The sequence below is a fragment of the Erigeron canadensis genome, chromosome 2 (genome assembly GCF_010389155.1).
Source record: "Erigeron canadensis isolate Cc75 chromosome 2, C_canadensis_v1, whole genome shotgun sequence".
Lineage (NCBI taxonomy): Eukaryota > Viridiplantae > Streptophyta > Magnoliopsida > Asterales > Asteraceae > Erigeron > Erigeron canadensis.
In genome coordinates, this window is record NC_057762.1 from 29,988,456 (window position 1) to 30,060,069 (window position 71,614).

The window sequence follows — 71,614 nt, forward strand, 5'->3', positions numbered from 1 at the left end:
TGAAAGTTCACACTAAAAAGTGTGAACTTTTATTTATACACACTTTTTAGTGTAGAGAAATTTCCGTACACTTTTAATTCAATATATTTCTACACACTAAAATGCGTGACAAAATTTTTAATTTGTTCATACTCACCTAAAAGTGTGAACAAATGCAATATTGTTTGTAATGCCATGACCGTTTTCGAACCTTTCCTTGACTACCTCCAAGATTGCACCTAGCAGGATTTAAAGTTTAAACCTAAAACTTTTTATAAAAAGAAATCCACGATGTTAAATACTTATGCCAACTTGGAGGTTCTTCACTAACAAGTACTACATGAGCCTTAAAGTAACTCACAAAAGCTATACATTACTAGCAAGGTCACCTCAGTGGCGGTTCGCTATATAGGTACCACATGAGCCTTACAGTAACCTGTAAAAATATACTAATGGAGTACGTAGTATCCTCCTAACAAATAGACGATGACACATGTACGTGTGCGTTCATTTATCTCTATTGTAATATCGTCTTTTCATTTTGATATGACAACAAGTAGACACGAAAAGTAGAATTAATATATCATTCGTGTACAACAAACCACAAAGTCACAAACCTCCTATCGTACACTATTTGTGTTCTCTTGAACATAAGTTTTGCCAATATATGATCAAAAGAAAACATTTTTATATCATCAAATAATACAATATAATACATACATATATACACACGAAGCAAGTTAAATGAAGATGATATTACCTGGTGTGGGATTGGCCCTGCTAGCTCATGATTGATGAAGAAAGTTTTTGGTGACTATGATTGTGTGGTAGTCCATATAACTTTATAAAACTCGTTTGGGTAATATGCCATATGAAATGGAATATTCTATGTTTTATAAATTTGGCAATGGTACAAGACTACAAGTATTACAAAGTGTTCTTTACGTAAGTATATATGTTAAGTGTATTATTAAATATTAATTTTAGGTGATGACTGATGAGTAGGAGAAAATGATTGATGTGCAAGGGCTCACCCCTCTTGTGTGTTCCTATATATATAATGCTACAATTTTTTGCTACTTACTAGTTAATAGCCGTAGTACAAGTTTATGCCGGCTTATATAGATACGTGTTATAATATAACAATTGTACGTTCTCGCATACATTTTTGGTTTAACCACATTTTCTCGATTGTATTCTCGGATTTATTTTTTGTCTAAATATTTTACTGCCTGTTAGGACAAAGGGGATGGGCGACATAATTGTTGGGGTATCGAAATTTAGCATGTTGGAAGACTGCCCCCTACCATTTGGTATGGATCGGCAAGGCAAATCGACAAGGGTATGCCGATTGAAGTGACCATTGGGGAAGCATCCAATGTAGTTTATTACTTCTTATTTTATACTCGTATTAAATAAGGCCTCTCCTTATAAGGACTGGAGTCCTGGAGAGTCCTGACTACCACGTCAGCAGGACTCCCTCCAGGACTTTCCCTGCCTATAAGACAGCTTCTTCAGGACTTCTTCGCCACATCATCATTTCTTTTATATTTATTTAATTAACAAAACACCATTCAAATAAATACTTTTATTATTAAATAAAACATTACAACACTTATTAAACTAACATTACAACACTTATTAAAAAAGTTACGATCCTAATAATTAAAAATATAAGTTATGAAAGTAGACATAATAAAAAAAATCAACGTTGTCGGTAATTTTCCGGAAGGTGCCAAACATGATCCACTAGAGCATTGCGAAGTCGATGGTGCGTCCTTCTATCATGTATCTCTCCGACGACTCGCATTTGCGTCGCAATCCTTTCATCCCACGTACGTCTTGGCATATTAGTTGGATCAGACAAATAATCCTCCTCAAGGTCGGAAATTGCATTACCGTTGTCTTGAACAATCATGTTGTGTAGAATGACACAAGCATACATCATACGTTTTATCTTGTTCACCGAATGCGGGCGGACATCTTGTTTAAGGATTGCCCAACGACCTTGAAGCACCCTGAAAGCTCGTTCGACATCCTTTCTTGCAGCTTCTTGGTAGCGCTTGAACTTTGTAGTCTTTGGGTCCATCGGGCATTTAAAAGACTTGACTAGTGTGGCCCATTCGGGATATATACCGTCAGCTAGATAATATCCCTTCGTAAACTCTTCGTTATTAATAGTATATTGCAATTCGGGGGCCCTATCTTGGAGTAAATCATCAAACAAATCTGATTCATTAAGGACGTTGATGTCGTTGTTCGAACCTGCAGGGCCAAAGTAAGCATGCCAAATCCACAAATCATATGAAGCTACAGCTTCAAGCATGATCGTGGGATGTCCTTTATCGCCTCGTGTGTACTGCCCTTACCAAGCCACCGGACAATTTTTCCAACCCCAATGCATACAGTTGAATACCAGGAAAACCATGAATCTGTTCATGCTTACTTACCAAACGTTGAACATCTTGAGTTGTCGACCTTCTTATGTACTCAGTGTTATATAAATAATAAACACACTTGCAAAAGTTATGCAAGCATTCAGTTGAAGTTGCACGACCCATGTGTAAGTACTCATCTAATTGGTCGGCATTAGAAGCATACGCCAACTGACGTATGGCGGAAGTACATTTTTGAAAAATGTTGAAACCAGCCCTACCAGTACAATCGGTTTCACTTTTTTGGAAAAATAGAAAATGTTTGGGTAGGGGTTCAATGGCGCTAAAGTTGTGTATATCTTGGCATATACAAAGAAACATATGCTTGCGCATTCGAAATCTTCTTCGAAAATAATCGGCCGGGAAAGTGGGTGCATCAGAAAAATAATCATTCCATAAACGCACCGCGGCTCCGGCATGATCTCGTGATAAAACCCTCCTGTTTCGAGGTACACGTGAACTTGACTCGACATCGTCTGCTTCGTCTTCGTTACAAACATCAAAAATTGCGCTTGCGATCTTCGGATTAAATAGGGTGTTCATTTGCGTAACGGTTGAGTTTAGAAATTTGAAATCGTCACTTGATGATGAATTAGACATGATTTTTGATGGTGTTTGATGAATGAAATGGTATGTGATAGAATGTTTGTGTGTTAAAATGATAATAAGTTGGAGTGTTTAAATAGAAAAAAAAAATTAGCCTTTAGAAAAAAAAAAAAAATAAATAAAAATCGAAGTATCCGTTGCTTTGGGTCCACCTCGCGCGTCTTCAAGAGTCCCCCGGAGGACTAAGTGGGGGGACGCACCGTTTTGGACGCTCGGTGCCAATAACGTCCGTCGTCCTTTTTGGCGAGGACTCCCCTCGAACGCTCCTATAAGCAAGGGTCTAATGGGTACTAAAATTTGGCATGAATTGGCAACCACCCATCAAATTTTGGCATTTTGTCATGAGTTGGCATAAGAAACATCCATTGTGTGAAAGTTTACCAATTTTGGCATCATTGGACACCATTCCCTTCATCCTTAAAGCATTTTACAGAATCATTATGAATATATTATATGTAAAAGTAAATATAAGTAAATAATTCATAAACAAGATACAACCATTGATAAAACTCAAAATATGTTTTTTCAATGAGAACTTAAACTATTCAAAACTGTAGACATCAAGATATTAACATCTTAATCCCTAAATCACTATCCAAGTAAGTGTTAAAGTACTTGGCCCATAACTACAATAGGTTATGTTCTTCAAATTTTGTAGAGTTTTATATTTGAACTGTTGTGCGTCTATGCGTTGTCTTGTATGATTTTCCAACACTATATATGTATAGCAGACATTAAAAGTTGAACCTGTCAGTAGATAACAAGCCTATAGATCAACTTACAGGAAGTGACTGAGATAAAGTACAAAAGCATCCTATGAATTTGTCAATACTGGACTTGTTCCTTGAATTTATTTCTAAGAAAAGACAATCTCCTTTGAAAAGGGAACTTTTGATCCTTAATTCCAAGTTTGTCCATGTAAAATACAATCTTCTTGAGAGTTCCAATGACTTGTTCACTTTCATCCCCAAATGCTTTCTCTTGTATGCTCAGATTCCTCTTAAGCAACTCCAATATCTCACCGTCATCTCTACCCAGTCTCTTCTGAATGCATATTAAACAATCCAAGGCTTCCCCTAAATTACAGAAAGAGAACGTTGGTCACTACCGAATGTAACCGAAATGAGCATGTGCATGCAGAAACAAGCAACATATGTGGGATTATGTTTCTATAATTATTAATCAGCATGTGTTTAACAGCTGACTAGGTGGAAAAGAGCGACTGGCATGGTCTTCACAACGATCATCACCAAAAATGACTTGACTTCGGGTGTATGTAACAGAATGAGGTTCTACAAGGCATTCTTGCTACGCCGATTTGTCATGACAAAAAGGGTACTTTTAACTTCGATATTGACATAAGAACGATGTGTAAATTTGAAGACCAGTCACACCTAACACTTTTGAACTTGTAACATTTAACTAGAGGTGGCAATTTCAACACGTTACCTCAAAACTTCATCGATTGGGTAATATTTCCTATATCCAACAGATCAAACGGGTAGCATTTTGGAAATTTTTATTAAGAAAAAGGGAAGGGTCAAAAGCCGCCAAAAGTGTTCTTAAATGGCTAAAAGCTACTAAATGGCTTCATTGAAAAAATTATAAGATCAATATTTCAGTAAAGTTTATGATCTTATTAGAAAAGTTAAAGAATGGACAAAAAAGAGTTAACTGGTCAGCTAACTCAGCTCAACCTGAACCAACCTGTTTAAATCCGTATTATTAAGGTACCCAACTATCTGTTTTGACAGGTTACACATAATGTCTAACCGGTCCAATCTGTCAGCTCAAGTTATTTTTCCTGGAGACCTGGACAGCATTTGTTTTCTCTAATCTACTTCACAAGATTTCTTTTTGCCATTTACTAGATAAGAAAAACAAGTAGAAGGCTAAAATGGCTTACCAACTGGGACAGAGGCAGTTCCAAAGGCTTTCTCACGAACCCGCAAGACCTCAAGTGCCAGTTGCTCAGCTTCTTCATCCTTCTTCAGGTTGTAGAGAGTCACAGCGAGCTGAAGCATTGCAAATGTGATTGAAGGATCATCAGGGCCAACGGATTTATTCATGATTTGTAAACTTGATCTTAAGAGGCGCTCAGCTTCTACATAGTTTTTGGAACGTGAATATGAAGTTGCCAGATTTATAAGGTGGGTGATAAAACTCGGATCGTTTTCTCCTTTGAATTTTTTGGTGATGGACAAACATTCTTCCAGCAGCTGCCGTCCTTCCTTTTCTCTGAAAGAACAATGTGATACTAATATTTCCAGAGGTGGCAAAATGGGTGGATTGGGTCAATTAGGGTGATTTTACTGGATCTACCCACCAACAGCTTTTCTGGTTCATTTTGTGTTTTATATATACTTGATTATCAATACCGATTACAGATTTACAGTAACTATATTGTTAACATAATACAAGTAAAGATCTTACCAATTACTCTACAGCTCTAATTAACCCATTTTCACATAAAAGGTTAAAACTGACACTACTACTAATGAAGGCAGGGTAGTTGTATAACAATCTGAGCCTCCACAATGAAGTATTATATGTGTAGATGGGGGGAAAAAGAGAAATAGATCTTACCTTCCTACAGCATGAAGCAACTCTGCCAAGTCTATCCTTGTCTTCTCCAATATGCTGTCATCTAAATTCGTATTTTCTGAATGCTCCAGATTTTGAATAGCACTCCTGTACAAGTTGATGGCCGCTTCTGCGTCTCCTGTCATTAAAAGCATGATCAATTCTTCATAATGATACATTTATTTTTAGAATGAATCAGAAAACCAATAACCAAGTTTCTGCCGTTCGGAGCAATGAAAATATATTCTAGCAAGTTAAGTCCCCATATATACACAAAAGAAATAAACTTACCTTTTGCACACTTTGCATTAGCTAGAGCACACATGGCCATTCCAACTCTTTCATCATCTTTTCCATATAACTTGGTATATATGCCTACAATTCTAAGCTTAACCAAGAGAAAACAAGTGATAGAAAAAATCAGTTTTATTCAAAGGAAACATGTGATGGATATAACTAAAGATATCATATGCATGAGTACAGGTGGCAAAGTGTGTGGGTTGACCAGGTTGGGTAACAGGTTAAAACGGGATCCAAATCGCTCTTAACATGTATCAAACAGGTCGAATTGGGCTAGGTTGGCTTGCAGACACCTGATGCCCATTTTAAAATCTAGATAATATATTAACTATGATACAACTATTACATAATCATGTGAATCTTTAGATATGAGTAATTGTGAAGGTCGTATACAAGAAAGTGGACTCGGAGTGACGTTCAACCTGTTTAACCCCTGTGACATATCCCTTATTGGGCTTAATTACTATTTAAATCGTTTGAGATTAAACAGCCTGCCGTTCAAACAAAAAACCCAAAAGGACCCAGCCATAAGTAAACAGGTCAAATTTTCCACCTCTATGCATGAGTTCTATAAACATAGTAGAAACCACCTCATAAAAGCACTTTCAGCATCTTCAGCCTTTCCTTCTTCAATTAAAAGATTGCCAAGAGCATTTAAAGGTACCACCAGTTCCTTGCTTTCTGCTCCAAGGTTAGATTCCAATATTGAAATAGTGCGATGATAGACGTCAATTGCCTTTGTCGCTCTGCCAGCAGAACCAAGAGCCTTGCCCATTCCCAATAATGGCATCACAAGAGATGTACTATTACTCCCTGAAAGAATTTAACAGGAAACCGCCAATCATCATATGCACCCCGGAAAAGGAAAACTCAGTGTCAAAAAGATCTGAAACCTTTGATTTACAAACCACCAGTAAAGTCAAAAGAATGGCATCAATTACTCATGATAAGTCAATAATTAACTTAGAAGGAAATTTGGGCTGTGTATCACCAAATATTTATATTAAAAAGAAATCTTAAAAGTATGTCTATCACAAAGGCTAGACTTCAATTAGACTTGGACATTGCCCTTATGTTTGACTTCTTATGTAAACAGATGCATAGATAGCAAAAGAAATAAGGAAAATAACATCCTCCCCCCCTCTCCCCAAGTTACCAAATAGTCCCACAGCTGTTGTTAAGTCCAAGTACATTATTTAGTATCATATAGATTTTCTTTAGCGATTAGTTAGTTCTTTGAAATGCTAAACACACACAATAAACATACTCTTAAGACTTCATTTTCTTTGAATGCATGGGAAAATATAGAGCACCACCAGTAACAAAATTTATACAGCTTCCACTAATGCAAAGTGCATAGAGTACCTAGAGTATGTCCACTGGCATATCAATGAGGCCCGAATGGCCGACTTGTTTTATTGGAACACTATTAGCAAGAGGGAGCATGATAAACAGAGCAGGAAAACTGTTTTAAACGGTAGCATAACAAATACATTTAAATCTCTGAACAAAACCTACCAATCACATAAGCAGACTGACAATCAATACATCTTAATAGTAAATAAACTTAAAAGAACCAATTCCAGACTTACCGTGATTTGTTTCCAACATTTCAAAGACTCTCTTGTACAGAAGCGTAGAATCCTCAAACCTTCCTAAAGCTGAGTTCAGACTCCCCATGTGTGTAAGTATTGAATCAAGAAGAGACTCGTCGTCCCTCAAATCACGTACAATTTCATTCAACTGGAGAAGAACAGAGTTACACAATTCAAACAGTAAAAAAAATATAGTTATTCAAAGAAAAAAGTACTCTCAGGGTTACGACATAAAATCATGGAAGCCCCATCCATATACATAGAGCATATTTTACAAATTTTATGAAAAAAAAAATTCGGTTCAATGATTTACTTTGTTTTGCAAAGCAGTACCATATTCAAAATAGATTTGACCATCTTGAGATCTCCAAGAGCCATGTACCCCAAGGCTATGACATCCAAAACAGCAGCTTCTTTTATAGTTTTACTTCCCACAACCATTTGTTCTCTCACGACTTCAAAATTTGCCTCAAGAAGATCAACAGCATCATCTCTATTACCGGTGCTTATCATGCTTTTGATTTCAGAAAACAATTCTTCTAAATTCATTATGAAATCATCCCCCAGGGGTTTCCTTCAGCCACCAAGGAATAAGTTAGAGCAGCTAGTACGTATAAAAGTAGCCTAGTTTTGAACTCGAACTATGCAAAAGTAACGCGTTTGGTTGCAGAAATGCCCCTTGTTTTCCAAGAAAACATGGAAAACAGGAAAGACATTCTAATCATAGTTTTCTAAGAAAATATACTTTTTAATGGAAAACTTGAAAACATCTTTTTTGTTGCTTTCCATTTTCATTTTCCACCTCACATCCCTAAAATGTTCTCTAGTTTTCTAAAATGGAAAATGAAAATAGCATTTTCTAATTAAAACGCATTTTCAAAATTTTCATTTGTTTTCCAGACATAGAAAACCCCGTTCATTTTCTAAAAAATTAGAAATGGAAAACTTGAAAACATTTTCCATAACCAAACGCGCCCTAAGCATCTTAAGTCTTCACACTACTCGATAATATGAATCACCAAACTCATGTTAGTAGATACTACATGACAAAGACAGTGTGTATATATACATTTGGTTATCATAATAAAGTTACAGGACTATCAAAATGAAGCTCTACCAGTGGCCAAACTTGACTTATTTGGTAGGGGGGTCGAAATTTAACTGACCGTAAGTTTCGGGACCCAGAAGTAACACTAAGAAAAAATATTTCTTAAAACAAATTACGGATAAAACTACACTACTCAACGAAAAATCAGAGGGGGGCATTTCTGAGCTCTAATTAAAAAAAAAAAAAAAAAGGGTATTCATAAAAGCATTTGAAACATGAAAAGCAAGTAATTGGGTGGGTCAATTCGCAGAGAATAAAATAATAATAAAGTTGGCACCTTTGAGACTCAGAGTTATCTGAACCACCAACAGCAGAAGAAACTTGGGCAACGTGCAATGATTTAGTAGTAGTAGTAGCAGTATTATAGCATCTACAGGCCAAGCAGCAGCGAATAGATACATATACATACAGCAACCTTGAGTTAGATTTTAGTTTTGGGTGAGGCCCAGAAAAACCGGTGATGTCTTTCGGTAACAAGTAGTCCTCTGGTGGGTGAATGCTTGGACACAATCTACTCATGATTGAAATTTCCAATTTTGATTAACCGCCCCAGTGAATTCAACACACAAAGATGACTCAACAAAATGATAGATATAGATATGATCTTTACATTTGGGCCTCGTTGATATATATTATTTGGATTGAACTTTGAGGGAATATCTTTGTTCGAATGTCTATAGTCGGAAAAAACTAAAGTTATGTGTATTATATATAAGCAACTTGAAAAAATGTTTATTGTATGTAAGACTACATACGTGGCAACCATATACAGGTGCCACTTGTCAGATTGTAATTGGTTGAAACGAAATTCTTACATACAATTAACATTATTTCAAAGTTGTTTACATACGATACACACAACTTTAGTTATTTCTTACTATAGACATTCGTTCAAAGTTTCTTACATTTTAGGAAATTAATCCCTTTACTAAATGGACTGGTCAACCATAAAAAAAACATTTGTCAACCTTTTAAAGATCATCAATCTAAGTAAAGTGATGGTATTAAAAAAAGTATATGAAAAATGGAGGGGTCTTGAGAGTTTGAGACATATTTTTACGAACATTAAGTCAGGATATTACCGTATAATGTTAAAACGTATTAAACAATAAGATGTTAACCATGAACCATTACAAGTATTCAGAAGAAATATCCCAAAATTTGTTATCCCTAAGAATCGAGCTCAAAAATTTGTAATCAAAATATTTTCGTGATAGTCACACTTTCTCTAATTAGCTGCCTGCGAGATGTTTATGTTTGTCGTGTGATGAAAGAACCAAACTCGGTAAACCGAAAACATAAGAATTTTTTTTTTTTTTTTATACATACCCCACTGCGCCGCAGTGGAAATCCTCGGCCAGAAGATGAACCTGCCCCCACTGTGCCGCAGTGGGTTCGATACATCTCCCACTGTGGAAGAAACCAAAACCATTTCCGTGGGAAACCACTGCGCCGCAGTGGGCAAAACTACCCCCACCGCGTCGCAGTGAGACACCTGATCAGCAAACCTAAACCATTCCAACACTTTGAACAAATTTGCAACCTTCACAATTCAACATGAACTTTATAAAACACATTTCAAAAATGACCAATAACAATATAGACACATTTTGAACAAATTTACAACATAACTTGTTTCAAATTCTGAGGAGACCATCAAATGGGTCGCTTACCCAAATAGACATAATTTTCGCCCAAAGTTCAATTCACAGCCTTTCCAAAAAGACTTACACTTGACCCTTTGCACATTTTTAACAGAGACAAGACCATGAAAACAAAATGTATCAAGAGCCAAAGGGAGAGGGACTTCTAAGCCTCTAGTACCAAAGTAGTCATTCATCCAAGAATGACCTAATACCTTCAAGTCTTGCCAAGGTCAACTTCAAGCTCTACAAATCTTTCAACTTAACCACACTAGTTCCTTCTTCCGGAACTACCTATAAGAGAGTAAACAACTAAATTATAAGCAAAGGCTTAGTGAATATACTTGCATACATTTACGAATACGAAGGAGGGCAAAGTACAAGGACTTTTACATGTAACCTATGGCATCGTCATGTCACATTTACATATGCACCTTGTACACTAACAATACATATATGGATCCATATAAGCTAAACAACATAATCATGATCATCTATCGGGGTTCTTAGGCCACCGGAGGTTCTTAGGCCCCATTAGATCAACTATCGGGGTTCTTAGGCCCCGGAAGTTCTTAGGCCTCAACAAATGCTATGCCCCACATGGGCTAACGCCGCATCAATTACCACACATGGATAAATAAACTTCAACATGGTGGTCAACACCACCATGGACAAAAGGCTTCAACACGTGTAGTCAATTGATCCAACATATACCTAAAGGTATGCAAATATACTCACCTCCTTCGCAACTTGGAAAAATAAGGCTAATCGACTATGCACAACAAGCTTCAACCTATGATCATATCATAAAATGTATAAGTTTACATTCACAACTTGACTAGCTTAACCTAGTCATACTAAATCACTAGCCTTTCTAAACCCAACCCAACCCATTTGTCATTGAGTTACTTTCATTTCCCACAATCACAATAAGGTAGTTCAACCTACCATTTTCATCACTATTTCAATAACTAGAAAAACTCATCTTTTCTCATAAACTTAAATTATCACAAGAACTTATCAATTTCATAATCAAACACATCAAATAACTCAATGACAACTAGGTTAATTAAGGAATTGGGAAAAATCCATCCATAATAAATTTCTAGTAAAAACCCCTAAATTGGAAATCCCCAAGAACCTTAATTTCAAGAGAAAAATGAGATAAAACTAGGTTAAGGAAATCAATACCTCAAACTTCAAAGAACTAATTCAAGACTTTAAGTTACAATTTCTTCTCCCCCAAATTCCTTAGGAATTTCAGCCACACCACAAAACCCACAAACCCTAACTATTCAAATTGCTTGATAAGGATTAATGGTGATGGTTATTATGATAGTTTCTATCTTGAATTGAAAGAATTGAGCTTTGATTTTGAAAGAAATGGGAAGGAATGCATGAAAAGATAGAGAAAAAGAGAGTGGGAAGTGACTCACAAGTCAAATGGATGGCTGACACTCTTTGGAGATGCCACGACCCATCCCACCTTTTGTGGGTATTTTACCCGTTATCCGCTAAGTTCCAATTAAATTAACCCCATATCCAAAAATAAAATACTAGGAAATTAATTTAATGTCAAAACTATGAAAAATGGTTAATTTCTTTTACCTTAAAATATTTGGGGTGTTACATGTGAGGATATCAAAATGCATAGATATTAGGTCAACCTTGAAGAAAATGGAAATTATATATTGGAAGAAAGTTTGTCATGTAAACAATTTTACCTCGGTTTTTAAGATACTAATATAAAAGTTTGATCGTCATACTGTCAAACTTTAATGACTGGCTCAAGGCTATATTCCAATATATATATATATATATATATATATATAGGGTAACACTCCGGTGAGAACACTCTTAAAATAAGAACGGTGAGAACACCTTAAAAACATCATTTTGATGCATTAAAAGTCCATAAAACTAACATAGTGCATAACTAATTATCTTTATTTAACTGTTTAACAACACATTCATCCGTCAAAATCGAAATAATCATGTTTTTTGTTTTGTGCATCCATCTTAGATGCATAATCATCAAAATGATGCATCCAACAAAAAACGTGATTTTTTCGATTTTGATGAATCAATGTGTTGTTAAACACTTAAATAATGATAATTAGTTATGCACTATGTCAGTTTTATAGACTTTTAATGCATCAAAATGATGTTTTTAAGGTGTCTCCATCGTTCTTATTTTAAAACTGTTCTTATTTAATTGTCCCCCTATATATACCGTTCCCACTACCTCTTACACGTGACTCGTATATGTACTTTCTATATATATATACCAGAAAAAACCGAGTGTTGTATAGATGAATGCCTTCTAGGAAGAATACTAGCCATGGATCGATAAATCAAGCTATAATCAATCATGTTAACAATTTATCAAAGCCAATGATATCTATATCACAAGCTTTAATAACACGCAACTTCACCAATTCACACCGTTACGCGCCACTGCAAAGACAATTTGCGTGTGGAAATACTTGGCAAGCTTGGCTTATACTAGGCCACTCATCCTGCAAAGGAAAATATATATCCATATATATCTGCAATTCTGCAAAGACCTCTTATTTGTAGAATAAACTCAGGTCGTCATTGGAGATTACAAAATTAAGCACTTGGGTTTAGCCAGATATATATATATACTATACATTTATTTATCACAATAATTAACTCTATAATCACAAATTCTTTTACTTATCGACATTATTAGTTTGAGCTTAAACAATCAAGAACACTTGCTATGGTACCCTATACCATGACACTTGAAATGAAACGTTAAAACTTAAATCATAATTTAAACAAACATAGAAACACGCGTTAACATTCACAGAGTTCAACCTCATGCAAACCAGCTTGCATCACACATCCTTTTTTCTGGGATAGAACCACCTTTCCACAAATTTTGATCATTTTGATTTAATAGGCAGTGTTGCTTTATACAAATTTCATTAGAAATTTATAGAATTGGATTGAGTAGACGTCAACAATAATAAAAGGCCAACATAAATTTCTACCATCTGTAAAAGTAAAGGTGTTGAAGCAAAATTGAATCGAACTCGCAACCTTTTCATTTTTGGGGAAAACTGGAATATGTTACAACTCATACAACTAAATAATGCAGCAAGCACAATCACTTTTAAGCTTAAACACAACAACTTATGCAATTCCAAACACCATCCTATAAGCAAACATAAATTATAGAACTTACAACTATGGTGCTAATTTGGTTTCTTGATCCTAAAACGCTATCACATGTACAACAGACACAAGTAGGTTCGTGTGCCTAGTTTTATCCCCTCCTTGTTTGGGAATACATGTTGGAACTCCAAGTGTAGATTTGCAAGAGGCTTGTTGATGTTTTGGGACTATATGTCTTCTACTCTTCTTGAGCTGCAAAATTAGACAATTGATTAATGGTCACAACAGAGATGTCGGCATACATATATATAGAAAAATCCAATCCACAAACAGGGATGGATTTGTAGCATTTTTTTGTAGAGGTGGCAAGATCAACCCATCTACTTATGAGTCGACAACTCAGGTTATGTTTCATCTCTAACGGATCAACTGAATAAAGATTATTTAACAAAGCTAGCTAAAAAGAGATTGGTTTAAATTGGTTGAATGTACAGCATCCTAAACTGTCTCTATATTTGGATCATTGATGCTAATATAATTCTAAAACTGCCCGTTTGGACCTGCTACCCAACCCACCTATACAATTAGCCTTCCAACCCTTGTTTAGCAATTAGAAAACCCAAAAGTTATTAACCATTTAATCATGCATAGCTTCTGGCCTACTACTGACAGCACCTTTAGCACAACAAAGGTTGAATAAAATTTTCATTTTCGACCATTGAAATGAAATTTATTCAGCATTAATACGATTCCAGAGTGTATATAAGCTTTTCAGCCCTTTTCTACTAATTTACTATCTGGAATTGTAAAAGTCAGATAGGTCACTGAAGGCGAGATTTGATTAGACGATGCAAATGAGTTTGGCTGCAATTCTCATTTTGCTAGTACTTGTTTTTGATCAGCCCTTGACAGAATAAAAAATACATATATGAACAAAAAGATAGAAAGAAAACTACATACTGCTCAATATAAATCCTTGAAGCAAGCTCTGGGCTCTTTCAGCTTGCTCTCTGTTACCAGATATCTGGATGATGTGCTCAGTCGCTTCTGCGCTTGTATCCAGCAATTTGACATTGGCTCCCGAAAGCTTGTTTGAGATTCAAAAAAGAAACACCAAAGTCAAAAAGCATACCGTCATATGATATAAAATATTAAAACCTAGTTAATAAAAACTCGCGGGAGCAGAACAGAGTGGTCGATCGGTTGGATACAGGTCAAGCATGTAATAATTTGGGTATTCCCAAACACACTGGGTTGGGTAGATCCTAAACACCATAAGTGCGTGGTGTGGCCAGAGCGATTACAAAAGTTATAATGTTTCATCTAAAAGCAATCTTGTTATAATAATTTGGGAAATTTGTGCATTAGATATGAACTTTGGGCAACTTTGGACCCTTTCCATCTTATAGCTTCCTTTACATTCTTTTTCTTACCCCTTCCACCCATAGTGAGTATATTACGAAGACCAGTTTGTTCATAAGATTATGGCCATAACTTGCACCTTCATAAAATTTGAAGTTTAGAGAAGGCAGGCTTACTTCACTAATCTGAGCAAGTTTATTCCTCGACTTAGTTATGAGCTTAGGGACCGCATATTCTGGTATGACAATTTCCAATATACTCCTCGTAATTAGTTGCACAGGTTTCCTAAAAAGAGAAATCAAATTTTAATAGAAGAGGTATGTGATGTGTGCAACTAGCCAATGTGTAAAAAGGGAAGAGGACCACTACCTGTTTACAGCACTTGGTGCACTTGGTGCATCTTCACGACTCCCACTTTCAGTTTGATTCACAGCTTCGCTGTTAGATACCCCAGTATTCTACACAATACAGGTTTACAAGGAGATAAGTAGAAGCCTTCTGAAACCAAATAAGCACTTCATGCTCTATATGTCAGAGAAGACAAACATGGAACCAAAAAGGAAGTGAAAAAATGGGTGGCCCCATGGATAAACTTCTGACTGAATAGATTGGGTAGGTCAGGTTGACGCAGAACACTTTTTAGTCCAAGCTTTATAGCTTATGTAAAAAAAAGGCCTCTATATTAATCCAGTGATACTATGAAAACTTTAAATAAATGATTTAGGAGGTCAATATGCATAATGCATTATTAAGTTATAAACACGCTTTGGGCAACTTCAGATCCAATCTCTTTTGATTAGAAACATTACCTCAATCGACCCATTGCTAAGTAAAAAAAAGTCAAATGCTACCTCTATAATCTGATACATGATTGTATCGTTGTTTACCTTTGCTGGAACTGGTGGTGGTGTAGTCTGCATATTCTGGTTGGATGCAACAGTAGTATCATTTGCCGTATAAGATTCCCGTGGAGTTGTATTATTGCTGGAAGCTGCTTCCACGTTTGTAGCACTCCCCCCAGGGCTCGGCGCATGAAAGGGGATGGGTTGATTATCCTTTTGAAAAAGCCCTCCAAATAAATAACTACGTAGTCTCAATGTCACTTCCACAAGAGCTTCTCTAGCACCCTTGATCTCTCCAACAATCTGAATGGATAAGAATATCATAGTAATTAAAACAGACAGACATGTGTTCCACTGTTAACTTCTGTAGTCAGTTTGAAGTATATCTTGAATTTGTTAGTTATTCTAATTTCTAAATGAGCCCCATGACAAAGACATGCCTAAAACATATTGTTTCAAGTTTCTACCTTTAGCTGCAATTTGTGTAAAAACAGTCACTATGTGGGTACTGTTTCAAGTTTCTACCTTTAGCTGCAATTTGTGAAAAAACAGTCACTATGTGGGTGTTTGGACAGGCATTTCAAAAGTGATGAGGTGAAATTAAATAATCAAAAGCAGAAAATCAACTGTAATAAATGGGTAGTAACAGATAGGGTTTGGATTTCCAGCTGCTGTTTAAACTTGAAACAATCAGCTAATTAAGTGCAGGGCAAACTCATAATAGTTATAAAACTAATAGATTAAATGACCTACAAGAAAGTTATGTTGTAAGCAGAAAACACATATTATGTAATGGGGTGAATACACATTTCCATTTTACTCTAAGATATTTGACCCTTGACTGAAGCAGAACATTTATCTATAATCTATATCTATAATACTATAGAAAGCTATTAACCCCTCCCCATTTCTCAAAAAAGAAGTTGAACTACCTAAAATGCCCTTTACCTTTATTCATTACTAAAAACATTTCCACTTGATATATCTATAATACCCTTAAGAAACCTAATTTACTACATCTACCCCCTTAACTACGCCTACACTACGGCTTTTACATCAATAACCTTTACATCTAATAACCTACATTACACACCGCCGCCACAACGCCGCTACTGCCTACGCTTCTAGCACCATCGCCTCATTACGCGGGCACCCGTCTAGTATCTCATCGTTAATAACTGACTATTACGACTTCAGGTCACAATAATCAAATAAACTACTCCAAAACACAAAGTGAAATATCTGGCTTATGAATGACACTCTAAACCCTGTGAAACACAAAAACTGATTTGGACACCACAAAAAGCATTTCAAAAATCAAGATTGTTTTAATGTACTTGTGCATTTTGTTGTGATATTTGCAAAGTGTGGTGTATGATGGTACTTTTTGTGGTATGCAAATAGCCTCCCTAGATATATAATGTAATTCCAACGAAATCAAGGGATATATAGAAACTTTTATACAAGGGTAGGCAACGAACCTGTACAAGTTCATCATTGGCAGACACAAATTGTGGAATATTTTCCCTGGGAATAATCTGAATGTCTGCACCTGTCAATTTCTTCATCTCAGATATGAATCCGTCTCTTCCATCTAAACATCCAGTTTCACCAGCAGAGAGTAGAAGACGAGTTGTAATAACATTTTCTTTGTCAGGAACAAGATCCAAAATTCGAGTCTGAATATGCAAAAGAGCTTCTTGAGCAGGAAATAGCTCATCATCAGGGCCCTATCAGTACATGTTTACAGTTACATTAAGCATCTTTACTCTTTAAGACACGGAGAAAAAAAAAACTGCAGCAAAGTTCTTGATCAATTATAAAAGAATGGAAAACTGGATGAGTCAAGTGGATTGGGTAAGAAGTCGCAATGGGGTCTGTTAAAAAAATATGTCATATTTTTGTGCAGATTGAAACCTGTTGGGTTTGGTTGGCCAACTGCAAAACATCTAAAGCATATCCCAAATCAATCCAATTTAGTGACTGTCTAATAAGAATATAAGATGCTAAAATATGGAGCTATAACTAATGAATCTCATCTAAGGTAAACAGCAATGCTTAAGAACATATAAATCACCAAAAAAGGATTCAATTAATTCCTACTAAGATAGAGATAGACAACACAAGTACCTCGTCCGAAGAGATAGTAATTATTTGTTCATCTGATCCAGCCACAAGATCGGTAACCTTAACTTCTACACCAATTTCATTCTGGAGCAACTCCATAAACCCGTCTGATTGCCCAATAACACTATCAACCTTATCTTTAGGGCAAAGAATTCGAAATACAATATCTTCTGGATAGACGGACTGAGCATTGTCAGACATGGGACTAGCTCCGGTATCATTAGCATAACCAGATGGACGCGACCCCTGATTAAAGCTTCTAGAATTGTTTAAACCACCAGGAAACCGTGACCCATAGTTAGGCCCATCCATTGATGGTCGGCGGTTCATGTTATTTGGGTGATGCATAAAATCCTCTTCAGGAAAGAACCGATCAGGTGACTGTAGCCGTCCATGAAAATGACTACGATCCCGGTGCTGACTCTCCCTCAATCGTGAGGAAATAATTTCTATCGCATTTTTTACCGAGATCAGATCACCAACAACCTGTCAAATATAAAGACACGGTTTTTACATTAACAATAGATTATCAAAACATGAGTATGAAAAGGAACATTAATAAAACAACAAAACAGATGATACTATCATTAGTTTCTGGCAACACATCTGTTAAGGGTCAGTTTGGCTTAGCTTATTAAAGGACACTAATAAGCATTTATCATCAAAGCAGTTTATCAGCTTACCTTCTTATCAGCCTTGATATGCTGACTTTTAAATGCCAAAAATGCATAGCTGTTTTAGATTGCTAATAAGCTTTTTTCTAATAAACATCAGCGTAACCATATAAGCTACCACAAACCCCTAAATATAATCATTCTACAAGAACAATGTCCTCATATTATACAATGTGGCTTTTGAATACATAGCTATTTGACTTATCCAACATACCTACGAATCAATAGGACCATCAATGGCTTCCAATACTAACAAATAAGCACAAAAAATGGCACAAACCAAATTACGTGATTAATCATTCAACCTACAACGAGAAGTTTCTTTCTACACTTACCTTTCTCTACAATTCAAATTAGGTACTATTTTCTAACGGTTCTTATTAACAATGTCTCCACTCACATGCCATGATAATTCAAACATACAGTCCACATGACTTCATATATTGTTCTCAATCAGTGCAAACCAGTTCAATCGCTATTCATGAATATATCATACAAATAAGCTCGCCTATCAAACTAGAATCCACTTATCAAAAAAGTACCAAAGTTTCAGGTAAGCCACACTAAAGTCAAAAAGAGTGTTTAGTCAAATAGTTGTCACTACTAGTGCTCTTTCGTAACTCTACCTACTTTTGTCCATAAGGTCTAACTCTAACCAATTGTTCAAAGATATCCTCAAATCCTCAGATACGTCAGTTTCTTCGTACAAAGCAATATAAGTGAAAGCTTCGACACTGCACAAGCAACATTACTTCACATGACAATTATTTAAGCATCATGTTTGCAAGTCCACAATCTAAAATGATACACATACAGTCATACTCAAATTCAACAAGTTAACAGTCTCAAAAACAACTCCAGTACAAAATAAATGGACCTTAAATCTAACATCATTTCATTCTCAAACTCCCAAATTAGCACAAGTTAAAGTTAGTCCAAGTTTCTAGTTATTATGTTCCAACCTGCACAACTTCCTCAGCCATAGTAACACATCTAGGAATACTATTATCTCTAGGCAAAACCCGAATATGCGTCTTGGTTTCCATCCTCATTTGCTCAATAATCTTCCCACCTTTCCCAAGCAAACTCCCAACGTGCATTCTCGAAACAACTAATCTGGCAACCAACTTATTCATGCCACCTCCTCCTCTTCCACCATACATTCCAACATCCTCTTCTTCAACCCCATATCCATACCCACCGTAGCCGCCCCCACCACCATCACTCTCCAATATCCTCTCATTAATCAACAACAATGCCTCCTGTGCAGGGCTAAAATTCGGCATCCGTCCATCGGGGTCACGCCTTCTCGTATCCGAAATCTCGATAATCCTTTCCTCATCACCAGGTAATAACTCATGTACATTAATCCAAGCACCTGTATGTTGCCTAATTGCTTTTATTATACTTCCTGATTTCCCTATCACACTTCCTGCTTTTGTATCATGGCATAATATCCTATAACTAGTTGTCACCATTAAAGACGATCCTTCTTGCGGCTTCCGGCCACCACCTCCGCCAGCTCCAGCACCGGCCATTGACCGGCGCTGGTGGTGGTGGTTGTTTGGACCACCGTAATGACCGCCGCCGTTGTAGTTGTTATAACGTTGTTTAGTTTGCCTAGGGTTTAGGGTTTCCATATGATGGTCATTGTTATAGTCTTGGTGATCGTAATAGTATCGCTTAGATCTTGATCGATCCATCATTGTTTGATAATTGATTAGATGAGTATTTTCTAGGGCAGATATATACAATAGATATAATATAAAGTTAGTATTAAACAGGGAATGTAAAGTGAGATTGAAACCCTAGAAATGGAGCAAGTATTGTTTTGTTTAGTGGAGGTTATTTGCCGGTGGATAAATCTAATTTGGGGGTTTTTTATTTATTTAAATGATGATTGGTAACTGTGACCCTGCGACATGACTATACTAGCTGTCCATACAAACCATCGGGGGGTGATTATACATTTTCTTAATTTTTTTCATTTTTTTGAAATAGTAAAAGAGGCATGAGGTTCGATGATTTTTTGTATGAATACTTTAGTTGAAAATCTTCTTATTGAAATCTTCTAACTTAATACATAACTTTAAAATTTTTATGATACCCGCTAAATAGAAAAAAGGCTTTCATAAGAACTTTTCTCTATATTGATTAGGTGCAACGTATGCATGCTCGCACAATGTGACGGTGTCACGGTGATAACAATGTAGTTATTTTTTAAAAGTATTTAATGTAAAATAAAATTATTTTAAATGTTAATAAATATATGTTGTAATAATTTCGTTAATGATGTTTTAAATATATTAAGTGAAATTATTTAAATTTGTAAATAAAAAAGAGACATTTTAAGGTGTCTCCTCGTCTTGTATCTCCGGTAAGGCGTCCCGGTGACTACTCGGTTGGACTACTGGATCTCCAATATGAACTGGGTTAATCGCACGACCGTTATCTTTGATAATCATGTTGTGCATTATCACACACGCATACACCAAATTCCTAATTGTGTTGATCGAACGTTAACGAAATGGTCGAGCAAGGATACCCCATTTTTGCTTCAGAACACCGAAAGCCCGTTCAACATCCTTGCGAGCCGACTCTGTGCTTTTTTGAACATTTTTTCTTTCGGATCGGTAGGATATTTGTACCCCTTAACAAACGTAGACCACACAAGATATATGACATCGACTAGATAGTAGCCACGTTTGTACCTATACCCATTCACAGTGAATGGGCAGTTAAGCGCAGTGCCCATACGCTCAGGGAGGAACAAGGGAGATTGTTGCAGAACATTGATGTCGTTTAGCGAACCGAGAGGGCCAAAGAATGTGTGCCATATCCACATATCTTGAGACGTCGTCGCCTCCATCATAATAGTGGGGTGTTCATGATCACCCCGCTTATATTGACCCCTGAACTCGTTTGGACACATTTTCCAAGCCAAATGTGTACAATCTAGACTGCTGGTCATCCCGGGGATGTGATGTCTCGCTTCGTGCGCTTCATACAACCGTAGTATATCATGGGTTGTAGGTCTTCGCAGAAACTCTGTTTCATATGTCTGAACAATAGCGTCACAAAATATAACGCCCCAAACTTTTTTAATGATCATTTAATAAAATATTGCACAAGTTGGAAAAATTTTGGTACTTAGAAAAATAATGCAAATTTTCGTGGAAAATCGAAATGTTATAAATCAAGAAATGACAAATGGAATATTCTTATAATGGTATAATAAGACTAATTTACAAGTTTCATGACTCGGGAAGTTCAAACGAAGGCTCGGTAAAAATGATGTCGAGGACAGCAGATGGAGGATGGTATGGCGGATGATCCGCGTTCTCCTGCGGATGCTCTGAAGGATGATAAGCAGCATCCGCAGTTTCCTGCAGTTCTACCACAATTGTCAACCTTTCTTGACAACATTTTTATGACCAAAAAGACATATACTTAAACACACAAAGAAGTTATAATTACACATTCCAACATTTCAACGATGACCATTTCTCAAAAACACAATTCTTCACCATGACGGGACGTCTTACCCAAGTTGACACTTTTCATGTCAACCACCATTCATACTTTACAATTCCAAAAGACACACTTATGACCATTTTTGCAGAAATGTACCAAACAAAGTTTACCAAAAGAGACATTACATCAAGAGCCATGGGGATGAGGGATTTCTAAGTCTCTACCAAAAGATCGTCATTCTTCCACGAATGACCTAATTACCTTAAATCTTGCAAAAACTTCGCTTCAAACACTTTAAGCTCTAGATCACACTAGTTCCTTATTCCGGAACTACCTATAAGAGAGTAAACATCTAAAAATATAAGCAAAGGCTTAGTGAATACACTTGCATACATTTATGAATACGAAGGAGGGCATGTACAAGGACTATTACATGTAACCTATGGCATCGTCATGACACATTTACATGCTCACCTTGCACTCTAACAACACATATATGGATCCATATAAGCTAAACAATCATAACAATCATGTCAGTCGGAATTCTTAGGCCCCGGAGGTTCTTAGGCCTCATAAACAATGTCTCACATGGGCTTAACACCGAACCAATTACCATGCTTGGAACATTCACATCTCATGGTAATTGGCCCAACGTATACATAAAGGTATGCAAATATACTCACCTCCTCCACAACAAGGACAATAAAGCTATAACAATAATGCTCAACAAGCTCAACCTATAATCATATCATAAAAATGCATTAAGCTTATATTCACAACTTGACTAGCTCAACCTAGTCTTACTCAATCACTAGCCTTTCTAAACCCAAAACCCAACCCATTTGTCATTGAGTTACTTCCATTATCAAGATTAACATTAGGTAGTTCAACCTATCATTTTCATCCATATTCCATTAACAGCAAACTCATATTTTCTCATAAACTCAAATTATCACATAACCCTATAAATTTCATAATCAAATGCATCATATAACTCAATGACAACTAGGTTAACTAAGGAATTGGGGAAAAACTACCATAATTCAAATTCTAGCAAAACCCCCAAAATGGTTCATCCATAAACCCTAATTCTCAATAACAAATGAAATAATGAAATAGAAATCAATACCTCACAATAGAAGATAATAGCTTAGGTTTTCAATTCACCAATTTTTCCCTTTTCTTAATTAATTTCGGCCACCACCTAGAACCACCAAAACCCTAACTTTCAAACTCTTGAATGGAGATAAATTAATGGTGATGATTGTTAGGGTGATATCTAGTATTGAATTTGAAAGTATTTTGACCTTGATTTTGAAGGAAATGGGGGTGGATTGCATGTGAAAGAAGAAGAAGAAGAATATTGGAATAAGAATTAGATGGGTGTGTGTGGCTGGCACATTCTATGGGTGCCACGACCCACTTCCATTTTTGAGGGTATTTTACCCGCTACCCATTAAAGTTCCAACTAAATTAACCCCATATTCAAAAATAAAGCACTAGGAAATTAATTTAATGTCAAAACTATAAATAGGGGTTAATTTCTTTTACCTTAAAATCTTGGGGTGTTACACATAACATTTGCAGGCATTCACGTGATATTCATTCTGCCATCTCTAAGTACTCATCGTACTCATCTGTATTACCGGTTGTGAGTTGCCTAATTGTAGATGTACACTTTTGAATAGGTGTGAAACTTTTTTTCAGGCGAGTATCTAATGACTCCCAGAAATAGGAGTATCTCGCCTCAAGATCTCGAACGATTTTTAAAAACAAGTGTTTAGGCATGCGGTAACTATCTTCAAAAAAATCACCATCATATTTGGGTTCCTCGCAAAAGTAGTCACGATGCAACCTTTGTGAAGCGGCCCAACGGTCACGGTTGACGACTTTGCGCCTTGACCTGGAACTTTCAGCTTCGTCCTCCTTAATCGCGGCTGCAAACACCTCTAGACTACTATCGTCTGACCACTCGAACGGTTCATCTAACAAAGTGGTAGAACCAATTCGTTTTTCCAATATTGTTTGATAAGATTTGTAACTTTTTGAAAGAAAAGTGTGTTGTTTGTGTGTGTTTGAATATGCGTTGTTTGTGTGTATGGAAGAAGATGTGTATTGATATATATATATATATATAAACTAGAAAAAAAGGGAATTAGCCGTTGAACGGTCAAAAAAAGCCTCGAAAACGTAAACACTCACTCTTTAAGCGATGTGGACGGACCACTCAAATTCAGTCACGCGTGGGTCATCCCGTGTTGGCGACAGTGTGCAAGTGAGTGGTCGGATGCCTCACTACCGCGAGCACTGAGTGTTGCCAACACCCTAAATAAATGGAATTTGTGGTGTAATTCTTTGTAGATATTGTATCTGTACTTATGTAGCAATTTGTTAGATTTGTTGTTTATAATATATAAATATATATTGGCTGTTCGAATAAAGGAAAATAGTAAATTCTTTAAGAATTTTTTTAAAAAATCTCTTAAAGCCTTTAAAGCATGATATGTGAATTAAACTATCTCAAATCTTGATTTTGTCACATAATCCTAATCTTGTATTGATTTTTATGATAATTAATCAAATAGATATATCATTTCACTTATAGAACACATGAACTTCAATATTAAAGTGTACATAAAAAATTCATTCCTCAACGATATTAATACAAACATGTAATATATCCTAGTTTGTTTTTGTAATATTGTATTTGTTTTTTTTTTGTGTTCAATCCCTTGTCTTTAGAAATAGAGGTTATGGGTCTGATTCTCATGCCCAACAAGGCTGGATGTTCTTTTCTACTTTTGGTATAACCTGAAAGCAGTCTCCTCTTTACCTTTGGTAGAGGTAAGGTTGTCTACATATCAACCTCCCTCATGCATACAACGTCGAAGACGATATTGGGTTCCAAAACATGTAGAAGACGACATTGGGAATTACTTTTTTTCCCATATATTCATTTGTGTAAATCATTTATGAGAACACATACGTATATAACTTGGTAGTTGTCGAGAATGTATTCCGAATATGACATAATTTTGAATAAAAGTGTCTTAGCTTGCCATTATTATTGATGTGAGTTTGATAATTAAAATAAGCTTGTTTTTTTATGCTTTAGATTTTGAGTTCTCGGATACATAACAACAACACGCTTTCACGCTTGAAAGTTTGGCACGAAGCTGGATACACTTAGGATACTCCGTCAAGTTATATGAGTGGAATTGAATTGAAGTTCTTTGTGAAAGATATACTTTGTGCTTCATCCGAGTCGATCTTGAATCTCATGCAGCGGAACTTTTTCTCAACATCCGAGCTAGGTAAGTGTTCTAGAAACCGGTTATGGTTTTGGCGAGGTCTTTTAAAGTGACATAGCCGGTTATGAAGATGGTGAATATGCATCCTCGAGAAAAAAAATTGTTTGAAAAATATACTTAATTTCCAGTTCATGCATGGTGAAGGAGGTATTTTATATAGTGTTCAACTCTGCATGTGATCCACTGACTGTCCATTGGTATATGTAGATATGTAGTAGGAACTATCGATCATTTTAGGCATATATTTTTCTTTCTATAAGTTATGTGTCACATTTTCTAATACTCCATAGTTTACCTGCAGATACATGCATGAGGTATATGCATCCACTTCTACTGAAATACATATATTTATCTATTTTCCTTATTTTTCATATCCGTAATCAATGAAAACCCCGTTAAAAAGATAAATGGGAATAAACAAGTTGCTCTAGTTTCTATATGTTGTAGATAAGATATAACAGGGTGGGTGGGTCGGTGGCTGTGGTGGTCGACAGTGGAATGTCAACTACATATGGTAGTCTAGCATGATATGAGGTAGATGAAGAAAGAGGGTAACGGGAGTGCAATGGTGAGAAAGGGGGCCATCGTAGATGATGATGATGGACGTGACTGAAGATGGTGGGGTTGGCATCGACCTAACAAAGGAAGGAAAATTACTTTGAAGTATACTTTGAAAAAAATTCAACTTTATCTATCCAAACTGTTGCTTGTGATAACAAAAGACCAGAAAACTTGATAATCTTATTCAATGATAAAGTTGCCATATATATAGCAGTTGAGTACAACGGTAAGCAAAGAAAAAGTAAAACCACTAAACCACTTCTACCCATGACTCCTAAAGACTAGGTATTAACCTATAGATCAGGAAGTACATTATTATTAAAAAAAAAACACGTGCAAACGTAACCTTTGAATTATTCTCAACACCCCCTCTTAATTCAAAAGGTTCTCAACCCAAGTTTTCCCAAGTGGATTTTGGATGTTCTTTTCTACTTTTTCTCAAATACACAAATTGCTCAGTCCCAAGTGGCTTTGTCAGTATGTCTGCAACTTGTTCCTGTGAAGTGCAAGACTGCAGCTCTATCTGTCTCCCTTCAACCAGATTTCAAATAAAGTGAAACTTGGTATCAATATGCTTACTACGTCCATGATGAGCTGGATTTTTGGAAAGAAATACTGCTGACATGTTGTCACAAAAGATCTGAGTTGCCCCCTCTTGCTCATAACCCAGTTCGATCAATATTTTCCTCATCCAAGTAGCTTGACAGGCTGCTGCTGTTGCCGCAATATATTCGGCCTCCGTAGTTGATAGTGCAACTACCTCTTGTTTCTTGGAACTCCATGTGACTGCAGCGGAACCAATTGAGAAGACATTTGCTGACGTACTCTTTCTATCTTCTAGAGAGCTAGCCCAATCGCTATCTGTATAACCGACTAATGCTACTTGATTAGTTTTCTCGTACCACAAACCCAGATTGATGGTTCCTGCAGCATATCTTAAAATTCGCTTAGCTGCACCCATATGATAAACTGATGGTTTTTGCATGTATCTTGAGACTACCCCAACAGCAAAAGCAATATCGGGACAAGAATGTGTGAGATAAATTAAACCACCAACGAGACTTCTATACAAGTAATCATCTGCTGGTGCTCCTCCATCTTCAGCTTGTAATTTATCGTTGGTATTCATTGGTGTAGCTACTGGCTTGCATTGTTCCATGCCAAATCTTCTTAGCAAATCTCGAGCATACTTTTGTTGTGACAAAAAAATACCTTTTGATTGCTGATTTACTTCCAGTCCAAGAAAATAGTTTAACACTCCAATATCAGTCATCTCAAACTCATTGATCATCCTTTGCTTGAACTCAGCCACTAACTTCTTTGAAGAGCTTGTGTACACTATGTCATCAACATACAAGCATACTACAATAACTTCACCTGTACCAGCCCTTTTTATGTATAATGTAGGCTCACTTTGACTCCTTTTATAACCATGTTGCACCAAATGACTGTCGATTCTGCTGTACCAAGCCCGAGGGGCTTGCTTTAGCCCATACAGCGCTTTGTGTAACTTGAACACCATTTCCTCTTGCCCTTCTTTTTCGAAACCAGGAGGTTGTGTAACATAAACCTCCTCATTAAGTACTCCATTCAAAAATGCAGACTTAACATCAAATTGATATGCCATCCATCCCTTTTGAGCAGCAAGAGCAAGAACCATCCGTATTGTTTCAAATCTAGCAACGGGTGAGAATGTTTCTTCATAATCTATTCCACGTTTTTGTGCATACCCTTTCGCAACAAGTCGGGCCTTATGCCTTTGCACACTGCCATCTGCATGAAACTTAAGTTTAAACACCCACTTAAGTTCAATAGCTTCCTTACCAAGGGGCAAACGAGTCAGTGTCCACGTTTTATGGTGTTCCAATGCAGCTATCTTCTCCTCCATAGCGTCTTTCCACTTCGTCATCTTGATAGCTTCTTGATGTGTACTTGGTTCAACAGCAGAGAGTGCAAACTGACATGCTTCATAATCAGAAATAGGTACAGTATTGTTATAGACTTCAATGAGGTCACGTACCCTATGAGCCGAGTCACTTGAAGCTGTACCATCTGAACCTGAAACTTCATTTGACTCGCGTGAGCTTGAACCTGCATTTGACTCATCGCTAGTTTCACCAGAAGTTGGACTTGATGGCGATGGACTACTTGTTTCACCACTCGACGAGGAAGCATGGGAGTGATCATGACCAGAACCCTCACTATTATTAGAGGAGCTGCTTGAACCCTCATCAAAAGTATTTGAGCCGCCACCAACACTATCATTTGGGAACACCGTACCCTTTACAAAAGTGGCATCATCTTGTTTTCTATCATTCTTTAAATCTTCACTCCATACTCCATGTTCACAAAATACTACATCCCTACTTGGTATGATTTCTTTTTTAACAGGATCATATAATCGATAGGCCTTGGAGTTGGGTGAATACCCAACAAAGATACATTTTTTTGACTTTAAATCTAACTTCTTTCTCATTTGGGAAGGAACAAGTGCATAGGCAATACAACCAAAAACTTTCAAATGACTTACAGAGGGTTTTTTGCCATACCACATCTCGTATGGTGTTTTCCCAGAGATGGCTGTAGTAGGTGATAACGAGGTAAGATAAACTGCTGTAGATACCGCCTCACCCCAGAAGTAGTTTGGCAAACTCTTCGCCTTAAGCATGCATCTTGCCATTTCTACTATTGTTCGATTTTTTCTTTCCGCGATCCCGTTTTGCTCCGGGGTGTATGGCGCTGTCAGATCATGTCATATCCCATTATCTACACAAAACTCATTGAACAACTTCCCGATAAATTCACCTCCACGGTCTGTTCGCAAGGCCTTGATTAAATATCCACTTTCTTTCTCAACTTTTGTTTTAAATTTCTTAAATATTTCAAAACTTTCTGATTTCTTATTCAAAAAATACACCCAGCTCATACGAGTGTAATCATCAGTTAATAAAAAGAAGTAAAGATTACCTCCTATAGACTTAGTCTGCATAGGACCCACAAGATCAGCATGGATCAACTGGAGAGGGCAGTTGGTGCGTGATGTGCGAGTAGGAAATGATCGTCTCGTTTGCTTTCCAAAAATACATCCTTCACATTGGTCGATATTACCAATCGATGGAAGGCCAGTCACCATGTTTTCTTTACTAAGTTGTTGCAATGCTTGTTCATGCAAGTGACCATATCTAGCATGCCACAGTGAGGAGTAACTTCCATCCATCACTAAAGTCGTGTCTACTTTTCTTTCAAGATCAAATGGAAAAGTGTTGTTAGCTGACACAGGTACCATGCATGCTACTTTTCCAGTGGACTTGTGAGTGATTGTACAAGCATCATCATCAAATAATATTCTATACCCACCTTTCATTAGCTGGCCCACACTTAATAAATTATACCCCAATTCAGGAGCATATTGCACATCATGCAAAACTTTAGTTTGCCCATTACCCATTGGAAGCTTCACTACACCTTTTCCTTCAACTTGGATGCCCTTGCCATTTCCCATCTTCACATCCACTTTCTTAGTAGTATCTAAACGTTTAAAGATGACTTTATGCCCGGTCATGTGGTTAGAACAACCACTGTCAATGAACCACACGTTGGAATTTCCATCACCATTATTACGACTGGCCATGAGGGACTTGTTATCATCATCTGCTATTTCAACATCACCATGAGCCATAAAAAGTCTGCATTCATCTTCATCGTCTTCTTGTTCTACAACAGCATTGGCTTGAGGCTCGGACCAACACTCTGATCTCACGTGACCAAATCGGTTACAGTTGAAACATTGTACTCCATTTCTTCCACGACCTCCTGATCTCCCTCGTCCTCTACCACGGCCACCACGTGTAGGGAACCTTCCTCTACCTCTACCAAATGAGCTTTCTCCTTCCTTGGCCTGAAATGCCCGTTCTTCTTCGACATGCTCAACACTTCTATTGACCCTTCCTTCATGAGATTGGAGGGAACCCATTAATTGGTTGAAGGTTAGTTTTGTCAGATCTTTCGCCTCTTCTATCGCCGTGACCACATGATCCCATCTCATGGGTAGGCTGCGTAAAACTTTCTCAACCACCTGTTGATCAGAAACCGTATCTCCATAGGCTCTCTTTTGATTCACTATTCGGGTGACTTTTGAAAGGAAATCACCAATAGCTTCATCATCCTTCATCTGAAGAGTCTCAAACTCTCTTCTTAGCCCTTGCAACTTCACGGTTTTCACCTTAGAGTCACCTTGATACTCCGTCTGCAACACCTTCCTTGCATTTTTGGCTGTTGTTGCGGCTGCAATACGCGAGAATATGCTGTCATGAACAGCCTGTTGAATCAACGACAAGGCACGTGCATCTTTCTTTTGATTTTCTCGTAATCTCGCAGCATCATTGTCTTCCTCTGAGAACCCAGTAGAAACCAGATCCCAGAGTTCTTGTGATCGCAAGACCGTCTTGACCCTAATGCTCCAGAACTCGTATCCATCCCCTTTGAAAACTGGAAGGATTGGTTGAATGTTGTTGTTGCCGCTTGCAGACGCCATCACACACTCTCTCTCACTCCTTATATATATATATGTATATATTTTTTGTTTTGTGAAATATGACTTTTTCTCTCTCACTCAGGTGCTTTTCAATTGTAATTCCTCACAGATCTGGAACCTGGCTCTGATACCACAATGTTGCTTGTGATAACAAAAGACCAGAAAACTTGATAATCTTATTCAATGATAAAGTTGTCATATATATAGCAGTTGAGTACAACGGTAAGCAAAGAAAAAGTAAAACCACTAAACCACTTCTACCCATGACTCCTAAAGACTAGGTACTAACCTATAGATCAGGAAGTACATTATTATTAAAAAAAAAAACACGTGCAAACGTAACCTTTGAATTATTCTCAACACAAACATGGTAACTCTTTATTTAATATACAGTTTTTTATTATGACATGCATTTATCATCTTTCTCTTTACAATTAGACACTCACATGCTTGAACTTTTAAAACTTTATTAAAAAACATATACTTTTAAAACTTTATTAAAAAACATATATGTTTTAATATATCATACATATATAAAAGATTACATAGTTAAGCCAAGCATCTATAGAAATTTTACCTTAACCATGACATAAATACGACCAAAAGACTTATCGAAGGAATGCCATTTCTTCTAATCATATATGTTTTCTATTCATTCAGGGGAGAGTGGCGACAGGCCACCATTTGTGTTTGTTGAAGAGGGAAATCTTGAGGAACTCCAAAATTATATTTATGATGAATGTGGTTATAGTAAAGAGATTAGATTGGTGAATACCATTGTTTTTTAAAATGTAAAATTTGTTGATTTATGTAACCTAAAATCTATTTAATCAATTTTTGTAGGCCTAGGGTGATCGTTCTGGGGATGGGTTTTGGTATTCTCTCCGAGCGGGTATAAATAAAGTAATGTCTCTGCTTTGACTTTTTATTGTAAAAGTTCTCGCTAAAACTGAAACTTTCTATGAAAAATGGTTTCATGTGGTCAACTTGGAAGAATGCTCTATTTACTTTTACATGGTCAAGAAGAAGGACATGGATCCATATACTATCATGAAAGATGGAGATGCATCGTATGCATTTTTCTTTGTTTAATTTACATACATATCTAACTTTTACTTCCGTTTTTCTTATGTACTGTTTAGGGGTATATATACTTGCTGTTATTTTTACAACCCATTGAGGAAGAAACTGGTGGCCATTGAGTTTGTTTTTTACGGGTAATATAACATTAAATGCATTAAATAAAGAGTTGTCATGTTTTTTCCAGGTAAAATTTCTATAAATGCTTAGCTTAACTATGTAATCATTTCAGTACAATGGTTAAAAAAAAAACAAAACAATGGTGTCAACTAGATATAGCCACTAGCCAGTATGCATGTCACAAGGGTGAGTTGGCTCGTTTGGTCTTTTAGTGGGTAACAACTCGATACACTAGAAAGACTTATTTCTTGACCATCAACAATAAAAAACATAAATTGGTTACTAGGTAGCCCATCAAGCGGGTTTTGAGCTTAACCCAAAACCATGACTTACTTAGCCTCTAATTTAACTGAAACAAAACATGTTTACTAGCATATAAACTCGACTAAAGGATATTATCACAATAACAAGCTACCTCATACACTTAACATCTATTATGTCAAGTGACTAGTTTTGGCGGGAATTACTAAATATAACATAAGGAATTATCAAATGTAAAACCCGAACACTGCTCGAAATTCTGGCTTTACAAGTTGTCTCTCCCGACTTGCAAGAGTAGCAGCAGCTGCACCAGCAACAAGGGCTGGTGACTTACAAGAGAGACTACCAATCTGATGAGCCCAAATGAAACATAGAATACATTTTCACTAGTATTAAAAATGACCCTACTTATGAAACATTAAACTAGCTTGCATCTTCTTGGACAAATACCTGATGACAACCTACCTCATGCATACACAATAAAAAGTCAAAATCCATATAAAAGTCACAAATTAGTATTTCTTAAAAGTTAATACTAAAAAAATTATGTTTGAGCCCGGCTGAGGTTGAAACCAGTCAACAGATTACATCAAGTTCATCACAGAAACAATGCATCAACACAAGTTGGAAAAGAGAGGACGTACGGACCATGTATTACGTATATAAAGCGTTTAAGCATTTTGATTTGATATATAGATAATGGTATGTAAAGCAGATAACCTTAATTGATTCTATTTACTGATCATGTATTATGGTTATACGAACTTTCACAATGAAAATCTACCATATGGCCGGTGGGAGATCGATGAAGCCAACCTTAAAGACATGATAGCAGACCGTGGGGGGTTAATTAAAACTATGAAGAATTAATGTTCTATAATTAAGTCTTCAATTCTGAACAAAAATTGCACTTAATGGAAAAAACCATACTGTGCCCAAAAGTAAGTAGAAATTAGAAAACATTCATCTCCTAGGTGCAGAGCAAGCTATGGATAATGTGAATACGTCATATTATTTTAGCCTTGTTAATTTGAAGCTGTAAAAAATGATATGATGGTTGATTATTGCTCACAAATTGTATTTTGTGTAAAAGGGTCACCCAAAGAATGGTAAAAGGGTCGAACAATGAATGTTTAAGATTCTTCAAAGAAGGTCACCTAAAAAATTCAGGCAGTAGTCAAGCATCAATCCGGAAACCTTCTTTAGAGAATCTCTAACACTTCTCGGCCACCTCTACAAGATGATCTAAGTACACTTTCGTGAAAAAATGGTGAGATATTTTGTGATCGAGAATCCAAAGCTTGATTGCTCTGCCATCTCTACACTATCACATAAACAACAAATGTTGGAGTGAGCGTGTTCCATAAGTCAGTATATGGTCCACATTGGATGTCACTGTCGGGTTCAAACCATTAACATCTAATACTTGTCGTGTAAAGAAAATAAATAAAAAGTTATCACAGCATATGACTAATGAGATTATGAGAACGTGTATAATTATCCAAAGGTCACCAAATCTGTGTCTATGGCCCGCTCTGGATTTCCATTTTTTAACATGAAGCAACATATATTAAATTTTATGTGACTTTTATATGGATTTTGACTTATTATTGTTAATTTAGCCCGTACCAAACAAATTTCCTAGCTCAAAGACCCTGCATAGAAGTAAGATTACATGTATATACGTCAGCATCTTCCATGATTTGATATATTTTTTCTTATTCTTATATATCATATAATAATAATAATTACCAATAGTACACTATAATACTCGTACCAATTTACTCCTTTAATTTATTTTGCCCACAAAGGCAACTACAAATATTAATTCATAGTAGTAAAACACATAAACAAATATATTTATCATATATATAGTCGATCTTCCGAGCTAGCCATAACCAGCAAATTAAGTTTCTCTAGCTGTGTATCTTGAGCTAAAAAACTCGATCTGTACGTTATGGGTTTCTACCACCGCCCCTCCCTCTCCTTGGATCGTGCCTTGGATTGGCTCCGGCATCGTCATAGTCTAAAACTGCATCAAGTACCGAAAGCTTCCTTGCGTGTATCCTAAAACCATCCTACATGAAGAACAAATCTATTTAGGCTTGTAAATTGTAAATTCTAAGGTTGATTAGTTAACGCAGTAACTTTGGTATTGCAACAAAAAGTGATTAAGGATATATTTACATCTATATCAAATCATTAGTATATTGCAATGTTATCTAATCATATAAGTGAAAAGCAACAACTGATTATTGTTACCACAACTTATTATTTACCTTTATATAAAGATAGATAAGTTGAAATACATGTTCGATAATTTGTTTTCACTTTTTTACACTCTAAAACTTCAAAGAAAAAAAAAATCATGGTATGCACATGCATACCTTAGCTTCCATGTAGGTATTGTATGTCAAACCTAACACTTAATACTAAGGTTCAATATATTTAAACCATGTGCATTTTCATCTTATACTCATAGCATTTGAAAAAATTAATCAATTTTTTCTATAGCATGTACGCTACACGGGAAAAAAAAAATCATATAGTTCATGTGCATTCAGTCATTCACCCCAAATGTATTATCACGTATATGGTGTGAAAACCTAGATCGTAGAAAAGAAGGTAAATGCCTAGGAACCTCTTAATTATTAAAAGGTAAAAACCTACATGTTATACGCAATGCTATATATTTATTATTTTGTTTTTAGCAATAACATCACATTTTGTGAAACTCTATATTAGAGGGTTTTGGGATTGCGTTTTGAAGAGATTAACTAATTATTGTCACAAATAATCAGAAAAAGTGTTTAGCGGATAAATTGATTATTTATGGCATAGAGAGAACAGGGAGTTTAAAAAGCACGTAGACATGCTTAGTTTAATAACGCAATGCCAAGCACCCCCCTAGTAATATTAAAACTTTTGGCTTGTGTGCGATAATACCGTTAAGTTGTTAACAATGGTTTTTTTCAAGTTCTTAACAATGCTAAAGCTTGACAAGTATGTTGCTAGTAAAGACGATAACCTTGTGGAGAGAGTAAGCATGATTTACGCCACCATTCCTGCCACCGCTCACTATTCTCAGAGACGAAATGAATCAACAATAAAATTAATTAGTTAACGATCGATAATATATAGTTAATACTTAATACATACACACAAGCTTAGATACTAGAATGAAATAAACCTGAAGTTATGTAAATGAGCAATAGAAATGAAATGACAAGAGTAGTTTTGGTAAAAAGAGCCATATAGTATGATGATACTGCTTTTGTAATGCAGGATGGAACAAAAAGAGATCAGATGGAGAGCTATTTATATAATGTAACAACCTAGCTCAATGAATTAAAGAGATATATAGTGGCTATAGCTAGCTTTCATGAGATGATACCAACCCAATAGCTATACAAGTATGATGAGTAGTAGTGCATGTAGCAATACCAACATAATGAGGCCACAATATATTGTGAAGTCAACTTCATTAAAAATTATGTTACATCAATACATACATATATATTTAATATATATGTAACAACACTACTATACATAATGCATATTGTGGACACCTTGCAGTATTATCCCTTTGCATGGCTCTTATAGTTTTGCTTTTTTAATTTCTAAGTCAAAACCTGCTTTCTGGTCACAATCATGCTCCATCTTGCATTTTGTCATCTTTGGTTACCCATCAATTTTTGACTTTTTTTGGAAACTTTGAAAGGAGATGTATGGAGTCACCAAACAGTCCACAAAATATCACGTATCAGATCCAGCATCCTTCATACATATATATATATATACAACCCCAAACTTGATCAAGTGATCAACGTTTTAATTAAATTGTTTAATAAATTTTTATGTATATATGGTAGTCATGAATTAATGTATATGTTAATATGTATCACTTAGAATCGAATAGTAATGTTCACATCCTTTTATCATTTATAAGCTATCACTACTAGAAAATTGGACTTTACTTTGACGAAATTAATGTCGGAAAAATCTGTCGCAATTAGCGACAGATTTACCGACAGATTAACCCTTGCAACTTTGTTTAAAAACTAAATTTAAAATATATTTTCGGTCATTTCACATTTTTTTTTAAAATCTTGATAGAAGTCTTGACTTTGAATACAATGTGTTGTATTGATGAAAAATAACGAAACATACATATACCTAGAACGTCTTGATTATTTTCTAGTAGTGATAGCTTAATTATGTTATTTGACTTATTTCTGTATTTTGTGACTTTTACCCTGTAATTCTTGATCTCAAGCTTCATCACTATTCCTTGGGTAAACGTCATCTTAGGTAGACGTCAATTTCTACTTTTGGACCATTATTCTTCTTTTGTGTTTTTGGGGACGAGAGGAGGTTATCATTTGTGTTAGTACTGTTGCTTACTATTTGGTTGTATTGCATCATATATACTAAACAGTTAACTTCGTATGGAACAATTAGTAATATATATTTGTATGATGATATCGTATCAAATTTGTAACAAAATTCATCTTTTTTTATTTATTATTATTATTATCAACCCTTTCAAAAAATCTAAGATACATATTTTCGTTAATGGTTTTTCTCTATTGGTACAAAGTTGTACTATCTTATTTGAAATGATTATGTATACATGAATATTTTTAATTTATAATAAACAAATTGTGTTTTTGGAATACATAAGCGAGTAGTGGAATCAGTAGCACTAGGAAAAGTGTGACAGCTCAACATAAGCACTTTTTTCTTTTAAATTTAATTAAGATTAAGATAATTCAACCTTCATATCACTAAAAATACTTATGTTAATTAGAATATTTAAGTCCATAATCTCCCAAAGGGGAGACCAAATGTTGGCTAAAGTTACACATTCAAATCTTCATTTCCCCTTAAGTAAACAAGAATTTTAGTTCTATAAATAAAAATAACAAGTTCTATGTTTGTAAATGGCTTTGCCAAGAGCTAATCTTTTTAGATTTTAGAATACCATCTCAGTTTAATGTTTATATGTTACCTTAAATCAAAAAAAAAAAAAAAGTCCACGGATGATTTATAGCTTAAAGTCTTTAGTTCAGAAGAAAAGAATATTAGGGCAAATTGGAGAGTTCTTTATTATTATTAATTAATTCTTAGTCGAATTATATTCAGAAAGACAAAAGGTATGTGCCACATAAATCGTAATATGAGAGAAAAAACGAGCGATGGTGACTCTCGTATATTTTTCCTATGTCGAAAAGGAAAATGAAGTGTACCAAAAGTGTTCAAATATAGGCTTTGACCCTAATTTCATTTTTTAAATCAAAAGTATAATTTAGTGTTTATTTTGGAAAAAAGGTATGGTGGCAACATCATTCTGCAAACATCATGTCTCTTATGACTTATGTTATGTTTCTTTTGTTAAGAAAGTTTTGCATTGCTGGGTCTTTTAGGGTTTTATCAAAGTCATATTATCCTTATAACATGAAAAACGCAGCGGAAGAAATGAACCTTTCATTATGTTATATGTAGTTAAAACCAAATTTTAACTTATAAAAGAAAACCCCAAACAATAAGGATCCATGTATATGAATATCATGCAATCAAAATAACAACCATAGGGTGTTTAGAAGACTACCTTCTTCCAAGCTTATGAGAAGGTTGATATGAAGAAGATGATGTTCTTGAATAAGCCAAGTCTTCAAAATAGAAGTACCTCAAGCTTGCATACCCCAAGCCTCCAACAAACACCCAAATATGCTAGAATTTTAAACTTGGAAAACCCTTCTTTTCTTCCTTGTTTGTGCCGAAAAATAAAGAGAGAAAAGAGAGAGTTTTTGCACTTGAGAGTTGAGAGAACACTATTGCAAATGCATGTAACAAGTGTGTGTTTCCAATGTGGCTAGTGGGTTATATAAAACAAGCAAATGTATGTGTGTTTTGGGTGAGAGGGGGCCGGCCCCAAGGTGAGATCACATGGGTCTCACCAACTCAAAAACCACATGCATTTTCCTTTTATACAATATATATAAATGTATTATAACATGTTATATACTTTATGTAACATATTATGAATTATACACAACACACATAAGTGTTTATGTTGCCAAATAAACACATTCACATATTTCTCAAAATAAATTATCCATATAATTTACTTATATTTCTCAAGTGCATTTATTTAGAAACCCATTTTCTAAATGCTTCAAGTATTGATATTTATTTAAAGATCATATCATATAAATAAATATCATAAGTGTTTGTCTAACTTGTTATTGGGTATGACCTGACTTGGATCATCACATACTAGCCACGTCAATTTAATATGTGTCTTGGGCATACGAAATTCCAACAATTATTCTTGTGAATGAGGTTATTAACTTATAATTGTCTTATTATTTACGAACATATATATAAACTTAAGAGATTTGATCGTATCAAAATTAGTATAAAAAATTGTGTCATGTGTCCTTCACTCAGAAAGATATTAGAATAAGATTTAAGTGTTTGAAGATATATTTTAGTTCTGATTCAAAGTGAGTTATATTATCCGACTCAGAATATCCATATTGTGTGTATCCAACGTTCATCTATTACTATCATATGTATTTGTTGGTATGCATGTTTGTCGACAGGGGTGAGTTAGATTAGGACTCCTTAAATTAGGGACCATTAGGGACATGAAACTTACACGTGTAAATTGTATCTTACACATGTGTAGGTCGTGGTGGCGGTGGTCACCGTCGCCAGATGATCATGGTGGTGATCGGAGATGATGGTGGTGGCGGTGGTGGTGATGGTGGTTGTATAACTTACACATGTATAGGCGTGGTGGCGGTGGTCGCCGTCGCCGGAGATGATGGTGGTGGTCGGAGATGATGGTGGTGATGGTGGTCAGAGATGGTGAAAAATGAATGCTTGAGAAGTGTCTCTAATGGTCCCTAAAATAAGAAGTCCCTAATTTAACTTTTTTTGTTTTTCGACATGTCATTAATTTGTATAAGTTGTCATATGACATCCATACAAATTGTCCAAAAGCAAAAGTACCACCGAATACATACACTAGAAATATTATAAAGTTGCATACATGCATAGATCGAACCATTAAGTTTGTTATGTATAAATAATTTTGAGGCAATTCTAAACACTAGCTTGTCCCTAAAATACATTATAATTTGCTGGGACTTTATATATCTTACTGAGTATCAACAAAACGTTTCATACATTCTTGAATATATAGCGAATTATAAACCAGCTGGGTTGGATCAGTGGTTGGAACTCTTGCCTCTGGAGACAGAAGTCAAGGGTTCAATCTTCATGCCCAGCAAGGCTGGAGGGCTTTTTCTACCGATGGTAGAACATGGAAGCAGCCTCTCTACCTTTGGTAAGGGTAAGGCTGTTTACATCTCAACCTCCCCCATACACCGTCGAAGACGGTATTGGGACCCAAAACCCGTGGAAGACGGCATTGGGAGTTACTTTTTTGAATATATAGCAATTTAGCAACATCTTTAAATTCTTGAATATAGGGTGATAAAGATGTAGCCCAAGATGTATTATGCTCCTTGTTCGGTTTTTCCTCCCTTATATGAAAAACGATTCTCTCCTCGTTAGTTACATAACCAAGGTGACAACTCGTTTGGACCAAGTTGGGTTGGTAAAGAAAGCACTTATTAGTATAAGATTTTGGGCATGATAAGGTGGAATTGGTGACTCAATTGTTACTTTAAGAGTGATGGTGATTTTTAAGATTGTGTATGATCCTAATTTTGAAAATGAAAAGCAGATGGAAAGTTGACTACTACGCAAATTCAACTTCATGGACCATGTAATATCAAATTCCACTAAAATTCGTACTCAAATTTCAAAGATCACATGGAAGAGAAATCTGATACCTTATATACTACATATATGATTTTCAGTTTTTCGTCTCGTGAACATTTGAGATGGTGTGACATAATCAATCCTAGCATGTAGGAAGCACAAAAACTCAAAGCACCAACATCACAAATTACCAATGATGAAAACAAAGCTATGTATAATTTCTGAATTTGGACAACTATCTGACAACATATAGCAATTTCAAACAAAAGACACCTTTCCGGTTTTCTGATAAAATTTGAACAAAACTATGAATCAAAAGAGGGTACTTGGGGTTGGATCCAGGGCCATTTTGAATCACAAAGATCAAAAGGGTAATTTCCATCGTCATCTTTGATATCCGTAGCAGCATTTTTCTTCACAAGCAACTCGGCAATGCTTTCTCTTTCACAAACAGCAGCATAATGCAATGGTGTCTGGCCCTCATTATCCTTCAGGTTACAGTATTAAAGAAATATCAGCATATGTCCATGGGAATATAGTTTGCACAATTGACAGGTACGAGCAGGTTGGGTTGGTGGCAAAAGTTTTGGACCCAACTCCCAAATTTTCGCACTTTCTATAGATGACTAGCGTCCCAGTTTCAGTTGAGAAGAAGTTCAAAAGGGAAACAGGTCAAGTAGGTCCCAAAGTGTATTATTAATGAACACAACTACCAAAGCCAGTTAATCAAGAAAAAGATTACTATTGAATATTTTATGTGATCATATTTGACACTATTTATTTTAGTGCAAAACAATAGAACCAAAAAGTGTTCCAGGACAACTCAAACCCGACTTACTTTGATCTGCAAAAAAATTACCCATTTTGATTAAAACCCGAACTGATCTGATACCCAACCCGTTCATTTTGCCACCAATAATTGACAGCAAGATTACCTTTATGTTCACATCAGCGTTCCTGCTCAACAGTAATTCTGCAGCTTCTACATGGCCACGATCAACAGCCCAGTGCAAAGGTGTCCGGCCCTCGCTATCTGCGTTTTTAAATGATTGTTAAAATTTAAAAGATATTATTGAATACCTATCGGCTAAATGCAGATAAACGGAAATTACTTCACATATATTCACACTACATAGGATTCATAATTTGATGGCAGAATATTTCCTGGTCAATGGACTTGGTATCATACACATCTCACTCTATTGTATAGTTTATTTAATGGTCTATACATACGATCCTTTCTATATCATACAGGTTGATGTTAACATAACCACCGCGGAAAATAATAAAGATAAATAAAGTTTACAATATGACTTCGAGTGATAGAATGTAACAAACCCTTTGTATCCACCGGAACACCACTCTCAACACACTTGATCAAGTTCTCTGTATCACCTTCTCTTGCGAAGGCGTGTACAGCATCTAACTTTCTGAGAAGCAATGTGTTAGCCAAATAATATTACTTCACTACTCTTATACATAGTAATCCTAGTGTAAACAATTACCATCGGTGATTCAGTATCTATGCTAGAAGATTATATAATAACTAATAAATATGGTAAAACAAAATCAAAAGATACACATTGACAAAGAAAAGCATTTGAGAATAAAAAAGGTTCACATACCACTTTCAGGCAAGGGTAACTTAATTTAATGCAGACAGGACCTATGATGCATAGTTATTACATTCACTGGAAATTGAAGGTAAGGTAACAGGACGACAGCCTGAAAACACTTTTCGCCCAAGGCTAGTTATTTTTTCAGTAAACAATGTGTGTGTGATAAATATCATTACAAAAAAATGTACCATCACAGTAAAGGCTGGCATAACAGGTCACATGAAACCTGTTAAGACACGAACCTGTTAAGGTCAAACACGAACACGACCTGTTAACTAATCGTGTCATTCTTTTCAAACACGAACACGACACGAAAATTAACAGGTGCACCTGTTAAGAAATCTGTTAACATATACTTTATAAAATTCTTGACTAATATTAAAAAAAACTTAACCATACAAAAACTCTTACAAATTTCAACTATTATATAACGGTAATAATCCTTACATTACAAAAGTTCATAGACATCTTACCTTATAAAAATCATATATCAAATTATAATAATCAATTCTTAGTAATTTATGTATATGTATAACCTTAACAGGTCTTAACATGTCTTAACAGGTCTGGATCTGTTAAGACACGAATCTTAACAGGTCTTAACAGGTCCGAACCTGTTAAGACACGAAACCTGTTAAGGTCAAACACGAAACCTGTTAAAAACAGGTCGTGTCGTGTCGTGATCACACTATAATCAAGTTTCCTTTACAAAAAATTGACTCGGCAGATTGTATAATGTATACAGTTAAAATACAATTTGGACAACTTTCAAGGTGCTTGATCCATTTCATTTTTAGTTATTTTTGGAATATTTACCTATTTGACCCGTAAGAAATTTAACATAACCTGATTCAAGCCATTACAATAATCCAAATTGCCACATCTACCACTAACAAAAGCATAGGACTGGCATCTACAATCACAAAATGGGCTTTTATATCTAGTAATCTCACACAAAAGGTTTACAGAACCTTACAGCTCGTCAGATTCCTCTTCATGGATAAAAGAGCTGAAAACAGGTCCCATTGGTCTAGTATCATTACTTGATCGTTCGTTGTCATTTTCACCTCTTCTCTTCAGTGAATTACAACACCAAAGACAAACAGAGTAAAATATGGTGAGTAGTTAATTAATAATAGCTGACAAACCAAGACACGCTATTTTTTTTTCGTGTGTGTGTATGCATGTGGTGTGTGTGTGTGTGTGAGAGAGAGAGAGAGAGAGAGTCGTCTCACAGAAGTTGAACCAGCAGCCCAAGTAGGGTATAACTGAGTAATAATTTCAATATACTTTATCATCGCTTCCTCTGGGGGCATTGCACCTAATTTCTGCCATGCATTCCTAGCGCACACCACACATAAAGTTAAATATGAGAAAGGTTACAAAAATGAGCAATATTCATATAAGAAATGTAATGATGATCAGTCGTATATGTCCAACAGATATATATGATAACTCTATACACCATATGAACCCATCTATAAAACACAAAAACAGATAAGAAAGCTACTTGCAACATTCTTTCCATAATGATGTCAAGGTTCATAAAGCGTTTATGAGGGCAGGAGAAGTATTCGGTCAAAAAGGATTAATTTTGGTACGGTTTGGAACAATTTAGGTTACTGAAAACTCTTTGGGTATGTTTGGCAAAATTAGGTACAGCAGCCGGAACTTTTATTAACATAATGTGTTCGGAAAAGCAGCTGGAGCTGGAACTTATGAATGTAAAATGACGTAAAACGGCAAAAATATTAAATTCAAAAGGTGGAAGCGAGTTAGTTATGGGTATTTAGATAATTTAGTTTCCCATAAGCTCAAGCTACTTTTCAAAATCTACTTCGATTAGCTTATTGTTTAGGAGCTTTTAGAAACATAACCTACCAAATTATTTTGGTAGCCAAACAAAGCTTATGAGCCTAAGCTTATATATACCAAAAGCTCAAGCTCTTATAGGATCCTATAAGGAGCGTAAAATAGATAACGGAAAACGAGTAACATTAAAAATACAGAATGTGATCAATGGCGTGTCATACATGTCCAGCAGATATATGATAACCCTTACACATATGACACTCACATATAAAGGAGTAATGCTAAAGATTGACTTTCACAAAAAATAGGTAAGAAAGCAATTTGCAACCATTGTTGTTAAAAGCGAGCGCCCAGGCCGCCTAGGCGCAAGGCGAGGGCGAGGCAAGGGGTTCCCGCCTGAAAACCTAGGCCCAGGCCCACTAAGAATTTAGGCGGCAGACTCCTTTTTTCTATAAAACCCTTTGGTTATCCAAGAAGCATATTAATAGCATCACGTTTATATATTGTTCAAATATCAAAATCAAATCATCAATCAGATTATATCAACATCAAATCATCCTTCATCAACATATTCTTCCTTTCAACTTCAGGCAAGTTTTCTTCTTTTTTTCTTAAAATTATTTTTTTCTTTTTTCTTTCTCAAAAGATCTTTTCAACTGTTTTGGCTTAATGCATTATGTGTTATTTAGTTGGAATTTGCTAATTTTAATGTCATTTGGTTTGGTTTTTACTTTGGTGCGCTTTTTTTTTCCGGGCGTGCGCTTTTTTTGCTCCTCTCGCCTTCGCCCCGTTTAGGGTCTTTGCGCTTTGAGTTCGCCGTCGCTTTTAACAACTATGTTTGCAACATTCTTTTTAGAAAGATCCATAACAATGTCAAGGTTCATAATGCACAACTTTAAGCCAAGGGCAGGAGAGCTATTCGGTCGAAAAGAGATATTTTTGGCATGGTGCATGGCTTGAAACATTTTGAGTTACCTGAGACATTTTATGTCCAAGTTCTTTAGAATTTTCGAATAAAAAAAAGAAGGATGCCATATATGATTAAAAATAACATAACTTCAACAGTACTTTATTTATATAGATAGAATGATTTAGGAGGTTATATGCATTAGAAATACTCTGGGCGACTTTGGACCTGGCGACCTGCTCATCCCGTTTGACCAGTTTCATTTGTAGCTTAAGTTTTTTACTCTACCTAGTTAGCCTGTTATATAACTAATACATTGATCATCCAACTTAACATGACGGATCAAAACTGCAACCTCTACCAAAATTTGAAAGTGTTTGTGTTTCTGAAATATACTACACTTACAGAAAAAACACATACTACATGGTACAAGCAAAGTCTTGGTCCATCCAACATATTCTCCAAAAAGAAGAAAAATAAAGGGGCAACATTAAGTTATACACATACATAAACCAATATATTAAACATGAAAAATGTTAACAATACTTCAAGCAACAATCAGATCAAGCTAATATCTGATTCTCACAAAGTCACAAGCTAAGAAACAAATTACTATTTAGGCAACTCGAATTTAATGCGTGATAATTGGGGATTCAAAATTAAAATAAGCAGCGGCAAATATGAGTAAGATCTTCCATTTGTAAAATTTGTTAACAAAAAAGGAAGAAGATTTTCTCGGTATTAAACTCGAAAACATTTAAGTTTAGGAATGCATAACATGAATAAGATATCATCCATATCAATCACTGGTTAACTTTATCATCCCACACCACACATTAGACAAATATAAATTAGTCAGGATAAAGGGGTTAATTGAGCAAGTTAACCATAGATATTTAGACCCCTTCCTAAATTTTTGATGGGAAAATATAAGATGAACACATAAACGGATGAGGTTATCCATATTCAGGTTACACGGGAAGACAAGTCTTCTTATTTTTACTAAGGCGTAAGCTGCCAAACCACGGTATCCTATGGCTGTTGCCGAATCTTTCCTGACCATCCCTAAGATTATTATACTTGGCATATTTGAACCAGAGACATCTTGTAAATATCTCAAAATGTTAACCAACTAGCCTACGAGTCTACAGCTACATACATATTTGGCAAAAAAGTAATACCTAATCATTAATTAAAGATATATATATATATATATATATAAACAGGAAATCTATCAGGGTGAATGAGATACAAGTACCATTTAGCTCTAGCAGTGATTTTGAGAGCAGAAGGCTGAGGAGCACTACAAGGACCTTCAGTAGCAATCTTATACAACCCATACAGCTGCAACTGCAACTCACTGCTCACTTTCTGCGACGATTTATCCGCCGCTGTCGCAGCCACAAACGCCGTGGCCGCGCTAAACGTTTCGTCTAGTTCCGTACTCTCCACACCTTCCCAATCATCATCATCACTATCATTATTACTAACTGGTTCATTTTCAGTAATATCTTTTGGAATTAAAGGCTCCTCCTCCTGCTGCTGCTCTTGATCATCAAGAGATGAGGTGGAGCGAGTTAAGCGGAGATTTTGGTGGCGAAAAGAGAGGATTAGAGAGAAAAGTTTAGAGACGAGATATGAGAAAATGAGTCCCAAGATTATTGATTGAGTGTATTGTTGCCAGTCTAACATTTTTTTATTTTGAAAATGGAAATTGATTTTCAGAGTTGGGAAGGAAACGGAAGTGGTGCCGGAGAAACCGATTTAGTAAGAGTAAGCGGCGGAATGACCGATATAACACCTTATGATTCTTGATTTGATAAGCTACTTAATAGTAAAACCCCGTATATGTGAGTGCGCGATGTTTATGTTGTCAAATGTCAAGTTTACAGCACACAGCCATACCTTTTCTTTTTCTTTTTTTACATGTGACATAAAAATTACGAGTATATTAAATAATGGAATTTTTTTTTATCAAGTAAGAGAGGTCTTTGGGATGCTACCCGCATGTTGCAGTGGTTTCATTCACGTCTCATTTCATTATTACTAAAAACGATATAAAAATCAATTAAGCAAGATCTTACCGTAAATTGTTTGATGTCGATATGTTGCGGTGGTATAATTACACTATATGACTCAAGAAACTTTAAGACCCAAGTGGTGAATGCTAGGAATATGGGAGTTATAAACATCTCGTTAAGTGATATAACAAAGATAGATATCGACAAAATACTTTTTATTAGTATATATACGTGTTACATGTGATATACTAAACCACTGGATACTATAACAACAACATGCCATATCATTATCAAACAAAAATAACACGAAAGTTTAATATTTGTAGTATGCCATGAAAGAACACAGTTTTATAATATCTCAAGTGGTTATCAAATTAAACAATGAAAGTTTTATTGTTAAATATCTCAAATAATTATCAAAACAATAAAAGCATATATATTTGAAAAGAATTTGGTCGCTCAAAATTTTTTGCGAGTTCTATTTATACGATTTTGTGAAAAGAAGAAAGATTTGAGGAATTAATATATTGTTTCTTATTCTTATCTCTAACATTTGAAAATATTATAAAGTAACTGATAATCAATAAAAAAGAAATAATTACCATATTTGGGATACTAATTAATAAACATGAAAGGGATATAGACACGCACAGTTGTTCACGTAGTATTTTGTTAATTTGTTATCTCTAATTTGTGTTTGACGGTATTTATAACATTTCTCCATGTAACATTTATCGACATGGATGTAACATTCAACAAAAAGGTCTATTTTTTTTAATAGAGAAAAAGAAATGTAGATTAACAAAATACTTTTATTCCTACAGATTTCCCGATGAGAATTTCACTAAAATTGGAATGGATTATATGAGAAGTCATAAAGCTGAACCCAAGTTTAGTGTTGAAAAAAAGTAACCTACGAGACATATAATCATCTAAACTAGAATGACAAAGAGATAAACCGAATTAGATCCTAACACCCTAAAATGTGTATCTTTATATGTTGTTTCATCATTGTATCTTTACACACCCTTTAAGTTGAGAGTAAGAATAAGTTAAACCCCCATACTTGGACAATACGGTATAAGTTAACACATTGACGACTTATTTAGTGACAGAGTGAAACACCATGTTGGCAACGATGTCAATGTCGAATTGACTATAAGTCTATAACAACGAAGATTCACTGGTTCCAAGTATAATCTAAGTTTTTTTTACGATTTACACCGTTATATAATAAAAAAAAATTTTGGTTTTACTAATGATAATCATATACCTGCAATAGTATTCATCAAAAAGAATGTCACAATTTTCTTGAAGATATTTCAGCATATTTTCTAAGCATACATGTTGTTAATTTCCATTATCAAACAACGGTCGAACGACAACCGTTGACTTTTTATGTCATTAAACAAATTTTTAATGGTTGTGAATAAATCATTCGAAACTCAAGTACATTTCATAATGACACATGGCAAATTTACATAAACAAACCATAACCTCGTAATTTGCTTCCCTCCAAAACCAAAATTATTACAGATATTTGAGAAAAACAAATGAATCGAATCCATCGATGAACTCCAATCGAATAAGATCGGAGTAATTGTAAAAAGATGGAGGAGAATTCAACCGCGACAACAGATACAAACGAAAAGCCTGGGCTGGCAAGTCGGGTTGGCAACAATGTTGCATCGGCATTCTTTGCATCTCTCGAGAGTTGCTCGTGTGTCAATCTAACCACGGCCGATTCTGATGATGAAGAGGACCTCGAGGAAGAAGATTCTCAAAACCAAGCAATCGCGATGGCTCATGTGAAATCCACGGCTTCAAATTCCTCCCAAAATGCTCCTGCCCCCGTTGAGAATCTTCCGGTTTGATCGAATAGATAATTTTGGAAGCTCGATCTAACACATTTTGGTTGGTTATTTTGTTCATTAACTATTAGTTATGAATTTACAATCTCGTTGTATATATAAAAACTTGTTTGTATCTTATGGTTTTGTCGATGTTGAGGATTGTTGCATCTTTGTAGGCTAGTTTGGATGGCAAATGAATGGATTTTCTTTTCTTTTTTTTTAAAAATTTATCTCTTTTTAATGTCATTTCGAAAAATCTTTAACAGGTTGTCGATCGAGCTATGGGATGTGTAACATTTTTTTTTTTGAACGACACTTTATAGTTTTACTCTTACTCCTAAATTACACGTATGTCTAGAAATCAGGACTCTCGAACCCAGATAGATCCTCCCAAGGTTAAAGATATTACCAATGGGTCATATATATTCGGGTAGATCGATAGACAAATTTCAAGTTAGGCTAGCCACAGACCCATCAAATTTTTGAAATGTTATTTTTTTGATTTTCTTTTACAAATTTTAACATTATATATTCATGCATGTCTACTGCATTTTAACATTCTCATAGAAATATATATATATATAGCTGCTATCATTTCATAAGTTCTAAATTTAATGCATTTCAAAATTACAATTCAATCATGGTCAACAAAGCAACACATTCACTTCATGAAGTATAACAAAAACAAGAGCCAATTAAGATGAAAGAAAAACAATTCGAAAGACATACAATAATTTCCAAACAAACAATTAGTAAAATGTAGCATGTCACTTATTTTTTTTCATTATTCATTAAAACAACTATGTTATGTGTAATATATATTTTGTTGATTTTAAAGTCTTATCAAAATATTATTTATCAATACCAAACTTCAGTATTTATATACATTTACTAGATGATAATATTTGAATGTATTTAAATTTTAAGTCATTGGTGTTAGAAATGGCTTATAGTATAACTTTTATGCTAGAATATTGTTTTATTTGTATATGATAATGATAATTGATTTTAGAACTTAATATTGTTGTGTTTTAAGTTACAACTTTTTGGCATTTCTTTGATAGATGTTATATTTTGTTGAAAACCCGGTCTACTGATCAGTAATTTTTTATGAGACCGATTCAATTCATGTAAGGAGTGTTGTCACTGAAGAGGGTTTGTAAAACCGGACTAGAATAAGAGAAGATATTGGGCTAAAGTTAAAAAATGGGCTTCAAATAAATTTAATTATCTGGAATAATACTTGATGCATCGGCTCTTACCCTTTCAGCCTTTCTGCTTTCACCACCAGTCCACCAAACAACTACATACATAAATACATTGCATTATGGTTATTGACTTATTGTCATTTCTTTAATGGTGTCAAATCATGGTTTCTTTCTTTTTTATTTTGTTAGTTATTGCTCTTTCCATTATAAAACAATATCGTTATACTATCATTATCGGTCTTGAACGTATATCAATTTATGAGAAAACGTTTGCAAAACAAAGATTAATTTAATGAACTTTCTTTTTATCCAATCCAATATTTGAGAAGTTGCATTCCACTCACTTACAAGGTAGAAATGATCAAAAAGCAAGTAAAGGTTGAGTGGATTAGAGTAGTTGGTATTGATTGACACGTTCGGCTCGATCACCCTTCATTATCGGGTTTCAACATAATGACTGGTGTGATGGCCTTAATGACTGGTGTGATGGCTCCAATGTGGTGTTTTTTAAGCATAAATTTACATGGACTTAAATATGTGGAATTTATACTTAATTTTAGGGGTTTTAATCTTGCTTAGAACGTGATTGGATTTATTAAAAACTTGCTAGCGGTTCCCAGTTGGTATGGAGGTATGAACAACTTCCACGCTACCAATTAAGTGTATAAGTATATGTGTGTGTAGTACATGAGTTGAGTGAATTGATATGAGGCAAAGGTCCGTTATTTATATGCACCAAGGAGGGGTGGTCCTTGGTGCATGACGTCTTGATGGCAGGGACCGTTATTCAGTGCGTCATTTAGTATAGCAAATTTTTTCTCTTTAGCTGACATTCAATACATTTTTGCAGTGTACGAACATAAACGTCACTGAGTCTAGGTACAATTAGCTCTGGATTAATGAGTAATTCTGCAGCTGGTGATGATGCCCATAACGGGTGTCGGAGGGCATACGTCATCAATATTTATCATGTTATATGACAAATGTAATTGTGTCATGTTTTTAGATTTTAATTTTTAGTTTATTTTTTAACTTTATTTAATTTAACTTAATAATTAAATTTGAATTCACTTTTCATCAATAATTTATACTTTTTAACCATGAATATTTAATTTATAATAATTTTTAGACATCAATTTGAGAGGATTTTTTAAAAAAATTTAATCATTTAATTAAATAATAATGTTTCAACATATAAGATATTTTTTATAAAAAAATTATTTCAAAAAGGAAATAGAATATATATGTTCAATATTTTAGAAGTATATTCTTTTGAAAACAATTCAATCAAAAAATATGAAAACAATCTTAAATGTTACTTAATTATCATAGGACAAGTGATTGAAAATAATTTTCATAATAATATCATACTATGAGTACAACTGGTTCTAAAAAAATTTATAATACATAAATTATTGTAGCATGTGTCTTGTGGAATGACTACGAAAAACAATTATGTCAATATGTTTCAGCTAATAATGACAGTGGCGAAACTGTGATTATTGTACTACAACTTACAAAATATAATACTTGAAACCGTATATGTTCAAAATTATAAGTTTTTATGACTTCAATGTATGAAAATCTAATATTGATAATATCGTAAGCCCCATATCCAGTGTTAGACAAGGGTCTAAAATTAGTATGATATTATAGCAAATTAGCAAGTGATAAGTATTTTGGAATGTAACAAACTTTAAGCGAATGTCTATACTGTAAAATACGAGTAATTAAAGTTGTGTACATGTATGTATTTATCTTTAAATTATGTTTATTGTGTGTAAAAATTTGTATCCGGTCAATCAAAAACTAATAAGTGGCAACTATATATGGTTGTTACGTATAAACTTTTACATACAATAGACATAATTTAAAGATAAATATATACAATGAACACAACTTTAGTTATTTTACACTATAAACATTCGTCTAAAATTTGTTACATTTCAGAATATTTATTATAATTAGCAATAATGTACGTAAATGTGAGTATCATAGTATCATACGTTTGGACGGCTCTGACCATAAGAGAAATCGACAAACATTACAAGGGTGGTCACTTATCAATAAGTAGTAAACTAAAAGGTCACTTTTAAAGATGAGTCAAACCATGTCGGGTAGACTGACCATTCAAAATTTCAAATGTTTCTTTTCAAACGCTTTGAGCTTAACTTATAACTACCGTAATGTCATGTATCTAAATATGATGATACATCGTATGAAAGATAGATTAGTTTTTTTTTTTTTTAGAATTGAATTTTACCTCAGACGCATATGATGTGTGCTAATCGCACAACGAAAGGGTCCCGCATTAAGCGAATCTTAAATAGCATTTCTCACCATACCACATTCTTTCTTGGAAAATACCATTGAGGAGAACCTACCAAGGCTCGAATTCGAGACCTTGGAGTAAAACTCTATCGGGGCCCTGCATACCAGGTTTAGTGAAACACCTTGGCCACTGGGATTTAACCCAATGGTTAGATAGATTAGTAATTTACCTTTTTCTATAATCTATAACTACTTAAAAAACAAACTAGACATTCTATTTTTGGAATCTTTTAATCTCGATTTATTTTACATCAATTATTCATCTTACTCGCTGTCGTTACCACTACAGGTCGCCACCGTCACCATCGACACGCCACCGCCTACACCGCCACATTACGTCGGGTATTCGTCGAGTTTATTCATATAAATATGAAGATTTAACTTAGTATAGAATATTAAAAGTAAATTTAGTATATTATTTTACAAGTTCATTGGAGTTAAACTCGTGAAAAAAATTCTAGTTGTAATTCGTAGTATTTTTGTAATATTTGTATCTTTGTCATCTGGCATCTTGCTAGATGAATTTTATTTAATCTCTCTATTTAATTAAGAGATAATACTTTTTTTTCTTCCTATATGATATTCTTCTTTTCATGTTAAATAGTTTTTTTACTTAGATGACATTTTTTTATAATTTTAATGTTTATTTATATATTGACATTTAAATCAATGTTCTTAGCGCTCGTGTGGCACTTCATTCGCCATGTGATTACTGACCTACGTGGCGTTACCTTCCTGTCTTAAAGAAGGTAAATCTCATCGGCTGCCATTCTTTTTAGTTCTGTATGAACATATTCTTTTTATCAATTTAAAATAGCAAATAAAAAAAACTCATATATAAGATTAGTGCTCATGACCTTTAACTTCAAATACATATAAGTCTAAACATATTATACATCATATCTTCATAGAATTCAGTCTTTGATATATAGAGCTTATTAGTAAGAATTGTACGATAAATAATATTTGATGGAAGAGTGGCTTTTAATCGCATAGTCATTAAATAAAATTCCAAGCCAAAATATATAAATCAATCGAACTCATTCTACTGGAACAATTTAAGTTTTTTTTTTTGTAAGGTGACTTTTCACATCCACCTCGACAAAATCGTTGAGATAATCTACAAACAATTTAAGTGAAACAACATTTCATTAACTTTGTAATACCAGTACTTAGGAATAAAATACTTAATAATCTATCAACAATTTAATTGAAACAATATTTCATTAACTTTGTAAAACTTATAAAATAATACTTTTAAATCCAAAAAGTTATCGAAGTCACTTTACAGGAACAATTTAATTAAAAGAATATTTTGCTAATTAACCTTGTAAAATTTAGGTTGAAGGGTAGGGCATCTTCCCTCCAAGCCGTTGTTGGATCACCATGAACACCACCTCTGGATGGTGACTTCTCTCCAATTTTGTTTCGGGAATTATGTGGGGTTGTTAACGTTATTAGGAAGAACCTTACCTTCAGCCTTTAATATAATACCACTTTTTACATCCAAATACTTGGTTAGTAATTGTATGCGCGATAGGTTTACGTCTATGGATGATGGACCATATATCAAAGCAAATTGTCTTTGGAAAATAGATATAAACTAGTTGTAGAATCCGTACGTTGCCACGGGGTACGTTTTTGGCGAGCGTCTGAGTGAGTTGAGTGATAAAGTGAAAGCCCTGGGGAAACGGATGGTATACAATAATGTTTTGACAAATTTATGTCAATTATTTGAACCCAAACTTTAAAATTACAATTAACCATCTAGCAGACACAAATAATAACTATATTAATACTTTAAATGTTTCATAAATGTAAAACGTAAGTATGATGAAAATTATTATATATTAAAAACATTATATATGTATAAAAACGGAAGAAAATAATCAAAAACCAACTTTTTATAAGTTAACCATAATTGTGTACAAATTGTATGATGAAAACCTGAGAACCCAAAAGTTTAGTGTCAATAAAAATGAAAACGAAAATTTTAATGTGGGATACAAGTTAAAAGATGAAAACTTTCATTAAAAAACAACTAAACATGTAGCAATACAATAAAAATAATGTAAATAATATTAAAATGTATAAAAACATGAACAATAACTATACTAATGTTTTAAATGTAATATGAACGTAAGACGTAACGATGATAAAAGTTATTGTATAATGAAAACGCAATATGCATATAAAGACAAATGAAAATAATCAAATACTAAATGTTTAAAAGTAAAATCGTAACTGTGTGAAAGTTGTTTGATAAGAACATGAGAATTTAAATGTTTGGTGTAACGAAAATGAAAACGAAAACTTTGATGTGGGGTAAAGTTAAAAAATAAAAATTTGAGGGGGTTAAAACGAAATTTGGTTTAAATTTAAGGGGTTAAACCGAAATTTAGTTAAATTAGTATGTGTTTTAAAAGCTTGTACATTCCACGCATAAAGTACTCGTACATTTACATAGGTTTTTAGTATATATAATAAAAATGAAAACAAAAAATTTAATGTGGGATACAAATTAAATGATGAAAAATTTCATTAAAAAAAACCAAACATGTAACAATACTATAAAAATAATGTAAAGAATATTAAGATGTATAAAAACATGAACAATAATTATATTAATGTTTTAAATGTAACATGAATGTAAGACGTAACGATGATAAAAGTTATTGTATAATGAAAACGCAATATGTATAAAAGACAAATGAAAATAATCAAAGACCAAATGTTTAAAAGTAAAATCGTAACTGTGTGAAAGTTGTTTGATAAGAACATGAGAATTTAAAAGTTTGGTGTCACGAAAATGAAAACAAAAACTTTGATGTGGGGTAAAGTTAAAAAATAGAAATTTGAGGGGGTTAAAACGAAATTTGGTTTAAATTTAAGGGGTTAAAACAAAATTTGGTTAGAATTAGTATGTGCTTTAAAAGCTTGTACATTCCACGCATAAAGTGCTTGTACATTTACATCAGCTTTTAGTATATATATAATAAAAATGAAAACGAAAATTTTAATGTGGGATACAAGTTAAAAGATAAAAATTTTCATTAAAAAAACAACCAAACATGTAGCAATACTATAAAAATAATGTAAAGAATATTAAGATGTATAAAAACATGGACAATAACTATATTAATGTTTTAAATGTAACATGAACGTAAGACGTAACGATGATAAAAGTTATTGTATAATGAAAACGCAATATGTATAAAAAGACAAATGAAAATAATAAAAAACCAAATGTTTAAAAGTAAAACCGTAACTGCGTGAAAGTTGTTTGATGAAAACATGAGAATTTAAAAGTTTAGTGTCATGAAAATGAAAGCGAAAACTTTGATGTGGAGTAAAAGAAATTTGGTTAAAATTAGTATGTGTTTTAAAAACTTGTACATTACACACATAGAATACTTGTACATTTACATAGATTTTTAGTATATATATAATACATAATACATACATCTTATTGATTAACTCGAATTTTTATAACGCAGTTAACCAAAAACTTAAAATACATTTGTCATATTATTATCTTTCGGTAAAAGTTAAAATTTGGTAATTAAGTTTCAACACGAAACATGGCACAAACCTACACCGTGATTTTGAGTTAAGGTTAAATAGGTTTGGATCATAAACCGGTCAACACGACTAACACGTTAAATGTAAAAGTGGGTTGACATTTTCAGCTCGTTTATGACTGCCAACTCGTTTAATTAACACTACATGTATAAAATTTAAGTATACAAAATTCAAAATGTTTAGTTCCAAACATTGTAATTTATGCCCTTTTTTTTTTATCTTTGATATCTAATGTATATTGTCAATATTTTGTAATTGCTTATTGACATGCGTTGTACGTAAATAATTTACAAGTTTATTAGGTCAGTTGGGTTCGTTCAAACTAATTTTGACATAAACATTAAATGAGTCGAGTCTGAATTGAAGATCTAAATCACAACGTCAACCTTACCCGACCCAAACACAAGGCGATTATCTATCATCCCCTATAACAAATGTATCAGACAAACATTGTCAATTCACATAAAATTGCATGTCAACTTAAATTAACAAGAAGTATGAAATTATGAATCTCTAAGAATAATATATTAAAAAAAAGGTAAATGAGTGAGAACTCTCTGGTCCCATGTACCGTTTTTGGTATTGATCATAGCACACACCGCATAGAACTCATGTCCGGTAAGTCATCATTCTCACACATGGGATCACAAGATATAGTTTCTCTACTTGTCATTAACAAGTTTTAAACCTGTAACCTCAGCCCGATGATGGTATCACCGGGTTTCATCCTGTTAAAATCATGAAATCTTTTATAATTAAGTAATTCATGAGTTTAAATCTATTAAATTAAATTTATTTTTATATATAAGTATATAACAAACTTAAATAAATGAAAGATGATATATTTATCATATGATCATTTGATATATTTAATACTGGCTTGTATTATATAACATGATAGGTACTTAGGTATATATTTGTTTAAATGAATGATATCAACGGATTGATATCGATCAGTGTATTTTATCACTTTTCTTAAAGTTTACACTGAAGCTTGAATATGAAAATGGTGTCCACTACTAGTGTAACTGTGCAAGTATGATACATAAATATAAAATACAAATAAATTTAAAACTATATATAAAGTACTCAGAAAAAAATCTTAGAGGGGACAAAATTAAAAAATCCGTAAAATTTAAATATGAAAGGGGTCAAAGTGTTAAAAATCTATAAAAAAAATTTTTAAAATCGATGAAAAATTTGAAAATACATGACAAAATCTAAATTTTGAGGGGGGCAATTGTCCTATTTGCCCCCCCATGTGGTACCGCCCATGGCGGTACTAAAGTGGGGGCAAGTGGGTCCAATGCCCCCCTCCAAATTTACATTTTGTCATGTATTTTTAAATTTTTCATAAATTTTTAAAAAATTTATATAGGTTTTTAACATTTTGCCCCCTTTTAAAGTTATTTTTCATAAGTTTTCTAAGTTTGCTCCCTTTGGAGTTTTTTCCTGGTACCGCCTCTGTATATAGAGCAGAGTATAGATAAGGACCATATGCTATGCATAGTTCATAGTTGCATACACAAGTCTTGAGTATCCAACCGCGCATGCGATCAAAACATGGCCCATAATCCATTATCTCATATGGTCAGTTTTGGAGATTTTTTTTTTCCATAAATTTGGTGTTCTTATTTCCAACTCTTTTTCATTTAAATAGATCTTTCAAAGTATAATAAATTATACTCAACGCACTAATTATTGCACTATAGAAAAATGTATCTAAAAAATAAAAGTGAAAAAGATACTTAATTTGAAAATTTTAATTTGGTATGACTCGACAGTGAGTGTATGACCGACTAACACATGTTCAATTTTACTTGAGACAGGGGAGGGGGCATGACGGAGGTGCAGGTGCAGGAGCAGGTAAATAGAAATTGGAATTTTTAAATTTTGAAAATTGAGAAATAAAAATTTTGAAAAAAAAAATTATAATAACAAAATGTTTTCACTTTATCCATTGAAAAGTTCAAAAAAACTATGTTTTTGGAAAACATTTTTTATATATGATTTGATTGTGTGGAAAAAAAATAATGTTTTTTTCAACTAAACGCATCATAGAATTCTTTATTTGTTTTGCTTAAGATCTATTATGATCTTGTTATATACTACCATAAATGATTTTTAGTTTTTAAAGTCAATGAAGACAATGTTTTTTGTCAGTATAAATTGACCCTTGAAGCAAATGTTTGGTTGCGAAGTATTAATTGAAAAAATTGAACCATTTTAAGTCATAAATTGTAATTTTTTACTTAAAGATAGACAATATATGTAAATCATGTCAACTTGAAAGACTAAAAATGTAATTCACTCTAAACTTTTTAACGTTTAATTTTGGAGCTAGGGGAGTATACGTAACCCAACTAAATCATCAAACCTAAAATTTGTGGTAAAACCAAAGAAATCTCCTCGGTTTTTTTGTTTTTTTAAAGGTGTATTTCGATTCAGACATGGTTGAAGGTAATTTTAACCAACAATCATTGGACCTCATGAGATGCTGAGCATACGCTGCAGTCTCTCAACCCCCTTCTTTATTCCTAGATGGGAAACCCAAGGATTGTGTCAGTCGAAAATCGAAACCACAACCTTGGGGGAAAACCCACCGGGCCCCACATAGTGGGAAGTGTAAACACCTCTGGCCACTGGGGTTTAAGCCAGTGGTTAAGAAATCTCCTCAGTTGATTTGTGTTTCTTTGGCTTATCATTTTAATGTAACGTTTTAAAATATTAATTTTGGAAATCTTTGCATTAGGGTGGGGGGAGGGCTTGCCCACTCCTTCCCTCCTCTCCCCTCCCTGATTTTTCTTCTCCTCCCTCCCCTCCCCGATTGCTAGGAGCACCTCGTCACCCCTCCCCTCCCCTCCCCACTCTTTTCTATTTAATTTAATTTCTATTTATTTTTAAAACTAAAACATTTTATTTAATAAATTAAAACTAATACAACTTAAAACACAATTAAAACACATAATTTTATTTTAACACACAGAAATAAGTAACACATACAACTAAGGCGCCGACTATCCGTACTGCTCACAAAGGGCGCGTTTATGCGCCAAAACCATCTCCAACATCGGCCCGCTGAGGTGATCGTGTGGCCTGATCACGAAGTCCATATCATTCTGTCGCTGCTGACTCTGGACCATCCGTGTCATCTCCTCCTCCCGTTTCTTCCTAGCCTCCTCCGCCGCCATATAACTATCCATCATCGCTTTCTGCATCTGCATCTTCTCCTCCCGAGCTCGTTTTTTATCCTCATTGTCGCATTTCAACTCCGTGACCATCTTCAAGAACTCCTCAGATGTAGTAGAGGCGGAAGGAGCAGCCTGCTTACCCTTAGCTTCACGGCAGGGTGGCACGGGTCTAGCATGATGTAATGGTGCATCATCCATGTCGTTCCCTCCCTCCTCTTCTTGCTCCAAGTGGTCCTCATTCAAGTCAATATGGACCGACGGCTCCCCTGATGAACGTACATGGACAGACCCTTCCGTTCTTGCCCTTTTGCTACCCGACTCCTCACAAATCCCCTCCAAAGTAAGAACCTCCGACCATTTCGGTCCTCTCCTCAAAACCTGTCACGCCTCTACATGCGGAAACCCGGACTTGTTATTGTATTTCCGCATATACAATGCCACGGCCGACTTAAACACATCCTCGTCACTTTGGCCACTCGGCATCTTACTTTTCTTCACATTGTAAATACCACAAAAACCCGACACCTTATGCTTCAAATCCTTCCATTTCGACCAACACATTTTTGGGGTACGTCCTGACTCACGGTTCAAGTGTGAGTCCAACTGAAACTTCACCTTCTTCCAAAACGAACCCGCCGTTTGGGCGTTTCTGACGTATGGATCCTCGGAAACGTTTAACCAAGCTTTTGCCAAACACGCCTCTTCATCCTTCCCCCAATTTCGACACTCTCTTTTACCTTTAACCGAGACTTGGGTCTCGGGTATTGCTTCCACCTCTTCCTCCTCCACCTCTTTTTCTTCTTCTTCTTCTTCATCTTGAACCTGTTGACTCGCGAAGTGTGATGATGAACCACCCGCGAAACCCGAAAACCCGGGTTGAGTTTCATTTGCAAAACCCGAAAACCCGGTATTCGGTTGGACACTTGACGGGACAGATTCGAAAAACAATGGATCCATACTATTCAAGAAATCTTCAAAACGTTGTGGCCTATACACATCTTCGGCCGTATTTTTTTTGCGAAGGAGGAGGTGGTATAATATCGCGATTGTTTGGCGGTGGCGCGTTTCTGCGTTTTTTGGGTAGATTTGAGTAACTGGGTTCTTTTGGTTTCTTCCCCCTATTCATTTTTGTGGGTTTAGATGGATGATTTGATTGGAAAAAAAAAATAAAGAAGAAAGAAAGGAGCAGGGCGTCGGCCAGAAAAAAAAAAAAAAGAGGAAAAGTGAAGAAGAAAAGAGAAAGAGAAGAGAAAGAGAGAATTTTTTTTTTTTTTTCAACTGTTCATGTGGGACCCATGGCTTTTTTTTTTCTTTTTTTTTTGTAACATTCAAATTTTTGGACACCCAAACCGGCACCACTGTGCCCGGTCTCCTCCCCACCCAACCGGTACCGGGGGGTCGAGGCGGTGTGCCACCCGGTACCGGTTCGGTGCCTACTCCACTCCGTCCAGCCTTAAGTAAAACAATATTATACTTTTTCCCCTGTATTAAAGAGAAATATATATTTTTTCAAAATTTAAAATATTTCTTTTACTTAACATTTATTTTGAACCGAAAAATACATAGATAATTTGTTGGGAGTTGTGATGGTGAAATATTAAATGTTAGAAATAGGAATCTGATCAGTGATCACTAGCCTACTTGGATTTTATTAGGAGATACTCGCTTCGAATGAGTTGATAACGTCTCCATTGACTATGTCCAACCTGTAGTTCCACTCAGTATCAATTTTTTGAGATATAATACCGATCCTTCATTCCTTCCCATATGTGTATGAAAAATAAACCATTTGATTTACATTGATTTACTATTCCTAATACCAGCATGATGTAGGATAAATATATATGGATTGTATCATAAGGAAATTCCAATATGTCTCATACATGATTCGTGCGTATGAAATAAATTGTGGTAGAACTAAATTAAACGATCGAAACTAAATTATAATAAACAGTAATGATAAATATAATATATGTTTAGTTAGGGTTTTGAATTTACCTTAAATTTTTGAACCACATCAATATAATAGTAGATGATGACAAATTGGTTTGTGATTTCAAAAATGCATGTTTACATATTTGCTATCATAAACTTGAATTGTACCAATTAGGTTCAAAGTAATAGTCACAAAAATCTTGTGACCACTATTTAAACCAATCAACAACGTGATATTATTCATTGCAATCTGCATCTTAAAATCTAAGTTTGGTTGAGAGTGTTAAAAAGAGTAATGATTCATAACTCATAATGATAAATTGATAATTTTAGATCTATTTGATGCATCAAAATGAAAGGGTTCTGGATCGTTACCACAAACTTAATAGTAGTAAAGCATTACCCTGAAAAATTATAAGACAAATTAAAATGTACCAATCATAATATTCTATTTCATTAACAATAATTCAATGATTAAGATTCAACTTAATATTTTCGAATTTACCTTGAATAATCCTCTCATCTCCTCTCCTTAATTTTACAAATGTGATAAATGAATCACAAACCCATATAACAAATAGCAAAATACAAAAATTTAGGTTTTGTTAAACAAAGAGTTGTGGTTATGATACATTAATAAAATAGTTATATGCTTATCATAAAACTTAGAAGATGAATTTTTGATATACAAATACAATTCTTTTATAAACATTAAACATTTTTCTTAAAATTTTTATCAATGCAGCACCTAATTCGTTTTATTACTTTGATATTTTCTTTCACATTACCTATTTTCAATCAAACATGCGCCCGTTACTCTCATCCACATGGCTTTATTTGACCAATCTATTTTCATTAATAACATCTTTTTCACTCAATAATCAAAACACGACAAAATACTGGATTCTTAAAATAATACAGTAAAAAAAGGACCTAAAAAGTCGTAGGTTGATAAATCACTAAATATCTCGTACTTGATTTCAATAAATAAATAAATTTATTATTATATTATATGATCCTTATCAATAGGCTATTAGTAGCTATCCAAGATACTAACACAAATAGTAACAGTTGTTACGATTCTTGATTCCACACTATCTTTGTTTCCTATAAAAACTACACTATTTTCTCATCCTCCTTAAACAACCCACAAAACAAAAAATATACTATATTTTTTATTCCTAGTTTTTTTTTTTTTCTTTCATCATGGCTGGCCAAGAGAAACCAAACGAACCACCAGCCAAGGAAAAAGAAAAAGAAGTCGAGCTGGACGAAACCGAAAACGACGTTTGCCCGATAAAAGAAGTCGAACTAACGGTACCAAAAACCGATGATCCAACAATGCCGGTACTCACATTTAGAATGTGGGTGTTGGGAATAACATCATGTGTCGTGTTATCATTTGTGAACCAGTTTTATTGGTACCGAACCGAGCCGTTGTCGATTGGTTCGATAGCTGCACAAGTGGCTACGGTCCCACTAGGTCACTTAATGGCTAGGACTATAACGGAACGTGTGTTTTTTAAGGATAAGTGGTGTGAGTTTACGTTGAATCCGGGTCCGTTTAATATTAAGGAACATGTTTTGATCACGATTTTCGCTAATTCGGGTGCTGGTGGTGCTTATGCTACTCATATTTTGAGTGCTGTTAAGCTTTTTTATAAGAAACAGTTGGCTTTTCTTCCTGCCTTTATTGTCATGCTCACCACTCAGGTATAATTTATAATTATACGAGTATATATTTGAATCATGATTATTTATGTATACCGATGTGAAAAAATATGCAAAATTTAGATACCCTTAAAGGGCTATATTAACTTATTTGTCTTTTGTTGTTATTGGGTTTATCATGTTATTTGTATGATGTTTTTGGTTTTTTTTCGTTCTTTTTATTGGGTCTATGTGGGTAATTAAAATACGTCATTGGGTTTTGTTGGTTACCCATGAAATCAATTATTATTTCAATCATAATTTGACTAAAAACCTAATGTTGGATAGTGAATCATCTACTACTTGTTTAGATATACTATATTAATTTTGACCATACAACTAGTATTTGTGCTGAATTTTTAAGGGTCAAGAATACTTTGACAGAAATTTTGTTGTTTGTTGTGAAAGTGAGTGTTACACTGTTACTAAATAATTTGAACTTGTAAATGGTGTATAGGTTTTGGGGTTTGGATGGGCTGGCATTTTCCGGCGGTTTCTGGTGGAGCCCGCTGAGATGTGGTGGCCGTCGAACTTGGTTCAGGTCTCCTTATTCAGGTATTTGTTATTGTTTGATGCCTAACTGTAAAATGAAGTGATTTGGACACCAAAAGTATTTACTGCTGGTATTGTACCATGTTGTGTTGACTTTTTTAAAATCTTGTGTTGACTTTATTGCTGTATACTGGTACAAAGTGATTTTCTTCTAGCGATTAGTGTCTGCAAATTAATTCAACTTTACTTCGTCTACGTATCCAACTCTCAAATATTGCTATTTCATGTACGAATGGTACTTCGGAAAAGTAAGACCGGATGCACACACTAGCAAATAGCAATCTATTCAATGTACTTTAAAGATACATATAGTCATATATACCTATAGAGAGTAATCCATACATCAAATTAGCTCATATTTTCTTCACGTATTTATATACATGTATGCTGAAGTTTTAAAAGATTTTGATAAAATAATTGTATGCTACTTGTTGCAGGTCGTTGCATGAGAAAGAAAAGAGACCGAAGGGTGGCACAACTAGAACCCAGTTCTTTGTCATTGTGTTAATATGCAGCTTTGCTTACTATATACTTCCAGGATATTTTTTACAAATATTAACTTCAATTTCTTGGGTATGTTGGATCAACAAAAAGTCAGTTCTTGTTAACCAACTCGGATCAGGACAAAATGGTTTTGGAATCGGTTCATTTGGGATGGATTGGTCAACTATCGCATCATACCTTGGCACTCCTTTAGCCAGCCCATGGTTTGCCACCGCAAATGTGGCTGTAGGATTCTGTTTGATGATGTTTGTAGTCTCACCGTTAGGTTATTGGTTCAATATTTATCGAGCCAAGAACTTCCCTTTCTACTCGAATGAACTCTTTCAGGCCGATGGTTCACATTACAATACATCTGCGATTATTAACTCCAATTTTCAGCTTGATAAAATGGCTTACGAAAAACAAGGCCCTTTATACATGAGTACCTTCTTTGCCATGACATACGGTCTTGGTTTTGCTACACTTTCTGCCACCATTGTTCATGTCCTCCTCTACAATGGACGGTATGTTCATTACTTACTATTCTTAAATAGAGTTTCTTCTCCTGTAACGTAAAATGACATTTTTTTTTTGGATATGATCAGGGATATACTGGATAAGATTAGAGGAGCACTTGGAAAGTCTAAAAAGGATGACGTACACACAAGGCTTATGCGGGCATATAAACCGGTGCCAATGTGGTGGTTTATTGTCATTCTTGTGCTGAACATTGCCTTGATTTTATTTGCTTGCCATCATTACGCCGATATTCTTCAGTTGCCATGGTGGGGTGTCTTGTTGGCTTGTGCAGTTGCCATAACCTTCACCCTACCAATTGGTATAATTGCCGCCACCACAAACCAGGTAAACAGAAGGTTTAAGTTTAAATTGTAGCATTTCTTGCCAGATATTTGAAGATTTTTTAGTATTCTGTTTTGGATTTCTTTTTGACATTTGTTAAATTTCTTTTTGAACAGCAACCAGGTTTGAACATTATCACAGAGTATATGATAGGATATCTGTATCCTGGACGCCCCGTTGCAAATATGTGCTTTAAAACTTATGGATATATCAGCATGGCTCAAGCTTTGACGTTCGTATCAGACTTCAAACTTGGACATTACATGAAGATCCCACCTAGAGCAATGTTCATGGCCCAAGTAAGTTTAAATATGTTAATCCATTTTAAGATGTGTGAACTATGAAAGGTTTACATAACGATACTGACTATGTTGTTTCTCCATCTTAACTTATAGGTTCTCGGAACAATCATATCAGTCATTATATATCAAATAACGGCATGGACGCTAATGGCGACCATCCCTAACCTTTGTGACAAACAATTGCTTCCAAAAGACAGCGAATGGACGTGTCCCATGGACCATGTGTTTTATGATGCTTCTGTCATATGGGGTCTTGTTGGTCCACAAAGAATCTTTGGTAACCTTGGGGTCTACTCTGACGTCAACTATTTCTTCTTGATTGGAGCCATTTTGCCTTTTCTGGGTTGGTTAGCTCACAAGTGTTTCCCAAAGCAGAATTGGATTCGACTAATACATTTTCCTGTCTTGTTGGGTGCCACTGCAATGATGCCACCTGCTACTGCTGTGAACTACACAAGTTGGATCTTTTTCGCGTTTCTTTCAGGTTATGTTGCTTTCAGGTTCTACCCAAAAGCGTGGTCACGTTACAATTATATTCTTTCGGGTGGTCTTGATGCTGGAACAGCTTTCATGAGCATTGCTTTGTTCCTGGGATTGCAATCTTCTGGGGTTGCGCTGAACTGGTGGGGGAATAATGGTGAAGGCTGCCCACTCGCTACTTGTCCAACTGCCACGGGTGTCGTTGTCCCTGATTGTCCTGTTTTTAGTTAGTTTAGTGACATTAGATCCATGTCTTTCTACTTGTTTAACAACTTTTTTTGTTATTTTTAGCGGTTGATTGGATATACTGTTTAGATGAAATGTATTGATGGACCTAAAATTCTAGCAATTAAGCTTATAAGTGTAATCATATATCTCAAGCTATGCAAATGAAATCTATCTATTTATTAGAGTCACATTTTTGTATTAAATACAATGAATAATAGATGAAATGTATTGATCGATGGACTTAAAATTCTAGCAATTAAGCTTATAAGTGTAATCATATATTTCAAGCTATGCATGAAATCTATCTATTTATCAGTGACTTTCTTCAAAGTAAGAGTCACATTTTTGTATTAAATACAATGAATAATTTTGAATTTACACATATTGAAAAGAAAGAAACAATGAGCTATCAGAAAAAAGATGATTGTTCATGAAGAACATTTAAATGAGCCAAAATCTTAGCAGCAACAGATTTCATACTGTTACTTCCTCTTTGTGTAATCTCAACTAACGGCATCTGTCCAGATGCTTTATACTTCTGTTTATATTCCGGCAACCTGAATATCCTCTCCAACGCCACCAAAGCTTTCTCCTGCAACCTTACACACGGTGAACTCAACAACTTCACCATTTTCATAATCACATCACCACCTTCCAACACCTTACTACCCTTCTGCAGTTGCTCCTCGTTGATTAAAGTTAAAAGTGCATCGAGAGAAGCTTCGCAGACTCCAAAATCTGGTTCATCAAGCAATCTTGCAAGCGGATTCATGGCATTAGCTTCAATAAGACAAAATGAGGACTCGATTGTACAGATCCCCGAGTGGACTGGACAACATGTATCAAATGATACAAAGCAACAACTAAAAAAACTTGATTTTAGTTCCACGGGCCTGCTTAAGCTATTGGAACTCTCTGAAAATTGCCCAAGTGAAATTGCTACATTCTGTTTGGTCAAAGCACTTCCCGTGTCCAGCAAGCGTATGATGATCTGGATAATCCCAGATTCTGCAACCTGTTTTTGTAATTCTTGATTTGTTGAAACAGTGAATCGACAGAGAGCACCAGAAGCACTTTCTATCATGGGCTCGGGTTTCTGAAAGTGATTAGAGAGGATGGAAATGATCACTTGAAGTGCTCCAGCATCAAGAATCCGTTGAGTCATCAGAGGGGTTCTTGGAAGGTTAGAGATGATTTCCATTGCAGCAACACCCTCTTCAACGTTATCGGAAGTTTTTATGATTCTAAGTAAAGTTTCAACACATTTAGACCCAACGTGTTCCACAAAAGTTTCATCATCCCTATCTTTTGTTAGTATGCAAAAGAGCTTCACAGCATTTAATCGAACAGTTTGATTTTCTTGTTCACATAACTGAACCAGTACTTGGACAGATGAAATCTGATGCAAGTAGAATTAAATAAGTAACAGCTGATGATTTAAGCTATAAGTGACAAAATGCATGGGCTGGGTATGAGGTCTAGTATAGGAAATATGATATGGGTTGGTCGGGTAAATTTTTTTGATAAAAGTAATTTATACTTTCTACAAAATACTTGAAGTGGCATATATGATTATACAACTATATAATTTAAGACCAAATGATATAGTCCTTTGAATAGGATGATTTATAAGGTCAAAACAGGTAATCTTTTTCATGGCGGTACAGATTATATTGAGCTGAACAGATCACATTTTCTACTATTTTTCAAACTTCTTACAGATGCTTTGCGTGTACAATATGAAAGAAACTTATGTTATTAATTTCGAAATCAAAACAAATTTTAATTAAATAAAAATATATCTTGGGCAACTTTTGACCTGTTTTGATTTTTTCTGTTTGACCCAGTAGATATAATCATATAAAAAATAGCCGGTTCATTTAGAGACTAATCTAAGCAAAGCGATGAAACTCAAACGCACCTTTCGTAACGTTTTCCTTATGTTTAAACCAAAATGAGATTGACAAATTGCAAGAAATGTTCGAAGAACATTCTGTTGAACATTTGGCCCACTTAATGAGATGACAGAAAATAACTTGAAAACATCTTCTTCAGATTCCAGAAAAGGAATATCACCGTGATCAGATTCAAGGAAAGTTAATGACAATGCCAGATTCATAATAGTGGCTACAACCTTTTCAATGAGGCTCGGGATGGACAAGCTCTCACGGAAGAGTATTCCAAACAAGATCTCTGGTGCATTAGTTTTGATCATTTTTAATCCATTTTCTGGCACATCTGAGAGTTTCTCGAGAGCTAAAATGGCTGCCTTTTTCATACCTATATCAATGTTACAGAGCATGGCTATAAGGGACTCTACCGCGCCACTCTCACAAACCATAAGCTTTCCATGATCAGTCATCTCAAGTTCTGATAACGTCTCAGCCATCACCCGTCGAACACTTTCAGACCCTGCACTGATTCATCTTTGATCATAAATTTTGAAGAAGGGTGGCTTAATGTGATGACGTAAGTCCAAAACAATTAAGATTGTGCATTAGAGGTGAATACAACACTGCAGCTTGTGTAGGGTCAAAATGGGTTGGGTCGAGTCTGGCCACCTGATTTTAAAGTTTTGCGATTTATTTAATGATACAAAAACTATAATCTTAAAATAATATAGAACTTATTTGAAATAACCAATTTAGAATGTTGAGACCATTAAAGAAGCTTTTTGGGCAGGATTTTACCTCCTCAACCCTGTTCATTTTGAGCCAACTTTTTTAATTTGGCCCATTACCCATTTGACATGCTAGAAGTTCAAAGATAATCTAAATAAACCATCTTTCAAGTGCATGGGTTGAAACTGACACCTTTACCTGAGTTGATTAATTGTTTGTTATTCTAAGATATACGATGGGTGACGTCGTGACGAGACACACCAGACTCAAAACAGCAAGCTAGCCTAAGAATCAAGAACCTCCAGATTATTTGTAAACGATCTTAAATTTTCTGTTTTTTTGGCTAACCTAAGTATCTGACCTGCTTTGTAAGCCAACTAATCCTAAAGCGACCCTCCACTTTGCAGGTAGCCGAGAGTCGCCGCGGTGAACCTCTATGGCCACAAAAGGGTATATTTCTTCGGCTCCTAGGATTCGAATATCTGACCCGTTTAACCCATTCATAAGGTAAATTTCATCTCAATACAAGAATAGATGCAAGCATAACCTTTTGAGGTTAAACTAACTGAATCCAGATTTATAACTTATATCAGTATAAATCTTTTGAACTAGGTGAAAAATTGATGAGTTTTAAACACTTATCACACACTCTGCACTTAACCTTCAAAGTAAAGCCAACCTTCTTAAATGTCTTTATTTGATGATTGACGGATATTTTACCTGAAGAAAGAAGGTGAAGTAAAGGTCCAAAATAGTTAGCCTTGGCCATCTGTACAATATTCTGCTCAAGAAAGGAAAGTTTTTCCAGAAGTTGTTTGGCATCATTGGCAGCTTGAGGATCATCACTACCCGTTATGGTCACAAGAAGAAGTATACAACCTTGACTACTCCCAATAACGTTTCTTGCTAAATCATTTTCTGATAATTCAATAAGCAATTGCAATGCCAATTTACTTTCTTCAATCTTTCGTGCAAGGGAACACACGATTAATTTAATGGCATCTTCCGTTTCTGCAATGCTTTCCTACAAGATACAAATTGTATATGATGAAATCATGAATCTTTAGGTAGTAGTTGAATGTGTGTTTAGAATGATTATGGTTGTTATTTTTAGTTTATTCTATGTCAAAATAATCAGATTGGAGACAGTAAGAATAATTGAGATAGATGCTAGAGTGCCTAGCTATCCCTAGTTTTAAAAAATCAAAATTTTATGATTCAAGTCTTAATACTAACTTAGAAAAAACATATCCAAACACCCAATTGATATGCAATATGCACTTGATACATCTTCAACCGTAGTGTTACCTTGTAGATTATGATCTTATGTCTCTTTAGCAAGTTCTTAGATGCAATAATATAATAGGTGGGACTTATAATCCATTAACTTATTAATGGGTTGATTTCGGTTGTGTTTTATCTATACTGCGTCAACCGTGTCAGTCAGGTAAAACGTCGCCCAACGTTGATTTTTAATGCATATCACCTCCTAAATTGTTTTATTCAAAGAAAAAATGATTATTAAAATAATGATGTTTTCATAAACATAATTTAAAACTTTTCAAAATGGTCAAAAACCTGTTTAGAGGTTGACCCATCTCATCCCATTTTACCCTTGCTAAAATGAACCCATGTTGACCCGTTACCCCACCTGCCCATCTTGCCACCTATAATAGATCTATTAAGTGCATACCTTCCTGTCATCGTGGTCTGTTGCAAGTATGCGGAGAATGATGAGAACATGTGATCTGATTTTGAAATTCTTGGTAGAAAGAAGAGAAACAAGAACAGGCAAGTATCCCTCTATCATCACCCATTCTTGATGAAGGTCTCTTTCTAAGCATAAATCTTGCAATTTGCCCAATGAGACAATTACTTCTTCCTCTTCATTAGAAAGAATACTGGACTTCATAGAACCAATGAAAATCATGGTGTTTCTGTCTCTCCATTCTTCTATCGATTGACGAAGTGTCTTATTAGTCCTTAAAGAGGATGGCTTTAATGGAGTTTTGGTTATTGGACATAAACTGTTTTCTCCAGCTAACCATCTCTCTATTGCAGACCTCTCAAAACTATGCCCTGATGGCGTTTCCACTGGATCTTCCATCACATCTCCAGTTATCGGGCAGTAAAATGATTGAAGAGGTTCTAATGGTTGTCTTCCTAATGAATTCCGTTTACTAAAGTACTTTGTTTCTCGCTCTTCTGTTGTTGCTATGATATCAGCTTTTCCTAATAATCCAACAATCTGTTCAATCTGTACAGCTTCTGCAACATCTTCTGTATGCTCAATATTTTCCATCTCATGTTTGAACTCTTCATACTCTTTTCTCAAGACTGACTGCTCGGTCGATATCCCAATAGCATCTGCAATCAAAATAAGCAAGCTATTTGAATACGATCTATCAACCTTTCGTTCTCTGATTCCTGACTCGATTTTCTCTTTAATTTCCACTTCTTTGGATGTTTCTAGATACTTTGCATCCAACATTATGTTTGACAGCTTCATAGCTTCTTGACTGATCCCATTGAAGGAAACTAAAGGAGCAAGAACGTCTAGATCACCACCGATCTCTCTCGTGTGGTTTTCCAAGCTTGTTATGATTTTTTTGGAATTGAGCAAAAGATATATTTTGTTCCTGTTGCAGCACTCTAGAGAAAGTGTTTTAACTTCTGAAACATGTCTAGAAAGGGCGTCAATGGCGGTTTTTAAGCTCCCAGATTCATTGATATCAACTTTTGTCAGTTCTTGTAAAATGAAATTTGTTTTCTCCAAGTATGACGAAAGTTTCTTAAAATTTTCTTTTTGAATGTGCATGGATTTGGTGGCTTGAATGGTCTCGAGTGTTGTCAAAATTGCCCCGGAGAGAGTGTCTGCAGCCGTTACATTAGAACCCATGATCTAGAAATGTTAACCAGAACTGCAAAAACTGCCTTTTGGGATCTTAATCAAGTAGCTGCAGATTGAGACCACAAGTCCATAACCTGCATCAATGTTTAAACATTTATATTATGAAAAACACATAATTTTTCCCACCCTATGTGTGTGTGTGTTTGTATCAACGCGAAACACACTCCACGCTTTTCTCTCCCTCTCTACGGTTACTAATTAACATGGCAACATCACCACAATCATCCAACACAGTCCACCTGCCGCTATCACTACATTCCTTCATAACTGTCACAACTACAAACTCCAATTTTTGTTGCCTCATAAGGCTATAAAAGGCTAGTTTATTCAATTATTCTAAAATAAAAGTATATATATAAGCAGTTTTTAGCCAACAGAACAATCCACAATGCTAGAAGCACGAATCTTGCATTTGCGTGCCTTAAATTCAAGATTCGTGTTTCTAGCATCACAGATCATTTCCACTAATCCAAACGATAAGCAGAGAAATAGTCAAGCACTTAAACAAACAATTTCAAACACTTATCTCAAGTTACTAATCACACAACACAAAACCATGATCCTTGATGATAAGAAATTTTTTAGTATTTAACTCAACAGCCACACAACACATATCTCAAAATACTATCCACACATCATTATAACACACAAACACATATATGTACATGTTTAAAAAAAGACAATATCAAATATATTGTAATGTAATGTAATGTAATCATACTATATTACTTGAACTCAACATATACAAGTTGTTAAGTTTTACCTGATTAAGCTTTGATCAATATGTCTTATTTCTTGATCACAATTCACAAATGATGATAGAAATAGAAATTATAATAATAATGTAATTAGTAAACCAAGTGGGGTTTGAATTCAATTCATGTAACGACTTCAAAGTCTTGAAATATTATTAAATGGCTACAATATAAATTCCATTATTTGACGCGTTTTCTACTTCTAGCAAGATTTTTCCCACTTTTTTTGGAGTTGTATAGTTGACTTGTTAAACTAAATTATAAGAGATTAAATTGTTGTGTTTTCCGATAGTTACGTTTGTTAAGAAATATATAATTTCTCGAAATATTTTTATATATTATGCAAAGCGAAATATTCATTTGAAAACTAAATTTTTTGTGAAAATTAGAAAACTGACCAAAACACACTGTGATCTGAATTTAACACAATGTGTTTTTATTGTGTAACCTAAAATACGTTGTGTTAAGTTTTAAATCACGGTGTGTTTTTGATAGCGTTGTAAATCGAAAAATTGTTCAAACACACTGTGATATGAACTTAACACATTGTGTTTTCGAAAAACATATTAAAAATACATTGTGTTAAATTCAGATCACAGTGTGTTTTGACAGTTTTCTAGTTTTTACGAAAATTTTAGTTTTCAAATGATCAAAACTCATTATGCAAAATATATACTTTCTTGCATTTCAAAAAATAAAATTGTTATTGCTATAAA

The 71,614-nt window shown here is 34.7% G+C and overlaps 9 protein-coding genes across 9 annotated transcripts; 1 reads left to right on the forward strand and 8 right to left on the reverse strand.

Moving 5' to 3' along the window:
- Positions 1-1,684: 1,684 nt before the first annotated feature.
- Positions 1,685-2,068, reverse strand: LOC122588057. The gene has a single exon (XM_043760200.1). The coding sequence runs from the start codon at positions 2,066-2,068 to the stop codon at positions 1,685-1,687; it is 384 nt and encodes a 127-aa protein (XP_043616135.1).
- A 1,653-nt stretch (positions 2,069-3,721) lies between these two features.
- On the reverse strand, positions 3,722-9,186 carry LOC122588420 (nephrocystin-3). The gene is made up of 8 exons (XM_043760530.1): positions 8,884-9,186; positions 7,832-8,072; positions 7,496-7,646; positions 6,494-6,716; positions 5,895-5,986; positions 5,607-5,742; positions 4,927-5,258; positions 3,722-4,096 (listed from the first exon to the last, which is right to left on the reverse strand). Exons 1-8 carry the CDS (start codon positions 9,123-9,125, stop codon positions 3,846-3,848), a joined length of 1,668 nt encoding a protein of 555 aa, XP_043616465.1. The 5' UTR covers positions 9,126-9,186; the 3' UTR covers positions 3,722-3,845.
- A 4,114-nt stretch (positions 9,187-13,300) lies between these two features.
- On the reverse strand, positions 13,301-20,267 carry LOC122588597 (RNA-binding KH domain-containing protein RCF3). Its single transcript, XM_043760745.1, has 8 exons — positions 19,361-20,267; positions 17,728-18,210; positions 17,079-17,327; positions 15,643-15,900; positions 15,125-15,213; positions 14,932-15,040; positions 14,354-14,480; positions 13,301-13,645 (listed from the first exon to the last, which is right to left on the reverse strand). Exons 1-8 carry the CDS (start codon positions 20,102-20,104, stop codon positions 13,632-13,634), a joined length of 2,073 nt encoding a protein of 690 aa, XP_043616680.1. The 5' UTR covers positions 20,105-20,267; the 3' UTR covers positions 13,301-13,631.
- Positions 20,268-20,955: 688 nt separating this feature from the next.
- LOC122588058 lies at positions 20,956-21,510 on the reverse strand. Its single transcript, XM_043760201.1, has one exon. The coding sequence runs from the start codon at positions 21,508-21,510 to the stop codon at positions 20,956-20,958; it is 555 nt and encodes a 184-aa protein (XP_043616136.1).
- Positions 21,511-33,507: 11,997 nt separating this feature from the next.
- On the reverse strand, positions 33,508-35,077 carry LOC122590024. The gene is made up of 3 exons (XM_043762361.1): positions 34,930-35,077; positions 34,768-34,817; positions 33,508-33,817 (listed from the first exon to the last, which is right to left on the reverse strand). Exons 1-3 carry the CDS (start codon positions 34,991-34,993, stop codon positions 33,695-33,697), a joined length of 237 nt encoding a protein of 78 aa, XP_043618296.1. The 5' UTR covers positions 34,994-35,077; the 3' UTR covers positions 33,508-33,694.
- Positions 35,078-39,730: 4,653 nt separating this feature from the next.
- LOC122589912 (acyl-CoA-binding domain-containing protein 1-like) lies at positions 39,731-45,717 on the reverse strand. Its single transcript, XM_043762243.1, has 6 exons — positions 45,133-45,717; positions 42,391-42,496; positions 42,132-42,229; positions 40,875-40,966; positions 40,472-40,569; positions 39,731-40,024 (listed from the first exon to the last, which is right to left on the reverse strand). Exons 1-6 carry the CDS (start codon positions 45,564-45,566, stop codon positions 39,842-39,844), a joined length of 1,011 nt encoding a protein of 336 aa, XP_043618178.1. The 5' UTR covers positions 45,567-45,717; the 3' UTR covers positions 39,731-39,841.
- A 12,724-nt stretch (positions 45,718-58,441) lies between these two features.
- On the reverse strand, positions 58,442-59,017 carry LOC122588060 (glutathione S-transferase T3-like). The gene has a single exon (XM_043760206.1). The coding sequence runs from the start codon at positions 59,015-59,017 to the stop codon at positions 58,442-58,444; it is 576 nt and encodes a 191-aa protein (XP_043616141.1).
- A 2,132-nt stretch (positions 59,018-61,149) lies between these two features.
- Positions 61,150-64,799, forward strand: LOC122586912 (oligopeptide transporter 6-like). The gene is made up of 6 exons (XM_043758937.1): positions 61,150-61,708; positions 62,163-62,260; positions 62,695-63,264; positions 63,346-63,604; positions 63,718-63,900; positions 63,997-64,799. The coding sequence occupies exons 1-6, from the start codon at positions 61,202-61,204 to the stop codon at positions 64,612-64,614; spliced, it is 2,235 nt and encodes a 744-aa protein (XP_043614872.1). The 5' UTR covers positions 61,150-61,201; the 3' UTR covers positions 64,615-64,799.
- A 136-nt stretch (positions 64,800-64,935) lies between these two features.
- LOC122586911 (U-box domain-containing protein 44-like) lies at positions 64,936-71,010 on the reverse strand. The gene is made up of 5 exons (XM_043758936.1): positions 70,907-71,010; positions 68,926-70,217; positions 67,953-68,256; positions 66,533-67,023; positions 64,936-66,010 (listed from the first exon to the last, which is right to left on the reverse strand). Exons 2-5 carry the CDS (start codon positions 70,129-70,131, stop codon positions 65,021-65,023), a joined length of 2,991 nt encoding a protein of 996 aa, XP_043614871.1. The 5' UTR covers positions 70,132-70,217; positions 70,907-71,010; the 3' UTR covers positions 64,936-65,020.
- Between the last annotated feature and the right edge of the window lie 604 nt (positions 71,011-71,614).

Bases quoted from the DNA above. Each gene is read 5' to 3' on its own strand.
- LOC122588057 (XM_043760200.1), bottom strand. From the start codon at position 2,068: ATGGACCCAAAGACTACAAAGTTCAAGCGCTACCAAGAAGCTGCAAGA.
- LOC122588420 (XM_043760530.1), bottom strand. From the start codon at position 9,125: ATGAGTAGATTGTGTCCAAGCATTCACCCACCAGAGGACTACTTGTTA. The intron at 5,987-6,493 runs GTGGTTTCTACT...GGTTAAGCTTAG, and splicing joins GCTGAAAGTGCTTTTATGAG to AATTGTAGGCATATATACCA. The intron at 5,259-5,606 runs GTAAGATCTATT...TTGTTCTTTCAG, and splicing joins TTGCTTCATGCTGTAGGAAG to AGAAAAGGAAGGACGGCAGC.
- LOC122588597 (XM_043760745.1), bottom strand. From the start codon at position 20,104: ATGATGGATCGATCAAGATCTAAGCGATACTATTACGATCACCAAGAC. The intron at 17,328-17,727 runs GTACTTGTGTTG...ATGTACTGATAG, and splicing joins TTACTATCTCTTCGGACGAG to GGCCCTGATGATGAGCTATT. The intron at 15,901-17,078 runs GTTCGTTGCCTA...TTATCCATTCAG, and splicing joins CCAATGATGAACTTGTACAG to ATTGTTGGAGAGATCAAGGG.
- LOC122588058 (XM_043760201.1), bottom strand. From the start codon at position 21,510: ATGATCATTAAAAAAGTTTGGGGCGTTATATTTTGTGACGCTATTGTT.
- LOC122590024 (XM_043762361.1), bottom strand. From the start codon at position 34,993: ATGGCTCTTTTTACCAAAACTACTCTTGTCATTTCATTTCTATTGCTC. The intron at 34,818-34,929 runs GTTTATTTCATT...CTCTGAGAATAG, and splicing joins GCTCATTTACATAACTTCAG to TGAGCGGTGGCAGGAATGGT. The intron at 33,818-34,767 runs GTTATCGTCTTT...TTCTTCATGTAG, and splicing joins ATGCTTACTCTCTCCACAAG to GATGGTTTTAGGATACACGC.
- LOC122589912 (XM_043762243.1), bottom strand. From the start codon at position 45,566: ATGTTAGACTGGCAACAATACACTCAATCAATAATCTTGGGACTCATT. The intron at 42,497-45,132 runs GTACTTGTATCT...GGTGTGCGCTAG, and splicing joins ATCACTGCTAGAGCTAAATG to GAATGCATGGCAGAAATTAG. The intron at 40,570-40,874 runs GTTTGTTACATT...TTAAAAACGCAG, and splicing joins TGTTCCGGTGGATACAAAGG to ATAGCGAGGGCCGGACACCT.
- LOC122588060 (XM_043760206.1), bottom strand. From the start codon at position 59,017: ATGGATCCATTGTTTTTCGAATCTGTCCCGTCAAGTGTCCAACCGAAT.
- LOC122586912 (XM_043758937.1), top strand. From the start codon at position 61,202: ATGGCTGGCCAAGAGAAACCAAACGAACCACCAGCCAAGGAAAAAGAA. The intron at 62,261-62,694 runs GTATTTGTTATT...TACTTGTTGCAG, and splicing joins GTTCAGGTCTCCTTATTCAG to GTCGTTGCATGAGAAAGAAA. The intron at 63,605-63,717 runs GTAAACAGAAGG...CTTTTTGAACAG, and splicing joins TTGCCGCCACCACAAACCAG to CAACCAGGTTTGAACATTAT.
- LOC122586911 (XM_043758936.1), bottom strand. From the start codon at position 70,131: ATGGGTTCTAATGTAACGGCTGCAGACACTCTCTCCGGGGCAATTTTG. The intron at 67,024-67,952 runs GTAAAATATCCG...GAATCAGTGCAG, and splicing joins ACTTCACCTTCTTTCTTCAG to GGTCTGAAAGTGTTCGACGG. The intron at 66,011-66,532 runs GTGCGTTTGAGT...TACTTGCATCAG, and splicing joins TAAGGAAAACGTTACGAAAG to ATTTCATCTGTCCAAGTACT.